The sequence below is a fragment of the Malus sylvestris genome, chromosome 9 (genome assembly GCF_916048215.2).
Source record: "Malus sylvestris chromosome 9, drMalSylv7.2, whole genome shotgun sequence".
Lineage (NCBI taxonomy): Eukaryota > Viridiplantae > Streptophyta > Magnoliopsida > Rosales > Rosaceae > Malus > Malus sylvestris.
In genome coordinates, this window is record NC_062268.1 from 30,856,844 (window position 1) to 30,928,932 (window position 72,089).

At 37.2% G+C, this 72,089-nt stretch overlaps 3 protein-coding genes across 3 annotated transcripts; all 3 read right to left on the reverse strand.

The window, feature by feature from the left end:
• Window positions 1-6,101: 6,101 nt before the first annotated feature.
• On the reverse strand, window positions 6,102-24,908 carry LOC126582674 (uncharacterized). The gene is made up of 20 exons (XM_050246843.1): window positions 24,527-24,908; window positions 23,037-23,189; window positions 21,955-22,133; window positions 19,047-19,154; window positions 12,007-12,177; window positions 11,361-11,924; window positions 11,038-11,112; window positions 10,709-10,837; window positions 10,548-10,622; window positions 10,245-10,454; window positions 9,879-10,031; window positions 9,576-9,790; window positions 9,281-9,398; window positions 9,058-9,190; window positions 8,776-8,971; window positions 8,593-8,698; window positions 8,371-8,511; window positions 8,154-8,279; window positions 7,887-7,998; window positions 6,102-7,185 (listed from the first exon to the last, which is right to left on the reverse strand). The coding sequence occupies exons 1-20, from the start codon at window positions 24,723-24,725 to the stop codon at window positions 6,812-6,814; spliced, it is 3,537 nt and encodes a 1,178-aa protein (XP_050102800.1). The 5' UTR covers window positions 24,726-24,908; the 3' UTR covers window positions 6,102-6,811.
• Window positions 24,909-31,563: 6,655 nt separating this feature from the next.
• Window positions 31,564-32,948, reverse strand: LOC126582678 (thaumatin-like protein 1b). Its single transcript, XM_050246852.1, has 2 exons — window positions 32,782-32,948; window positions 31,564-32,401 (listed from the first exon to the last, which is right to left on the reverse strand). The coding sequence occupies exons 1-2, from the start codon at window positions 32,846-32,848 to the stop codon at window positions 31,722-31,724; spliced, it is 747 nt and encodes a 248-aa protein (XP_050102809.1). The 5' UTR covers window positions 32,849-32,948; the 3' UTR covers window positions 31,564-31,721.
• A 34,559-nt stretch (window positions 32,949-67,507) lies between these two features.
• LOC126582677 (thaumatin-like protein 1b) lies at window positions 67,508-68,891 on the reverse strand. Its single transcript, XM_050246851.1, has 2 exons — window positions 68,726-68,891; window positions 67,508-68,345 (listed from the first exon to the last, which is right to left on the reverse strand). The coding sequence occupies exons 1-2, from the start codon at window positions 68,790-68,792 to the stop codon at window positions 67,666-67,668; spliced, it is 747 nt and encodes a 248-aa protein (XP_050102808.1). The 5' UTR covers window positions 68,793-68,891; the 3' UTR covers window positions 67,508-67,665.
• Window positions 68,892-72,089: the final 3,198 nt, after the last annotated feature.

Sequence of the window (72,089 nt, forward strand, 5' to 3'; positions counted from 1 at the left end):
TTGTCAAATGATTGTTTTTTGTTTTGTTTTGAACAAACAATATTATCTATGACACACCTTGACTCGGAATGTCCATTATGACTCCAAATTGAGTTGTGCTAGCCGACACCTGGAAGGTGACAAAATCGTAAAGTAATGGTGTGGAAAATGTGAATAAATTTAAACCTAAAAGTACCTAAAGACAAAAATGCATTGTGAGCATGAATGAACTCATTTCACACGCGACGTCAGAGCATAAGTAAAGTACAGTAGTGTGGGTAAGGATCATACCCTCAGAGGTAGCCACCTATACTGAGATTCGCCACGAATCCTCGCCGATACGAACTTTCAGTAGCTAAAACCTGGAGGGGCGCAAAATAAGGGTGAATGTGCCTGAAAATAAAGTTTTTAATAAAAACCTTTGAAAACGTTATAACCCCTCTCTGTAAAACCCATATAATTCCTAGAAAATAATAATACATACGTATATAGAAATCATGCTCGAGAATAGTGAAAACCAAGTATATGCCATGTCAAGTATCTCATCAATGAAATAAGTAAGCCAAGTGAAATAAATCAATGTAAAATGATAAGCCAACTGGAGTCACCTAACGTGACCTGTACGGCTGAACCTATATCTCGTTAAATATGCCTGCACATGAGTCGAAACCACCTATTGTGGCATGTACGACAGGGCTGGTGTAAATAAGTACGCTTAAGTGCTACGATCACATGAAGGTTGTGCGAATAATTGCAGGTCACCTACAAGTCGGAACCACCTAATGTGGTCTATATGACAGGGCTGTGCACCAAACTTGGATCCAAGGTGAGTGTGCGGTACGAGAGGTGAACTTCACATGAAGGATTGTGCCCTGGCCACGGGCGGGAGCACTGACACCGGGGTGCAGGATAATGAGCTATACATGTCTCTACGTATAACCATAACCAATGCAACTTCTAACATCATATAGTACTCACCTGAACTTACCTGGCCTCCGCGGCATCACACAATAGTATGCATATACATACCAATGCATATAATAAAATGAAATGCAAGCATGTCGTGGCATTTAAAAGAATACACTCGTTTCAAAATAGTTTTCTGCGAAAATGTAAAGCATATATACGTATATATAGAAAAGCAAAAGCTCACTCACCTGGAGTCTACGCTACAACTCGCTAACACAAACATCAAGGCGTCACGAACAATCGGCGCCTAGAACATTTATCAAATCATGTCTTATAATTCTTATCAATAGAACATGTAACTTACATATCCTATTTGGGAAGATCCGTACGTCGGATTCTCGATCTGTAAGTTTCTAATATCCTCAAATATTATGTGATATAACGTATCAAAGTCTGGTGACGATCCAACGGTCAGATCGTCGATTCCTATAATGATCAAGCAGCGGACCTTAATGGAACTACGCTCAAACGACGGAAATTCATCAATCGAACTTCACCAATGGAATTAGGGTATTCAAATTTATCCTAGGAAGGTTAGGGGACGTCTCGACCCACGCGTCGCCCTTACTTGCCGGAAAAATCAACCATTCATAAAAATTCTAAAAAATTACAGAAATGAAGATCTCAGTGAGTGGAGCAAATTTCATACTTTTGACTAAGGCCAATTGGCCGGAAAAAGCCTCAAGTTCATGAAAACCCGCCGGAACCCTAGGTTTGGTGTGTTCCTAATTCGACTCCAAAATAACTCCGACACCTCAACCAATGCTTGGGCTTTGTTCCAGGCCTCAAAGGGAGTCCAATGGTGGTGGTAATGGGAAGAAAACGTTTCAAATTTGGTGGATCTCGGCCACGGTCTCACGGCACCCACGGGATCATTTCTTCCCAATTCCGAACCTAATCTCCTCAAATTTGATGTAGAAATGGTAGAGGAAGGGTCAATATGAGGATTGGGAATGGTAGATTGGCCCAATCCATCGGAAAAATGATGAATTTCATCGGAGAAACCTACGGGTCGCAACCGGGTTCGCAGGTCGCACGGGTCAAGGGTGATTCTGTGCTTCTCATTTCTCTCCCTTCCCTTCCTTTCTTCTGCTTCCTATTGGTTCTCTTCACATCACTCCTCTTCTGATTTGTCTCACCTCTCCCTCCTTTCTCTCCTTTATACTTCATCTGCACCGACCATCTTTTGTTCCTTTTAATCTAGGCCACACACGTGGCATCCCAGATTTTGCTTCAAAAATCTGGAATTTTCTAGATTTTAACCAATTTACTAAAACGTTAATAACTCCTTCGTTATAACTCCAAATTGCATTTCGTTTGCGCCCATGCGTCCGTAGCGATGAGTAATACGAGGATACGCTGAGAAAACGAACCTTACATGACATGGCAAGACAATCAACAAAAAAATCAACACTTTGCCGCGAAGGGCATTTTCGTAAGCTCACTTATTAAAATTATAAAAATCATAATTTTTAGGGACGGGCTGTTACAATCTACACTAACCTCATAATAGGCTAGCAATAATGTGATTCAATAAGTTGTTTATTAAATATTATCTTCTCTATTCTTAATGTAAATTCAATAGAATGTATATGGAAATTAAAAGAACGATTTTATTATGTGAATTTAGTTGCTTTAATTGGTTTGTGAGGGGTTTTTTCTAGCATGATCTAAGATTATTCATTTACTTCAAATATTTGACTTTCCTTTTGTCAATTCACGCATAATACATTTAAAACGTATAAGTCGCGCATAACACGCCGTAAATCAAAAAATGCATTTTGCATGCTCTCATGCGCATGCATGAAAGCTAGTATATATATAGGAGGGAGTAGGCAAAGCCGTGGTGGATGGGAAAGACTCTTGCGATGGCTACTTTTTTTCATTTTTGTTTTTTGATGTAATATCACGTACATGCATGAAAGCTAGTATGTATGTATGTATGTGTGTGTGTGTGTGTGTATATATATGAGGGAGTAGGCAACGCCGTGGTGGATGGGAAAGACTCTTGTCATAGCTACTTTTTCCATTTTGTTTTTTGCATTGATGTAATATGCACACAGTTTGCATTTCTCTTAGCTTTTTTTCCGAAACACTATAACTTTTTTGTCTACCATGCTTGAACTCTAAACATATTTTTATATTTTGTTTTGTCTATCTTTTCTCTCTTATACTCATCTCATCTTACTTTTCTCATTATAGTTTTGAATCCTCCCTCTACTCCTTAATAGTAAATAAATTTAAGAAAAATTAAAGGCCTTTGGTTTAAAATTGTCTTTGAAATTGGCATAACTCCTCACTTTGGTCTCTGACAATGAAAATTAATAAAATTGGTCCATGGGTTTGTCCACTATAATTATTTTGGTCATTTCGTGAAAAATATGTCATTATTGTCGTTAAATTGTCATGTGAACTATCACATGACCACTTATTAGTCCTTGATATAACTCCTCACTTTGATCCCTGACAATGAAAATTAATAGAATTGGTCCATAAGTTTGTCCCTTATAAATTGTTTTGATCATTTTGTGAAAAATCTATCAATATCGTCGTTAAATTATAACGAGAACAACCACATGACCACTTTTTGGGGATATTTGGGTCAAACTAACCCCTCCACTTGACGAGAATATTGACAGATGTTTTATAATGACTAAAATGATTAACAGTGGACAAACTTATGTCAATTTTAAAAATTATTTCGACTAAAAAGCTAAAAATAAAATGCAAATACTTCGTATCTATGCTGTCAACTGAATTGAAAAATGCATTAGTTTGTTGACACAGTACGGGTTCTCCATGAAACCATAATTGACCAAAAAAAAAAGACATGAAGCCATAAGAATCACCTTAGCAAAAAAGAGAGCAAAAACTCATGCAAAAAATTAACCCAAATTCCTTCCTTGAGAAACCCCAAGTAGCTCTATTATTAAACTATACGATTCTCTCAATCAATTGACATAATTGGGCAACCTTGGGGCAAGTAAGATAAGTACAAGTGGTAAAATGAGATAGAATAGATTATGGAAGTAAAGTTAGATTTCGTGTAGAATACAAATGACATAACAAGTGATATTATACTATAAAACTAATTGTGGAGAAAAAATTTGAACTAAATGTAGTGGAGATAACATTCACTCTAGTAAATTTGGTTGCGCTCACGTATCTGTGTCAAACTAATTGTAAGAGATCATCCAAATTTTGTAACATGTGTTCAATTATTATTATTTGACCTCTAAATATGTAACGATAAACCCTAAAATTTAGTAGAAATTTATAAAATTACGCAACCAAGAAGAAAGAACATAATATCTAATAGATTGTATTTGGACTTTGACTCGTATACACAAGAACAATTGCTATTACTCAAGAACCAAGATACAACTCAATATCTTCAGGGGTGTGATATCTACACACCTTTTTTTTACTTTTCCCACACCTTTTTTGTTTTCGGCCGGTAGATCAGATGAATTGAAGAAGATCAATGGACATAAATTAATAAGGGATGTGTGAGAAGTAAAAAGGGATGTATGAATAGCATACCCCTATCTTCAACATACTTTGCTCTGGACAAGGCAAAATATATAAATTGTTACAGCTAAAGATTCGAAATAACTTCCTAACAACTATTACACATGGACCAACAAACACATATAAAAAATGATGACATGACATGTGACTTGCAAGAGTTTAATAACATCCTAACAGAGCATTAAATGATAAATATATTAAGTAAACGTATGTACCGTAATCATTAAATGATAAATATATTAAATAAACGTATGTACCGTAACTAAGTCCTACAATTAAAATTGATAACAAAATAGTTTCAAGAACTTATACATATTCACACTTTGGTCCTTCAATTGCATTGCATCATGTGTTTCCACCAATTTTCGAAGGACTTGGATTGTCTGCTCTCCCATTTCGGTGCCCTTTCTGTGTCCTCCTGTTTTGTGTGGTCACGGTTAAGCCACGTCAACATTTTATATTGTTTTTTATAAAAATAATAAAATAAAAAGAAATAGTAATATAAAATGTTGACGTGGCTTAACAGTGATCACACAAACAGGAGGGTACGAGGAGGGCACCGAAATGAGAGGGCAGACAATCCAAGTCCATTTTGGAAACCAGTCATGGGGTCCCCACCTTGCATTGATAAGTGAATCCCACTGGTAATATGGGGACAATATTCCACAAGAAGAGATGATGAGTCATGGAAATTGCGGAGGAAAATGTAGACTAATAAAAAAAGAGTCCTTAATTCGGTGCGCGAATCAAAGCGCCTTTTGCGCCTTTCCTACGATCTTTCTTCTCTTAAGCAAAGATTCGAATTCGAGATTGGCAGAGAAACGGCCATGCGAGCACTTCACGGGAAGGAAAAGACCTAACAGGAAGTAAAGTCGAAGTCAACTTAAAACACTAGACAAAACCGTGTCACATGATGATCCCTTGAAACGAATACGTCAAACTGATCTTTATCGTGGATAATGCTTGTGAACTTTGTTTACTTCTCTTTCAGTATAGTGTTGGATTCATCATCGACGAAACTTAATTTTAAGATTTTTCACGTACAAATGAAAAGTAGTATTTCTCTATCCTAATACGAAATTGCGACGAGATAGAAGTAGATACTCTCTATATTAATATAAATGCTCTATATTTTAAAAGGCTTCTAAATTTTGATGATTTAACGGATTAGACTGAATCACTAAATATGACAAGGGAGAACGGAATGTTTCCTAACTATATTTTTGTTGCAAATGGTCATTTACAATGCTTTTTAAATTTCCACAATTTAGCGGAATTAATTGGATCACTAAATATAGCAATGGAGAAGGAATATTTCCCAACTGTATGATTATGAGATGATTAATTGGGACATTAAGTGTAGAAAAAGTTGGTGCGTCTAAGTCGAAAACAACTTAGCATTATCTCGAGAAAGTGGATTTACAACATACTGAGTTGAATACCAAAATTTTCCACCCAATAAAAAGTCAAGAGAAAGTATACTATATATATGATTAGCATAGAAAAGTCCTCCACCTAACATTCATAACAAGGGAATGTAGTATTCAATGATATGGGAATAAATCGCTAAAACAGTTGTATAAATCAAATTTAACGGCTAAAACACTCAAAACACAGCATGATACGTAGCATTAACGTCACACTCCAATCATAAGTTTAAACTAAAGAATGTAGGATAATTATTAGGTTCTATAATTTATTAAACAGAGTACCATCAAATCACCTACATAATGTTCACGCCTAGTACAATTTCGACTGCCTATAAGAAGCAAGAAAGAAAAGAAAACAGATTGGTTTTTGGACTTTACTCGGAAGCAAATCCACCGTCCATCCAATCATGTCGGATTCGAAATTTGGGGATCCAGTCTACTCTGCCAAATAATCGAATCCGATCCACTTCCACCTGATCCAAATGGAATTGGACCGGATCAAACTGGTCGGTTTGAGCACATTGAAACGGATCTTCAACACCCGTATCTGCACTAATATATAGAACCAACACTGAAATATATCAAGATGTAAAGGTCAAGTTGCCTGATATGAAGCCGGTTTACATAACAGCCAGCAATCACGAAGAGGTCAGGATCAAGACATAACGAAAACTATCGATTAAATTCAATTGGTTGATCAATCCAATAAGTCCTACACTCTAACACCAGAATCACAAAAATGCAGCACAATATTGCTCTTCCTTTCTTCAAACCCTTTTTACGACGAGTAGACCAAAATATGAAGAAGAAAAAAATGTCTGTATTAACTGGATGATCTTCACCTGAGATAGCGAGACGCGATATCAAACTCTTGCCACCCCCTTCCAGAAACAAATCACATTTTATTGGTTCTGAGTTTCCTCTGGTCCCTTTGCTTTGCCTCTCAGCATGTCAGTGAAATTTCCCCGCATGATTCTCCTTAATCTAGTGTCTTCTGCAGGTGGTAATGGTGCAGCCTTCGGGGACTCAACCGGCTCTGGTGGTGGCTCGGGACTTTCTTTCTTTCCCAGTAGACCACCTTCACCAAAGAAACTACTCACGGAGGATGCAAGCCCAGCCCCCATCACCTTACTGATAGTGTCGAAGGTTCCACCAGATCTCTCCTTCATTACAATTTCAAGGGCTTCTTTGTGTGCAGGATCAAGCGCATCAGTGTCTCTCAACAAGTTCTGTATCGCAGGCATAAGGAAGTCCCGAACACTAGTTGCCGAAATATCTGGATTCATTACGTACATTTGAAACTCAATATCAGTAACACATTAGAATGCGCTGAAAAAACTGAAACATATGGTTGCAAAAATAAACTCAGCTGAGAATGGATTTAACATAATCGTAGGCCATCGGTTTAACATAATAGTAAGTCATCAAAAGTCTTCGCAACCAGTTAAGAATGCTAGGAAGCTACAGTTTGGCATGGTGGGAATTGTTAGGGCACCAACAAAAAACTAGTTTCTAAACATGATTGTAAACTTCCAACGAAGATCAGTCAAAGTGAAACTGATATGACCTAAGGGTATTGACTCAAACATCTTGTTTTTACATAAACACATGATTTCCAGCATGTAAGCTCAAAAACTTAGAAGAACTAGTGATCCGTGTATCATAATAAACATTATAGTAGTTTAATATTGATGTTTGTTCGCATGCTAAAGAAGCATAACATCGTTGAGAGTAAAACTAAAAATAAAAATGCATGTGATTCCCTTTGCATAACGTATATTAATTCTGAAAATAATTTGCATAAAAAAACCAAATTTCTTTAACATGTTCCCAAGAAGTGGACACAAGTGTCATGTTCAATATTATACGAAGCAAGCGAATGATAATGTAGCTCAAGGTGTGTAAGGGCACAGAAAGGGAAGAAAAATTAATAAAATAACGATAAATAGAACATTTGGGTCCTAAAAAAATGAAAACCTGTTGCATCCAGAGCACGGATTGCTTCACAAAATGCGTTGGCTCTCTCACGCCGCCGCATCAAGTCACTTGAAGGTGGAGTGGCTGTCAGTTGAAAAATCTTGGACAAAAGATGTACATCGTGTCAAAGAAACAAAGTAACCCAATGACTATTCAATAATGAATCCACTAGAACATTGTCCAACGAACTAAATAATGTTTGTATGCTTATTAACAAGTTGATGAAAATGTGCTAATAGTAATTTATTGAGTAAACATGTAGAGGATATAATCTTTAAGTCGATCCGTTGTATGTGGTACAGCAACCACCAATGCACGAACCACAGCAATGGTAGCTTCATGAGATCCATCTTCAAGAAAAGCATCCATTTGAACACGTATCTTATCAACAATCTGGGAGGTTTAAATTTGGTCAGTCAGATGTATGAAAACTGTTCAATTAAGATAGCTAATATCTTAATTGCAGAAGGAAGAGAATTCATACCATGTCATTTTTAAAATGTTGGGCCACTGCTCCAAAGGCATCTATGCTTGCATACTTCACACTCAGGTTTTGGTCAGAGCCCAGAGTAACTAGGGCAGGCAATATATGAGTTGATGCAACTTTCGCATCGATGTATGGAACCTATAAACAAAAGGAACCAATAATTATTGCTTAAAGTCTGACACATAAAGAACTTAGGACTCCAAGAATGGCAAAACTTACAATGACTTTCAACAGATTGGCGGCATTTATTTTCATATCTATGTTGGAGCTGACAACCATTTCCCAGAGTAAGTTAAATATCATACCGTGATGATCTTCAAATGTGCTGCATTATGAAAAGCCCTTCGGTCAAAATTAAGTTATGAAAAGTTAGTTGCAAAGGGTATTTATTCCTTTACTAACCAAAGGAAGCGAACAGCATCAACAATCTCAGCATTGCACTTCGTAGATTGATTTGCAACACCTTCAACTAATAGCTTTCTCAGGTACTCCAGTAATTGTTCATGCTTGCTTGGACCACCCAAAACACCAGCCAAGAGAAGAGGTAGGACACACATGATAGCCAATCTATTAGCCACAGCCGTTCTTGGCCTCAAACCTGTTATGTATTGTAGATAATATCCACAATTAAGAGCACACGCCACACTGGTGTGAAAGGATTTCAAATAACTTTAAAGTTATTACCTTTGATTCCGGAATGGGTTGCAGATGGAAAAAATGTCAATTCAGCATCTTCCCCAACGGCTACCAAGAATACAGGCAGCATTATGTGTGTCAAATAAGAATCCCCATAGAGTTCTGATACAGCCAATAGAAACTGCATTACCAACATTTAGATTAGAAACAACTAATAAAAGTACTGTTGATGATGTAATATAAAAATGACACTAAAGATGGAGAAAGATACCTTGGTAATTTGGTTTCGCAAATTATCCTCTTTTGGAGGTAACAAGCATGCGAGTTGTATTAAAGCAGGAAAGCAGTCGACATGCAGCCACTCAAATGCAGGCAATTGAACATGTCCACTACCGAGATAACAAAATGCTCATAAGCAGTTATAGTAAATCAAAATTTAACAATATCACCATCTAAAGACAAATGTGAAATGGCTATGTGCTGTCAGAAAGCAGTAGACAGGCCTGAAAAAAGAATATATAAGAAAGTAAAATAAAGAAGGAAAAAAAAGAGAGAATAGAGCTTACCCTGCATACAATTCAAGGAAAGATTTGGAAAATATGGTTCCAGTTGTTTCAGGATCAGATGAAACTGGGCACATCTCAATTGCTTTCTGGTGCACATAAGGAATAATTTCCACTAGCATTCGTAGTAAAACATCAACATTCCAGCGTTCTCGTTCACCTAAAACACGAAGATGTGACTCCACAGAACCTTCAACGCCCGAAAGAGGAGGACAGCGCTGCAATGTCACAAGGATGCAAATTAAAGAAAGTGTTATTCGAGAGACTTTAGTCATAAGTGGAAAATATATTTAAACACAAACTGACCTGAACAGAACTTGATATATGAGAGAGTAGAACTCTTAAGATATGGTCTAATTTGTTTCCCCACTTGTTTACTGCAGGAACTAATTGCTTAAGCGTCGTTTCCACCACCACTCCAGAGGGATCACAGACCAATTGGAACATCAAGTCCTCAACCTATAAATAAAAAAATACAGTAAAATATTGGAGAAACATATCCTTGCCTACTTTATACTTTTATTTCTTGTCAGTCATCATATTATGAGGAGAAAATTCTCCATTCCCTAGACCATGTGGCATCAACCTGTTCTAGAGCTTACATTGTAGCCATTTCTGTCAAGTCAGAATTCCTCTCCATGAGAGCCTCTGAAGCATATTAGTGAGGCTGACCTTGTAATATTTGTCCATGTTCGGGAAGAGTGGAAGCAGCAATGCAAGATTATGTGCAGCAGCCTCGCGGACAATAGTTGCAGAATCTTCAATGAGTTGTTGAACAATGGACAATATAAGAGAATCACGAATCTCAGGACGGACAAATTCTGCAAGCTCTCCACATGATTGAGCAACTAGCAGCCTGCGTTCCTCATACATATGATTTATCTGCAACCCACAAACCGGAGAAACATAAGAAAAACTTATCAGAAATACGAAAAGGTTAGAGAAGATCCTCTCAAGATGGGGGCTCAAACTAACTTGTTCCCAACACTGGGGAAGCAATTCTGTTTCTGTTCTCATCTCTCCTACATCCTTAGCAAGGGTAACACATGCCTGAAATGCAGTTAAAATATTCAGGAACAAGTCCAAAACAATACAGCTATTTACAAATAATGTAGTACTTTAAATATTAGCCTTACATCCATTATAATTCTTCTCTGCTGCTCATCTGGGCGTTTGATTAGATTAAACAATGTGTGGGTTAAGGAATCCCGAGTGCTGCTATCTGGATGGCGTTCAATCGCACACATGATTAGGGGAAGAAGCTCCTGTGAATACATAACCAATAAAAAAATATAAATATATCCTTCTATTAAAGGATCCATTTAATGGTCCATATGTAGAAAACTTAATATAGAATATGGTGTACATACATACAATAGATAATAATATAGATATATGTTATATATACACATACATATAATATATATGTACGTATGCTTATTAGGAAAATGTAAAAGAAGCAAACCTCCCGATGGTTGATCAAAACATAAGGAACAATCTTCGGCAAAGCATCAGCAAGGATCTGAATGGTCTCTAAGCCCTGTAAAATATAAGCATAACTTTAGAAAAGGAATAGAAGGGAAAGGCAGGGTTCCAAAGCTTCTAAAATATCATTCTACGTTCTAATACTGAAAATTTAGATGGGTGTCCCATCCAAAACGAAAAGAAAAAGAGCTGTGCCAGGGTAGATATGAAAAGAAGAGCCAACTCTGGAAGAAGAAAAACATTTCTGATCTGGTCCGCCTATAAAGGCATTGATGCAATAAAAGAAATGTAAAAGAAACTTGCCCTTTTCTCGGAAACATCTTCAGGACTAAGCTTCTCTGACGTTAAATGTAGGCTGCTGCCTGATGAAGGTTCACCATTTTGTCTGGAGACGCTATCACCATTCACCAAGGTACTACTATCGCTTAACACACCAACAGAAACCTCATGTGAAACTTCCTTCGGTTTAACTGTGTTATCATGAAAAGTTTGAGCAGCCAGAGACTGATCTTCTTCCTTTTCCACAACTCTCGATTCTACATCAATTGCTGGGATTACGCTTTTATCTTCATCCACGACAACGACCTTTTCTTCCATTTGCACAGGCTCTTTTCCAAAATTGGTGGAATCTGAATAATCATTAGCTTTTGCGTTTTTGGATTTTAAACTTTCTAGTTCCATCTGTAGTGATTTAATTTCTTCCTTGTATTTTTCCAAGGACAGAGGTTGGATTTGATCAGCATCAGCAGCTACCATATTCCGTCCAGAACGATATCCTTCAATGTGCATTTTCAATGCAGTGACTTCAGCTCTGCAATCATTGAGCTCCTTTCTCTGGTGTTCCAAGGACTTCTTCAGATCTTGTACCTGAAATAAAGGGTGTATTTTATTTTTTACGTATGAATATTCATTAGATAGCATCTCAATGCAGTGTAATAAAGAGACTTACAAGGTTTTCTTTGTCTTTAAGATCCTTCTGAAGAGCTTCCAATGATTTGATTAGAGTACTTATTTGGCCTTCAGCCAAATCTTTGTTTTTAAGTAAGGATAGCTTTTCAAGATATAGACTCTCCTTTTCTTTTGATAATGAATCATTTTCTCGGAGCATGGAAATTTTCTCCTGAATATAGCAAAGTATTTATGTTGAGTTTAGAAAAAGAAAAATGAAAATCCTACATAGTAGTTGAACTTGCAAAGTTTCAGTAATTAACTAATTAACTTCAAGTCTTAAAACTTGACATCAAGACAATCTAGGTATTTAAGTCAAGACAGTATGCATCCACAACAAGTGTTGTTGCAAAGAAAGCAGAAACTAAGGAAAAGAATGGTGCATATTGAGAAATAATTTATGAGCAAAAACTTGATGAAAATTTCACAACCCACAGATCTACAGATTGATATGCTTGAGCCATGGTTTTAGAGGAAAAAAAATTGCAAACTTAAATAACAAATGTGTTCAGTGCATCACAAAGTAAAAGATATGGGTTTAGTTGTGGTCGAGTTAGCCAAAGTGCTAAACATGGATTACTAGATAGAATTAGCAACAGCCAGCAACTAATACAACAACAACAAAGCCTTTTCCCACTAAGTGGGGTCGGCTATATGAATCCTAGAACGCCATTGCGCTCGGTTTTGTGTCATGTCCTCCGTTAGATCCAAGTACTCTAAGTCTTTTCTTAGAGTCTCTTCCAAAGTTGTCCTAGGTCTTCCTCTACCCCTTCGGCCCTGAACCTCTGTCCCGTAGTCACATCTTCGAACCGGAGCGTCAGTCGGCCTTCTTTGCACATGTTCAAAATCACCGGAGCCGATTTTCTCTCATATTTCCTACAATTTCGGCTACTCCTACTTTACCTCGGATATCCTCATTCCCAATCTTATCCTTTCTCGTGTGCCCACACATCCCACGAAGCATCCTCATCTCCGCTACACCCATTTTGTGTACGTGTTGATGCTTCACCACCCACATTCTGTGCCATACAACATCGCTAGCCTTATTGCCGTCCTATAAAATTTTCCCTTGAGCTTCAGTGGCCTACGACGGTCACACAACACGCCGGATGCACTCTTTCCATCCAGCTCGTATTCTATGGTTGAGATCTCCATCTAATTCTCCGTTCTCTTGCAAGATAGATCCTAGGTAGCGAAAACGATCGCTTTTTGTGATCTTCGCTAGATTGCTCCGGTCATTAGTGTGGATAAGTATATAAATGGATAGAGATAGGAAAGCAAACACAAGATGTACGTGGTTCACCCAGATTGGCTACGTCCACGGAATAGAAGAGTTCTCATTAATTGTGAAGGGTTTACACAAGTACATAGGTTCAAGCTCTCATTTAGTGAGTACAAGTGAATGATTTAGTACAAATGACATTAGGAAATATTGTGGGAGAATGATCTCGTAATCACGAAACTTCTAAGTATCGGAGTGTGGTGTTGTCTTGACTTGCCTTATCTGTCTCATAGGTAGATGTGGCATCTTCTCTGGAAGTACTCTTCCTCCATCCAGGGGTGGTATCTTTAACTGGTGGAGATGCACAAGGTAATGTATCAATTTCACTTGAAGCTCACTTGTAGTTTCAGGCTTGGTCAAGCGCGATACAAACCATGTAGTAGGAGTCCCCCAAGTCGCCGAGCTAGGGGGTCTGCTGAAAGAGGTGACAGACAAGGTAAGCAATCAGAGCTCCGACTGATTGTTCACCTTCTCCCCATCTTGCAGCAGCATGAAGGATAAAGAGAAGAAAAATGAGAAGAGATGATATGAGATACTTTTGCTTTTGAAGAAGTAACTTTCCACAGGCTTATTCTTGAACTGAGCTGGAGGGTTTTCTGGTTTCCTCCAGAGTATAAGGCCGACTGAAGAATTTGAGGGTCAAAACAAGTCCATCAAATCTAGAGTACGTTCCACCCTGCTGATATGGGATACTTTTGCTTTTGACAGAGTAATGAATGTATCGGCACGTGTGCTGTTACGCTTGTCTCCACATGCTTCCTTGTATCCTTCGCACTTGCCCTATCTGTTCCTCAAGCAGATGCGGAATCTTCCCTGGAAACATAAGATGTTGAAGATGAGTACTCGAGAGCAATGCCAGGTAAGTAATCAGGTAAGGGGTTCCAGGCAGTCAGTTCCTGGCTGGAAGCTTGATTCCAAGTGCTGACTGATTGCTCTCTTTCTCCTTGTCTTGCAGGTAAAAACAAGGCCAAAAGAAAAGACAGGGAAAAAGCATGATATGGGATACTCTTGCTTTTAACCCTGATGATATGAGATATTCTTGCTCTAGTATAGCTTGTTTGCAGAGGTATTATCGGGGGGAAAGAAAGCTGAATATTTTGAAAGGCTTCGTTGGGAGTGCCCTCTCAGATATGATGAAGGGTTGAGCATTTTTGCAGGTCTGCCTGTCCGTTGGGGATGGAGGTCGACATATATAGGAGTCTCCCTAACAACAAGTAGTAATGCTATTCCTTTACCCTGCTTGGTCATAGCACGGTAGTGGGAGCTGCCAGTTTCACATGTTTTAACTCTGTCAGAGCACTTTGAAAAAGTGGTCTGTGGTATCTGGCTCTCGAGATTCGGAGAACGATGCCTCTTCAATTTTTGAGAAAGCAATCATGCTGGGGGTATGACTCTCGAGATTCGGAGAGCAGTGCTCTTCGATTTTTGAGGAAGTAATCATGTTGGGAGTCTGGCTCTCGAGATTCGGAGGGCGGTGCCTCTTCGATTTTGGAGCAAGCAATCTTGTTGGGAGTGTTTTCTCGAATGTGAGTAAAGGTTGGGCATGTTTGCTAGTCTACCTTGCCACGAAGCACAGAGGTTGACACACAGGGACTTTCCAATTATCCAGCAATGGTACTGTTCCTTTACCCTCTCTTCGATTTTTAAGAAAGTAGTCATGTTGGGAGTCTGGCTCTCGAGATTCGGAGGACGGTGCCTTTTCGATTTTGGAGCAAGCAATCTTATTGGGAGTGTTTTCTCGAATGTGAGTAAAGGTTGGGCATGTTTGCTAGTCTACCTTGCCACGAAGCACAGAGGTTGACACACAGGGACTTTCCAATTATCCAGCAGTGGTACTGTTCCTTTACCCTTGTGGGTAATAATATGGTAGCTAGACCTTCAAAATTTATGGGTCTAAACTTTGTTAGTGCTGTTTCTTTGCTATTCTTTTACCCTTCTTGGTCAGAGCGATGTAGTGGGAGCTGCAAGCTTCACGTGCTCAACTTTGGCAGAGAACTTTGGCAAAGTTATCTGTGGTACCCATGAGCTATTGTTGCGTGTGGGAAGTGGGTGATTGAACAGTAAGATTCATGTGTTTTCTACTTCCCCAGAAGTCTTTGACAGAATGCCCATAATTTCCGCAAAACTGAGTGTGCGTGTGACAGGTGCTGACAAGGCTGGAAAAGGCTGGAAAAGTAGGTGCCTCTTCGATTTCTGAGATCGGCCCTCGTGGTCTCTGGGGAGCCCAGCTTTTGAGAAAGCGAGCGCCTCTTCGATTTTTGAGATCGGCCTTCGTGGTCTTTGAGCAGCCCAACTTTTGAGAAAGCAAACGCCTCTTCGATTTCTGAGATCAACCCTCTTGATCTCTAAGCAGCCCAGCTTTTGAGAAAGCAAGCGCCTCTTCGATTTCTGAGCAGGCGCCTCTTCGATTTCTGAAGCTTCGTCGAGTGCAGATTTTTATAGGGGCTGGCATTAAGTTCCAAAGCACACTTGAATCTCCACCAGTAGAAGCTTCATTCTTGCACTTCTAAGATCTTGATTTGTCCGACCTCTTCTCTCTTCAACACCTTTGAAAATGTCTGGCCCCTCCGACCGTCGTTTTGACTTGAACCTTGTTGAAGAGGCAGCCCCGCCTTCTCCAGACAACATATGGCGCCCATCCTTCGTCTCCCCTACTGGTCCTCTTACCGTTGGGGATTCCGTGATGAAGAATGATATGACCGCTGCGGTGGTGGCCAGGAACCTTCTCACTCCCAAAGATAACAGACTACTTTCCAAACGGTCTAATGAGTTAGCTGTTAAGGATTCGCTGGCTCTCAGTGTTCAGTGTGCAGGTTCTGTGTCTAATATGGCCCAACGCCTATTTGCTCGAACCCGCCAAGTTGAATCATTGGCGGCTGAAGTGATGAGTCTCAAACAGGAGATTAGAGGGCTCAAGCATGAGAATAAACAGTTGCACCGGCTCGCACATGACTATGCTACAAACATGAAGAGGAAGCTTGACCAGATGAAGGAAACTGATGGTCAGGTTTTACTTGATCATCAGAGATTTGTGGGTTTGTTCCAAAGGCATTTATTGCCTTCGTCTTCTGGGGCTGTACCGCGTAATGAAGCTCCAAATGATCAACCTCTGATGCCTCCTCCTTCTAGGGTTCTGTCCAGTACTGAGGCTCCAAATGATCCCCCTCCGGTGCCTTCTCTTTCTGGGGCTCTACTGACTGCTGAGACTTCTCCTAAGCAACCTTTGTGAAGGCTCCCTCTTGTGTGCTTATTTTGACTCATGTATATGTACATATTTGTAGCTTATCGGGGATATCAATAAATAAGCTTTCCTTCATTTCAACGTATTGTGTTAAATACACCAAAGCCTTCTTCGCTAAGTTCTTTGAATTTTCTTTTGTTAAAGCTTGTATGTTGAAGCTTTCTGAGTGGAGCATGTAGGTTGGGGTAGTGTTCCCTTAATTTCCCGAGTGAGGAAAACTTCTCGGTTGGAGACTTGGAAAATCCAAGTCACTGAGTGGGATCGGCTATATGAATCTTAGAACGCCATTGTGCTCGATCCTGTGTCATGTCCTTCGTTAGATCTAAGTACTCTAAGTCTTTTCTTAGAGTCTCTTCCAAAGTTTTCCTAGGTCTTCCTCTACCCCTTCGGCCCTGAACCTCTGTCCCATAGTCGCATCTTCTAATCGGAACGTCAGTAGGCCTTCTTTGCACATGTCCAAACCACCGTAACCGATTTTCTCTCATCTTTCCTTCAATTTCGGCTACTCCTACTTTACCCCGGATATCCTCATTCCTAATCTTATCCTTTCTCGTGTGCCCACACATCCAACGAAGCATCCTCATCTCCGCTACACCCATTTTGTGTACGTGTTGATGTTTCACCGCCCAACATTCTGTGCCATACAGCATTGCCGGCCTTATTGCCGTCCTATAAAATTTTCCCTTGAGCTTCAGTGGCATACGGCGGTCACACAACACGCCGGATGCACTCTTCCACTTCATCCATCCAGCTTGTATTCTATGGTTGAGATCTCCATCTAATTCTCCGTTCTTTTGCAAGATAGATCCTAGGTAACGAAAACGGTCGCTCTTTGGTATTTCTTGATCTCCGATCCTCACCCCTAACTCGTTTTGGCCTCCATTTGCACTGAACTTGCACTCCATATATTCTGTCTTTAATCGGCTTAGGCGAAGACCTTTAGATTCCAACACTTCTCTCCAAAGGTTAAGCTTTGCATTTACCCCTTCCTGAGTTTCATCTATCAACACTATATCGTCTGCGAAAAGCATACACCAAGGAATATCATCTTGAATATGTCGTGTTAACTCATCCATTACCAACGCAAAAAGGTAAGGACTTAAGGATGAGCCTTTATGTAATCCTACAGTTATGGGAAAGCTTTCGGTTTGTCCTTCATGAGTTCTTACGACAGTCTTTGCTCCTTCATACATATCCTTTATAGCTTGGATATATGCTACTCGTACTCCTTTCTTCTCTAAAATCCTCCAAAGAATGTCTCTTGGGACCCTATCATACGCTTTTTCCAAATCTATAAAGACCATGTGTAAATCCTTTTTCCCATCTCTATATCTTTCCATCAATCTTCGTAAGAGATAGATTGCCTCCATGGTTGAGCGCCCTGGCATGAACCCGAATTGGTTGTCCGAAACCCGTGTCTCTTGCCTCAATCTATGCTCAATGACTCTCTCCCAGAGCTTCATTGTATGACTCATTAGCTTAATACCCCTATAGTTCATGCAATTTTGTACGTCGCCCTTATTCTTGTAGATAGGCACCAAAGTGCTCATTCGCCACTCATTTGGCATCTTCTTCGTTTTCAAAATCCTATTGAAAAGGTCAGTGAGCCATGTTATACCTGTCTCTCCCAAAAGTTTCCACACTTCGATTGGTATATCGTCTGAGCCTATTGCTTTTTTATGCTTCATCTTCTTCAAAGCTACAACCACTTCTTCCTTCCGGATTCGACGATAAAAAGAGTAGTTTCTACACTCTTCTGAGTTACTCAACTCCCCTAAAGAAGCACTCATTTCATGTCCTTCATTGAAAAGATTATGAAAATAACCTCTCCATCTGTCTTTAACCGCGTTCTCTGTAGCAAGAACCTTTCCATCCTCATCCTTGATGCACCTCACTTGGTTTAGGTCCCTTGTCTTCTTTTCCCTTGCTCTAGATAGTTTATAGATATCCAACTCTCCTTCTTTGGTATCTAGTCGTTTATACATATCGTCGTAAGCCGCTAACTTAGCTTCTCTGACAGCTTTCTTCGCCTCTTGCTTCGCTTTTCTATACCTTTCACCATTTTCATCAATCCTCTCCTTGTATAAGGCTTTACAACATTCCTTCTTAGCCTTCACCTTTGTTTGTACCTCCTCATTCCACCACCAAGATTCCTTTTGGTGTGGGGCAAAGCCCTTGGACTCTCCTAATACCTCTTTTGCTACTTTTCGGATACAACTAGCCATGGAATCCCACATTTGGCTAGCTTCCCCCTCTCTATCCCACACACATTGGGTGATTACCTTCTTTAATTTCAGATGAAGTTAATTTCCAATGGCTAAGACTATTTGTGCTACACTGCTACTTGAGTAATAAACATACAACAAACATGCTACAGGACACAGGCCATGACCACAAAAGCAGAAGCAAGTGAAAAGCTTTGAATCCCTTGTCTAACAAGGTCGGGGAAAGCATGGTAAAAGACATTCTGTATATGGAACTTCAGAAACTTGCCAACATCACATAATCTGGGAAGTACCTCAGCAGCCTCTGTAGTGGATGAAAGATACTGATAATAATAATGGCGCAGTGCATCTGGCACACATGCAGGTGAGTTCTTCCAAACATCTAGATTCTGATCTGTGACCTGCGGAGAATGTATTGACAGGTTATTAGAATATTTGAAGATTAGTCAAACAGGGTATGATAATATACCAAGATTTGCCACACAAACAAAGTGAACATAGCACCACATTCACCTGATGCAAAGGTTTAGAAACCTAGTGGGGCTTCCAAGAGATCAACCTAGTACAATAGTTCCTAAAAAGTTGTTCAATGCTACTTATTACTGAAACAAACAGCAATTCCAATCTAGTAAAACATCTTTCTTTTCTTTATTTTAAATATTTGTTTTCTGCAAACCGTTTTCTTTCTTTTGTTAATAAAACAAATTAAGCCTGCTGTTGTTACAATGACAGAAAGCTGCCATTACTTAAATAATAAGTAAATCAAACTAACATTAAACAACTCATCGGCAGGGAAGTTTCAACCATGAGCACAACAGGGTTCTTCACCCACGAAACTAGTTTTAAGCTTGATCAACATAAAAACAAAAAACAGAATAACTTGTTTTTTGGTCTGAAGATATTTGAGAGTGGAGTAAGGAAATACAAAGAGAGATTAAGGTATAACTAGTTAGTCATCATCCTTCCGACAAGAGAGATAGAGAAAGTATTACACCAAGTGATCAGTAAGGATATAACTAGTCAGTCATCATCAATATGGATTTGTTCTTTTATGAGTGTTTCATCATCTTTTTGATGGCCCTATTGTTATTGTACTACATTTGTGGAATATTTGTAATAAATTTTAATTCTTACTTCTTATAGAATTAAAAATTATACCAATTGAAGTGTGGAAGGTCCTAGGAGAGATGGATATAGCATGACTCACAAACCTTTTCAATAAGATTTTGAAAACGAAGAAGATACCAAATGAGTGGCGAAAAAGCACTTTGGTGCCTATTTACAAAAACAAAGGCAACATACAAAATTGCATGAACTCTAGGGGTATTAAGTTAATGAGTCATACAATGAAGGTTTGGGAGAGAGTAATTGAGCATAGACTAAGGCTAGTGACACGGATCTCAGAGAATCAATTCGGGTTCATGCTAGGGTGCTTGACGATGGAGGCAATCTATCTCTTAGGAATATTGACAGAGCGATATAGAGATATGCAAAAGTATTTGCACATGGTCTTTATAGATTTGGAAAAAGCGTATGATAGGGTCCCAAGAGAAATTCTTTGGAGGATTTTAGAGAGGACATGAGTTTGAGTGGCATATATCCAAGCAATAAAGTATATGTATGATGGAGCAATGATTGTAGTAAGAACTCATGAAAGACAAACTGAAAGCTCTCCCATAACCATAGGGTTACACCAAGGCTCAACTTTATGTCCTTACCTTTTCGCATTGGTAATGGACGAGTTAACGGGACATATTCAAGATGATATCCCTTGGTGTATACTTTTCTCAGATGATATAGTATTGCTAGATGAAAAGCGGAGGGAGTAAATGCAAAGCTTAACCTTTGGCAGGAAGTGTTGGAATCTTAACGTCTTCGCCTAAGTAGGTCAAAGGCATAGTATATGGAGTGCAAGTTCAGTGGAAATGGGGTCCAAATGAGATAGGGTGAGGATTGGAGATTAGGAAGTACCAAAGAGTGAACGCTTTCGTTATCTTGGATCTATCTTGCAAAAGAACAAAGAATTAAATGGAGATCTCAATCATATAATACAACCTGGATGGATGAAGTTGAAGGGTGCATCACGTGTGTTGAGCGAAAGTCGTATGCCACTAAAGCTCAAGAGAAAAGCTAGGACAACAATAAGGCCTGCAATGCTTCATGGCACGGAATATTGGGCGGTCAAAAAGTAAAACGTAACACGTGCAAAAAATGAGTGTAACGGAGATGAGAATGCTTCGTTGAAATAGGATTAAGAGCAAGCATATCCGAGGCAAAGTAGGAGTGGCCGCAATTGAAGATAAGATGAGAGAAAATCAGTTAAGGTGGTTTGGACACATGAACCGAAGACCTATAGATGCTTTGGTTAGAAGATGCGACTATAAGACGAAGGCTCAAGGAAAAAGGGGTAGAGGATGACCTAGGAAGACCTTAAAAGAGACTTTAATAAAAGATATGGAGTACTTGGAGCTAACGGAAGACTTGGTGCAAAATCGAGCACAAGAGCATTTTAGGATTCATACAGCCGACTCCACTTAATAGGACAAGGCTTGGTGGTGGTTTTTGTTATTGTTGTATAGAATTAAAAATTAAAAGTCATCTCCAACACTCTCAACGCCCCCATATCAATTTGTAGGTGATGACTTTGTCACATATTTTTGAAGCAAAACTTCTAATGTTTGGATGAAAATATTCCCCTAAAGAATGGCTAAAAATATAATTTACTCACTTTTGGTTTAAAATTTTAAACTTTCCAACATCACTTGCCTAAAAACTGGTTGAATTCACGTTTCGGTGCTTCATAGCTCTCCCTAATGATGGGCCATAAAACAAAAAATAAAATAATCTCTAGACAGAAGTATCAATAACCCAATAAACACAAACTCAACCAAAAGACGTAGCAAAAAGAAATTCTAACTAAGATAGAATTCTAATTACAACATAATTTTACACTACATATACATAAAATCTGGTAAATATTGTTAAGATGTGTTGTGTAGTTACCCTAGCAAGACTTGTCTACAATCCAGTACCATTAATCTACTGTTGGAGGTTGAATCCAATAAACAGTAGGTGAGCCACAGAAATGAAAGGACTCATCCTTTCACATATAAAAATACTGGGGAAAAACAAGGAAAGAAGAGAAACACAAAAAGATAATTGCAAGAAGAGAAAAAGACAAGCATTCGTGGTGATCCATACCTCCTCAAAAAATGTCATTGCAGTAAGCCGGTACCCCGCTATAAGCAAATATTCTTTTACTGCACAGTTAAGATCTCTGCGTTCGTTATCTTTCAACAGACCCAAATCAGAAAAGGAAACATCTCTCTTTTGCCGCTGAAATTCTGGTCCATTATTTACGGAAACATTGGCATTTGAATCTGAATACAAATATGAGCAGAAAATCATGGAACAGAAACGTTTGCAGTTTACTAGTAAAGGAGTATATTGCACATATGGTGAATCTCAAATTTTTCCACTGTTTACAGGTGAAATACTGATTCCTGAAAATATAGAAGCAATGAACAGTAACAAGAAGAGGAAAAAGTGGTGCAAGTCTCCAGCAATGGCATTCATTTGTTAGAAGGTTTTCTACAAAACTGAATTCCAGTACATCTAGGAATAGGCACGGATGCAAAGAAAACCAAGGTCTTATGGGGCTGTATAATTTCAGCTATCTTTTAGGCCATTTGGATGGAAAGAAACAGGCTGATTTTTAGGACTACAAAGTAAGTCGAAGGGACGATCTTTGGGATGAAGTTTGGTTATGGTTATCTCTGTGGGCATCGGTTACTACAGAATTTAGAGATTTTTCATTTTCAGAAATTTGGAGTAATTGGAATGCTGCTATTAGTTAGTTTTGTGATGTTTTCATAGTTCCTAAGTGTTAGGGTGATGTTGCTATTTATCCTGTTTCGTTTGTGCGGACTTCTTGTCCGCTCTTGTATTTTTATTGTTTCTTTGCAATAAAAATGTGCTTCTTCTTCAAAACAAAGGAACAGGCATGGATGTCCATATCCAATATGACAAAACCAACAAAGCTTGCCTCGTTATTTTACCTAATAACATCACTATAGATGTGCCTATGGCATTATGGTCGCACTTTATGACAAGATATGTGCAGAGATTTAATAACCAAACCATATGAAAATACGAAGTTACTTAATACAAAGTTCTGCAGCAAACAATATCACAGTGACTACCATTCGAAAAGATATATCAGACTAGAAGCTAAAACAAGCATAAGAATAGAATTTGAAATTCTGGGAAGAAGGGAAACTTACCTCTCAATTCATTTGAAGGTGATTCTGCTTGCTTCTGCAATTCGGCCTTCAGTTTCGAAACGTCCTCTTGGGCTAAGCGAAGCTCATATTCACTAATTGCTAATTTTTCTTCTACTGCTTCTTTCTCCTCTAGCAAACATTGAGGGTCTGCGACTGCATTCCAAAAATCGAAGCAGTAGAAAAATAAAACATTAGTAATGTTCCAATAGAAAATATTGGTATCAAGATTAGTGAGGTACAAGAAGTTTTCTTTTTAAGCTCCAATCATCACCTCCTGAGGCAGAGACATAAACCATTTGTAAATCAGTTCTACCACTTTACTGAGAAGGTTCAATTGAAGTTATATTTTGTTAGCTCAGCTTTCAGTTTAGTGGGCTTGTTAGGCTTTCTTGCCCCCACCCCCCAACACACACACACTCAGTCAATCTCCACTACCAGAAACGCCCCTTGTAGTTGCGCTTAGAAGCCGCAACATACTGATGGAATTCCTTCCCTCGGCTAGTATTTTATTTCCCTTTTCATTAAAAATAAAAATCGGTTAGGGATTGGGTTGGTAATGGTAACCTCATTAAGAAAAAAGCATACTAGGATGTTCTTAGTTCAGTTTTTCGAACTGACGATCAAGATCAAGCTCGTTGCACTAATTTTGACAACCTTATTTTCCGGAAACTTAAGGTTTTAATGAATCAAACAAAATTTAATACAGAAAAAGGCAACCAATGAAGCAAACATAGTTCCACTTAACAGAAAACACAACTAAAGAAGGCTATACAGAACTCCAGAACAAAGCCATCAAGAAACTGATATTCAGATCTCGCACCTGGCAGCCAAAAGCACGTGCAATCCAGTTATGCACCCACCACATACTCACACTTTTGGTTGCATTCTCTAAATATGCCAAGTAACTCCTCCGCAGAAAGTAACATTTTCACAAAATTGACATGTTGCATAACTAATTTCATTCTCAATTCAGGCTAATTCCTAGAATAAACCAGTGTTTTCTTCCAACCAACTGAAGTTCCTCCTATAGCCTATCGCCTATCGCCCATCCCTTATACAGTGCTTCTATCTGATGGTTGAGGTAGCCCATTTCGGCAGATAATTAAAAGAATTTCAAACACTTTTGAGTTCTGTAACTAGTTTCAAATATAACTTGCCCCTCAAACAAACAAAATGTAATTCGACTTTCGCTATAATTGCCATCGGCAATGATGTTTTGAATGCGAAAATTTTCAGTTATCATTAGCGAGAAGCCGCTAAGGAGACGAAGGATCATTCAAAATTAGGCAAAGTAAACGATCACGAGCGCGCCATTTTGGTGCCATTAACAATGCCAAAGAAAACAGAGTAGAAACCAAAATTCCAAATCTATTAGCTCAACACATCCCCGCATTTTCTTAGAAACCAAACAGAATTAATGAAGATTTGAAATCAACCGAATTCAAACAGATTCAGAAGAGCGTGTGCGAGTGTGAATTGATCTTACGAACCTCGGAGAGAGTTGAAGCGAGAGATCTGATCGGGAGGGAATTGAGTGGAGTCGGCGAAGAAGTCCTTGAGTCGAATGGCCTGGTCGTCTCTGCCATCGTCGAGCAGCTCGTGGAGTAGCTCGAACGCCGTGAGCAGGTAGTTCTCCTCGAGCAGAAAATTCACGACGCAATTGCACAACGACGACCTCTCCACGTCCATCGGAGCTCACAACCTCCGAACCTTATCGCGACGCCATTGAAGAACCAGAGAACCAAAGCAGATCTCTCTCTGTGTCTCTCTATCTCTCTCTGCCTTTCTCTTCTCGCTGCGTATTTTCTTCAGGAGCTCCTCCGGATCGAGTCGTTGAGTTGTGTGGGAGAGAGAGAGGGGAAGGACCGAGGGAACGTGGGCGATTGGGTGCGACGCATCATTCATTTCATCCGTGTTCTCTTCTTTTCAACCGTTGATGCGATGCTTGTTGATTGTAGATCTGCTGACCGCACTTTTCATTAGTACATTCACCACGTGTATTTTGCATGGAAAACTGTAGTGGTGCACCACAAAATAGGGCTGGGTTTGGTTTTTTGTCAAAATCGAAACTGAATTGAAATTTTGGTTTGGTTCATTTTTTTGTTCGGTTCTGTTTTTTCTAGTTCGGTTTTGATTTTTTTTCTCTTTCTTTTGTCAGTTCACTTAGTAAGGAGAATACATCTAAGGCTCTAAACCTGTAACCAAACAACCAATCTTCCCTGCATTCCACTCTCATCCGTCCCTCTCATCCCCAATCATGACACAGATCTCAAATCCAACCTAAATTTCTCCATTAATTTCTCTTCTCCATCAAACCCAAACCTGCCCACTCATACCTAAACCTCTCGTCAACCATGGCAACACCTATGCATTTGCTCATTCATTGGTCGCGACTTGACGCAGTTTCCTTTCCTTGCTGCCAAATTGAAGGATTATAATATGCAAAACCCCCCACAAAATAATTAAAAGAAAAACCCATTTTAATTCAGCAAAATCACAATATAAATCATATTCATTTTAATTCAAAAATTACATGTGAGAGATCGGAAAACCCGGATTAGAATCTTCCAATTTTGAGGGGATTTCGATTCGAAAAGGGCAAGGGAAAATCATGGTTTGGAAGAAGGAATCCGCGAGGAGGATAGGAGAAAACTGGAGAGAGAGGGTGATTTGGAGGAAGAGAGGAAGGAGAGAGATAGACTGAGGAAGTAGAGAGAAAGAAAGCAGGGAGGGGAGAGGGAGTGTTTGAGAAAACCAAGAGGTGAAAACTGAAATGGGAGTGACGGCTACGGTTTGTAAACTTTAGAAATTTTATAAAGTATTAAAGATTAGAATACCTATAAATAACTTACTGGTACAATTATATCAACACAAAGCTTACAGTCAAGTTGGCTTAAAGCAACTATCCCCAACTTTGGAGGGAAGGGGTTCTCGAATCCTCACACCACCAGGTTTTGTATTTATATATGATTTCATACATCGGTTTGGTTCGGTTTTCGGACCTCAAAAACCTAACCAAACAAACCAGATTCAGTTTGGTTTTTTTTTTTCGGTTCGATTTTTATTCCCTTTTTTTTTTTTTTCAGATTTCGATTTTTCAAACCCACCCCTACCACAAAGGTCAACTATTGACTTTTTATTTTTTTAGTACATTGATATTTTTACTGTAGGAGAAAAGAGAGTTCGGTTAAGCTACACAATGGGTAACCTAATTCGATATCGAAATCGTCATTCACGAGATTTGAACTTAAGACCTCTCACTTCCAAGTGAAAAGGAATACCACCAGTCCGTAGTACTGAATGACAATTGTAATTTAATTTGAAAACTGTAATCTTAACCTCTAAACGTAAAATATATCCTTATATTTAAGAAAAACAACTTCGCAACCTTGGTGCTTTTGTGCGAAAAAACAATTATGAGAACGCTCCTTGTAATTCTTAATTTCTTATAATTGGTTTAATTTTGTATATCAAATCATTTCATTCATAGTTGCAAATCTCTTTTGATGAAGAAATATAGGCAAAAGCTAGCGTCAATGACATAGAATTATCAGATAGACGGGCCAATGGCCACCTCTAACAACACCGATATTATTCCCAACTCAGTAATTACCACCTGTCCAATCCGTCAGGTATAGAGTTTTATCATAAAGGGTCTCGGTATTAACTGAAGTGGGATTAGGATATTTAAACTCTTATTTTCTCATAGATATGGTTGATGTGGGACATTTCAACACGCCCCCTCATGTGGGGCCCAATCAATGGGTCACACGTTGGAGATCTACACATCGACAACCACTTGGAGTCAATACGACTCACCCAACACACAGGGTCAAGGGACCCACCATCATTGCGTGTGGCCAAGAAGACCCACCCATCACGTGGCAGTATAGTACGAGCTCGTTCCTTGATTCTGATACCATGTAGAATTATCAGAGAGATAGACCTAAGGTCCACCTCCAACAACACCGATATTGTCCCCAACTTGATAATTACCACATGTCCAAACCGTCAGATGTGAGGTTTTATCATAAAAGGCATCGGTATTAATTAGAGTGAGATTAGGGTATTTAAACTTTTCTTTTCTCATAGATACGGTCGATGTGAGACATTTCAACACTTACTACACCACGAGTAGGCAAATCGAGCTCCACATCTCTTTTATATATAACAAAATATTTTTTGTGAAAAAAGATGACAAATCTAAAAGATAAAAGTAGATGTTATATGAAAGAAAACAATTGAATATAAATTTGACTACTTGGTTTGGCTAATCCATTGGAGTGACAAATTTTTTTTATGAGTCAATTGAGTAAGCAATATGTCACGTCGGAATTTATAGTGCAATTTAACCTACTTTAATTACCTTTGGAGAATTTTGGCCAAAAAAAATTACCATTGGAGATTCCCTACACATGAGATTAAGGTGAATGAAGCTCCAAGGTGATTGATGACTGCATTTCCAGTTGTGTACTTAGAAGAGATGGAGCGCGGAAAACAAGCATTTGATCATGTTTAAGTAGCAAGGGTGTGAAGAAGAAACAACCTTCTACTAGGATGGTACTAAGGTGGGCTTTTGCCAGTCCTATTTGTACTTGTTTGATTATTGATAGGATTTTTACCACCTGCAAAAGTAGAGATAAAAACACTTAAAAATACTTACAAGAGTACAAGGTAATCGTAGTATAGTCGGATTTAGCAAGGTCGTTCTCCACAGGGATTGAATGAATAATTTATGTTAAAACCAAATCTTAATTAATTATTTGAAAACAAAGTTAGAAAAAGATGGTTTTATAACCTAAAATATTAAAAACGAATTTAATTAAAAACAATTAAATAAATTGAGAAAGTAAAGAACACAAAAGAAAATAGTTTTGAAAATAAATTTGAGCACTAGGGTTCTGTAGTCACCTTAACAATCCTACACAGTTCTTCCAGTTACTTATGAATTACACATGCATATTTTGAATGTTAGGTTTAAAGTATGTCCTACTTGGAACCTCTAACATAGAACGTATATCAAATATGCAATCTGTTCGTGGTATCCAGATCGAATGTGAACATGCAAGATTTATTAAGTTTTGTAAAACTTTTGAAAAACCATATAACCCTTAAGACATGTCGTTCATCCTAAGAAGTTACACATATTAACCACAACAAGCCTTAGTCAATTCCAGGAACAACCCTCCCCCAAAATTGCATCAAATTACTTTTCTAAATATCCTAATGGTGACCAATCACTAAGACAAATAGATAGTTTCAATACGGTGATTAATAATTCAAAACTTACATGCATAATATCATAAGCAAATTGAAAATAAACTACATATTCTTGCTAAGGCTCATAGCCTCACCCTAGCAAAAGAAATTAGTTACGAACAATCATAAAACAAAATATTATTAAGAACATGGATAGAAAACACCTTGAAAATAAACTTGAATCGTCAAAAGTAGTGCCTTCCCCTAAAGTAATGCGTTCTTCCTTCTCTAATGGCTAAATATCCTTATTTATACTACTACAAAATAAAATCCTACCTAGAAAATGTCTTCTAAAAACTAGGAAACATAATAGAATAAGATAACTAAGAAATAAAAAGTTTCCTAGTTAAACTGAAATTCGGACTGCAGAGAAAATCCATCTTTTAACCAACTAAATCAATTCCGATTTGGTCCCAAAAGGTCTATTTTTAAAGCTTAAGATGTTCCTAACAAGTCGTTAGAATGAATCTTTCTCAAAATATGCCATATTGACATTCAAAATACCCAAAACGTTTAGAAACGTCAATTTGGGAAAGCTGCGCGCTGGGTCTTTATTTCATTGCCACGGTCAAACGGCTTGGTAGAAAAATTTGGAATTTTGTTACAATTATCTTAAAACATTGACAAACATCATCCAATTGAAATAACTCCAAAATTCATCCGTTTGATCACTTTTTGCTTAAGAGAAAGTCAAATATCCTACATTAAAAATACATAACAAAATATCAAAGTTCTAATAAAATAACCAATAAATTATAACTAAAATTAAGGTAAAATATAAAGTACAAAATCGACTCATCAATTATATATAGGGAAGTATTTTTGCTCACCACCATTTAGCGTGGTGTATGCTCACCATCCTATTTATCACCGTTAGATGAGTTTGAATTTTGAGATTCGTGTAGTAGATAGACACAAATCTCGAAATTCAAACTCATCTAATGGTGATAAATAAGGTGGTGAGCATACACCACACTAAATGGTGGTGAGCAAAAATGCACTCTATATATAGTGGATAGTTTTTGCCTGATAAAGTGCTTGTGGATGTTAATTTCTCCAAGTGGTGAGGTTTTACCTTGTTAAATCATGTTCTCTACGAGTTAATTTGTTGCTCCATTTACTGTTATTTAATATAGAGTATTTGTTGTCCAATTCTCATAAACTAACAGAAGACTAGATTGTAACAGTATTTCAATCTTACTACCGGATTTGAACAAATTGGTGTATCATCTCACTGCGTTTTCAATTGGCACCAAACCCATCTTGTAAGTATTTTAATCCTAACGGACGTATGAGGTACGTATATCCAGTTAGGGTTATGTACTCTATATTGGTGTTATACACGTTATAAGTAGTATCTCCATTCAATATTATAACCTAATGAATAGAAATTATTTGTACCCGAATTTACGCTATTTGGTCTAATTAGCTTTGATCTAGTAGTTCAATTACCTAATATGGGAATGTACGGCTTACATAGGGTTAGGACTGAGATCCCGGGCAAATATAAATTGAAGTACAATGTGGGCCGAAATGACTTTAATGTCGTCATGCCACTATTAGAGTCAATGTGATTTTGTGTTTGCCCATGTTTACGGTTAATGCAATAGTGTGGCCGCACCAATTTATGCAAGTGTAGAAAAGATGAATATAAAGGGTTTAAGGTAAATTTAGAATTCTCTACCATCTCACAATTCTCAAATACTACTTTAATTCTTTATTCTTCTTCAAAAAGAGGTATTTATTAGATTACAAATGAGTAATACTAATAAATAAATCAAAACAATCATTTGTCTACAAGACAAGAAAACCTAGACTAAATCAAATCATATCAAAATCCTAATTAAATCTTACAACAAAGGCCCAATACATGTACACAAAGCAAAATGGGACCTTCCAAACAAACCAAAAAAGAGCCCAACTAAAAGTTGGGTCCCAAGAAAACATAAAACTAAAAACAACTGAGGGTTCGCTGCAACCACCGCCTCAACCAACGCTGCTACAACAGTGCATCCCATCCCCCAATCGAGCCTCGCCTCAACAATCCCATCAACCAATTCCAATCTTCAGTCCAAGCACAACCACAGATTACAAAAAACCTGCATCAAAGTGAAAGAAGCGCGTAGAAGTCCATGAGCAACACTGCCATCCAAGGCAGACAGTACAGAGAAGGTGATGGTGTTTGGAACACCCGACCAAGTGGAAGCACTAGATCAAAACTCACCAAATCGACAAGCCGCAAATCGCGGCGAAACTTGACTAAAAATAAAAAATTAGAGGAAGGAGGAGGAGATACACCAGTGGGATGAGAAGAGGATAAATCAAACCAAGAGCCGTAGTCTAGATTTTTTTGTTTTCATGCAATTTACTTCCCGCACTTGTCTCTCAATTTCTTTACATTATGTAATTTAATCAACGCATTGTATTTCAATTCTCTTTTACTATTGCAAATTTAATTCAAGCACTCGTTTTTTTAGTACATCGATATTTTTACACTAAGGGGAGGGGAAATTTGGCAAAGCCATACAATAGGCAACCTAATTTGGTATCAAATTCGCAATCCACGAGATTCAAACCTAAGACCTTTCACTTCTAAGTGAAGAGGAATATCATTAGACCGTAGTACTGAATAGTTAGCACTCGTCTTTTGAATTCTTTAATTTATGCATTTTACTCTCAGTCTTGTCTTAATTTTATTTACCCTTATTTCTACGCACTAGTTCTTCATTTAATTTATACTTTCTCATAAGTAGGTTAAGTTTAATCTTGTATATTCTCTATTCCTTTTTCTCATTCCATTTTCCCTCCCTTCCATCCATGTCATCACTTGGTTGTTCGATCAAAGCCTTTGAATCTGAGGTAGAAAAAAAACCTAAGCTGAGAAAATGTTACTTGCTCGGCGGCTTACATTTTTTCTACGTCGATCATTCTAGGCCACGTGGTGGCACACTCGCACATCTAAATCAAAGAAGGATAAAAAATCCTTCTAGGCAATCCGGCCCGGCCAAAAAGAGGAAAACAAAAACCAACAGAACTACTCTTGCTAGCACTTGGAGAAACTCAACAAAAAAAAAAAAAAAGGTTTTATATTTCCGATCCAAGTTAATACTCTAGCGTGTTTTAATTATATGAACATTTTATATTAACTGTTATTTCTGTACTGTGTTATGTACTATTTTGGAAGTTCCAACAATAAAAAACGATCATTTCAAATACTATTTGGTGGAGATACATAATATAAAGAGATGATTATAAAACGGAAATAAAATTCTAAAAATAATATTTGTTCCTTTATTTGATCGTGTAATTAGTATTACAAATTCTTGACAACAGCAATGTGTCAAGCTCCGCGGAATTTATTCTTCTTCATTATTGTTACATAAAGAAACAGATATCATCATCTGCATATATAATCCCATTTCGTGCTTATGGGCAGAAAGTAATGACGTAGTCAGGTCCACCACTGCAGGTAAATGTGCTGTTTTTATCATCATAAGCGTAGCTATAAGCTTGAGGGCACTGCTTCTCAAAGATCTCAGAGTACTCTGTGGGAGGACATGTCTCCGGCGTATCATTCGGCGGGGTGCAGCAGTACTTCGAATCACCAAACGCAAGGCAAGCGCTTTTGCAACTGATGACACTCCCATCAGCCGCTTTCACTTGAAGTTGAGCCGGGCACGCCATGTTAACATTGGCAGGGCACGATGAGGGCTTGCACTCGCCCGTGCCACCTTGTGGGGCGACAGACATAGGCAAGTTGAAGCCGTCAACAAGGCTAACATCATAATAATCTTGACCCCCGTTTGCTGCAATTGTGATTTCAACTAAAGTTGCTGGTGGAACTGCGCCTGCCCCGTTGCATGCGACCTGGCCAGAGCCACAGTCTGCAGTTTCACAAGTGAATTTTCCAGCGGCGTCCGTGGAGCATCTGGTTCGGCCCCAGAAGCGACCAGACCATGGAGATGGAGCGTCCACTGATTGGCTAGCTTTGGATGCTAGTTCGAAGCCGGTGAGTGATAACTGCGGTTTTTGGTCACCGGTTAAGGTTCCTGGCCAGACCGTGTTGGGGCAGTTGTTTGTGAAAGTGATTTTCGCTGCATGTGCACCTGCATTTATGTTCAACATAGAACTAGATACTAAGAATATTGATACTGAAAAATCTACATACAATTATAAATATATATCTAATCTCATGTTAGCCACATTGGTTAGTTCACTTATATGTATCCGGATTGAGAACTTTTACGGTATCCTTTTAAAAAGTACTAGTACTCCTTGTTTTAATAAAATTATTAGTGGACGTCACGGAATTATCCATCATCGTTATTCTCTCTTAGACTTCCTACTTTCACGTTTAACAGTATTACAATATAGTGCGGACTAACCCCTCTCATATTTGCATCAGGTAGGCATGCATACAATATACTAGAGACTAATAGGAAACAGAAAGAACAAAAAATATAATGAGAAGTTTGTATAATATTACCTGAGAAAAAGAGGATGGCCAAGGTGAGGCCGAGGAGGGAAGCTGCTTGGCTCTTCATCATCGACATTGAATATGTCTTAATTGCCTGTTTGCTGCTAATTAACTTACTTCTGATTTGATGATAAACTTAGGAACCAAGGGGGGTTTATATAGGCTTAGAGCATGCCTAACTTTTTTGATCTTTTGCACTAGTAAGAATTACGGGTCTAAACTGCAATGGGAACTAGGAAAACGAACGCGCTAACTAACAAATGGATAACAATATTTGGTCTTGGAATGGTATGGTTATCATCCTTGACCTGCAATTGCTCCCTCCAAAAATTCATTTTTAATCCAAAAGTTAAGAGTCATTTGATATTCATTTCATTTTTAAATTTTAGTTTTTATTTTTATGTTAAAAAAGAAGAAGAAAAATATGGATGAAATGAAGGATATAGGATGAAGAAAGAATGGTGAGACCATGAGAGACATATAGAAAAATGTATAAAAAAAAGTTTCATAAAAAAAAAAGAAAAAAAAGAATTATGTTAAGCTTTCACTTTCATAAATTTGTTTCATTCATTCTTTTTTGTTTCTTTTCCTCCCACCACTCTTCATCATTCATCATTTTTATGTAAACTTCGTATCTCAAAGTATAAAAATTAAAAACTAAATGATTATCAAACATATCTTATTATGCAATGTAATATGTCTTATTTTTTTAATGAGATTCTAACAGTGTCATGCAATGTTAATCACCAATCACATATTATACAAATGGTTTGTAAACACATTTTCATATAATGGAAAAATGAATGAACAATATAGTATTATAATATGAGTTGAGTTGATTGATCATGCGGGCTAACTATTCATCTAGTAATGCAGTCTAATTAGCTATATTTCTTTTCACTTGTTTGTATGAGATTTCAAATTTAACTCACATAAATGACAATAACGTATTATATTTATACTGAGTTCAATATTTAGTTAGCAGATGAATGACTCGTTGTGCGGCCTATCCAATTTTTATTTTGATTAGAGTAGAATATCTCTCTCTTAAAATAGAATATCCTTTTTTTTTTTCTGGTACATGCAGCTGTATTAGCAGTACATGTCTCTTAGTTAATTAATATGATCCATAAATGTTAAATCCTAAAGAGATCAATTATAAGGTTTGATTAGTCATCTCATGATTTTGAATTTTTGACAAACAAGCTACACAGATGGCTAAGCTTGCGCCATTTGTGCACCGTGATAGACGGATCGGGCTGCCGTGAAGGAGATGAACAAGTGCTAGAATGCTTGAATTGTCAGCTTCGATTTTCCTCATCCCCTCCATTTTTAATAATTTATATACATAAGAGGAGGAGCACATCAATGGCATGTTTACGTAATGAGTTATAATGAGAAGAATGAGAATTGCACTCATTCTCGTTTATTGGCGGTGATTCGAATTAAACATTTACAAAAGAGTGATGTTAGGAAAAATAAAATAATAGATATAATTTTATAAACTAAATAATATGAGAATTAATGATTGAATTATTACTTAAATATTGATATACGTGCTCATTCGTATTGATGATATATTATTTAATCTGCGAATTTTGTTTACAAATTTAATCTTTCTAATATTACATTTTTTTTAAACGAACCTAGTATTACCGTTTACAAAATCAAGAATAGGAGGAGAGAGAGGAAATTGTTGGGGCAAGAGAGTGCGCAAGGGGAGCTGGCTAGTGGTGACATATGAGGTGGCGAGTGGTGATTAGTGACACGAAAGGCGGTGGCCATGGGTTAAGGGGTAGGGAAGAGAGATGGGGTCATGGTGAAAAGTGAAAAAATGGGGAAGATAAAATGGGGCAGTATATGCCTCAATAAAAGATAAAAAAAATGAAAAAAAAAAAACAAAAGTTTTACTAAAAACAATTATTCTCTCTACTAAAATAAAAAAAAATTTTTTACTAAAAATAATTAGAGTATAAAATAGATTAGTTAAAATAGGGGTATTTTAGTAATCACATTAGTTTTCATTCTGATTTATGTGAATTAGTAAGCAGTTTTATAGATCAATATCATTTTTTACTCCGATTCACAATTTTAGTAAACTACTCTAACATGAATTTAATCTGATTCCACCTCATCTCAATTCTTCTTCAATTCAATTTCTCCTTAATTCAACTCCCCTCAATCTGATTATGGATTAGTAAACGAGCTGCAAAATAGTGAAACATACAAATATCTCTAAAATGCCATCACTTGATAGAAAAAAACAATGGACAACTACTCAAATAAAAAAAAAGAACAAAATAGTATTTACATGTTTTGAATGCATCTTCAAACTCACATTGTGGATGGTTAATTATTCTTCTTTCATTTTTTATTTAAAAAATGTAATTAAATCTAAGGCAACATAAATAAAAATTAACTTTAAATTTAAAAAAGTTCAATTGCTACGCGTACAGTTACTTCCAAGTAACAGATGTGGGAATCCGTAGACTATTGTGTTTGCTCTTAAATTGCTTGTGTGACAAGTTTACTAATATAATTTGAAGTAAATTAGTGGTTTGCATTACTAATATTAACTCCCTATCTATAGTCTCCTCATTTATTTGTGGTTAAATAGGCTTTGGTGTAGTAAATTAGTGGAGCATTCAAACAAAAATACAAACAGAATTACTGCATTAGTAAAATATTTATCTACCAGACGACGTATTCAGTTATGGACAATTATACGTGGCTTTATCAAGAGGAGTTTCAACATCTACAACAAAAATTTTGGTAAATAAAGGAGAATTACATGGTCCGCAAGGAGTCTTCACAAGAAATGTAGTGTACAAAAATATTTTGCTTCCTTCGAATTCATGATATGGTTATAGTCTTTCTTTTAATGTTTAATTCCCTTTTCAACTTTTAATGCAATTATATTCCATATAATGCTAATATTTGATTTTAACCAAACTCAATAAATTTTCAAAAGGACAGAACGATATGAGTTAAGAATATGTTTTGATGTCATATGTATCAAGGTCAATTAAAGTTCTTGGATTGTTATAATACTTTTTATTTAGCTTTTAGTTGCAACTAAATTATAAGGATTTTCTCTGTTTGGTTTTACAGATTCTAGGCAAAAAGAACATGAATAATTTTAGGAATGCGTCTCTTCTTAAATATTGTTCTAAATGTTTAGGATACTATTTTTCCTGCGTTCCAGATTTTGTCCTACCAGGTTTTGCACGAACATTGTTTCAATTTCACAAATATTTCCCTCAACTTTAGTAACTTTCCGCTCCTTGAAAGAGGTGGATAATCATGGCTTCCACTAGTTGTTCCCCTTAAAAAAAAAAAGAAAAACTTTAGTAAACTTTAAATTCCTACCTGTATTATTAGAGATGATAATCACCTTTCTTTTATGTTTCAAGAAATTGAAGCAATCCACACATATAAATACATCTAAAATGTGTAAGTGGCGCGTAGCGCGCCATGATTAAAAAACCGCCCTTCACATGCTCGTGAGTGAGTGTAGGAAGACTAGTATAATTATTAGGATTCAAATCTTGTATTTTTGTGAATAGTCTGCATGTTCATATTATTTGATAGTTTTGGATTTGTGGTTTGTAAGCACCAATGTGTATTCTTTGTCTTTGAAATTTTGTGACAGTAACTAGTCACTGTGTGACTTAGTCGGTAGGTTTAGTACATATGAGGAACCACGTGCTTTTGAAAAAGAAAATTTTATTTTAGTACATATTATCCATAGGTACAAGAGGAACCACATGCTTTTGAAAAAGACAATTTTATTTTAGTACATATTATCCATAGGTACAAGAGGAACCACATGCTTTTGAAAAAGAAAATTTTATTTTAGTACATATTATCCGTAGGTACAAAAGGAACCACATGCTTTTGAAAAAGAAAATTTTATTTAAACTCATACAACCTCTTTGTATACTTAACTTATTCTTTGCAATCATATTATTTTTAAGGGATACTTTGGATGCAGTCTTTAATCCTTAACATTCTTTGACTAAAACCTTAATGATATTCAAAGTTTGATCAAAATCCCTTGACTTGGTACACCTCATTATATTACAATTAATATTTATATTTTTATAGTTTTGACATTAATTGTTTGATATTTTATGAGATTTATAATCATATAAATTTAAAATCCCCCATTATAATACTATTAGAAACGGTTATAATAAAAAATTCAAACATTTTGATTGAATAAATGGATGAAAACTATGTGAAAATAAGAAATAATAAATGGCAAAAGAATGTATCCAAAGTGTTAAAAAAAAAATTGGTACATTTTACAAAAAAATTGGTTTTCACATATAACAAAGTGGTACATTAATAAAGAAGAATGGGTACTGTCACATCCAGGGGGCCCCCACCACATCTCGGGCTTGACTCCACCGTAGCACGATATTGTCCACTTTGGGCCCGACCACGCCCTCATGGTTTTGTTTCTGGAAACTCACACGAAAACTTCCCAATGGGTCACCCATCATGGGATTGCTTTCGCGCAAACTCACTTAACTTTGGAGTTCCGATGGAACCCGAAGCCAGTGAGCTCTCAAAAGGCCTCGTGCTAGGTAGAGATGAGAATATGCATATGAGGCTTACATGATCTACTCCACTGGGCGATGTGGGATCTAACAATCCACCCTCTTAGGACAAATTTCGTCCCCGAAATTTAAAATAACTTGTTAAATGTAAAATACTAAAAAAAAAGAAAACATGGATATAAATAACTTGTTAAATGTTAGATCCCACATCGTCCAGGGGAGTAGATCCTGTAAGCCTTATATGTATATTCTCATCTCTACCTAGCACAAGGCCTTTTGGGAGCTCACTGGTTTCGGGTTCCATCGAAACTTTGAAGTTAAGTGAGTTTGCACGAGAGCATTCCCATAATGGGTGACCCACTAGGAAGTTCTCGTGTGAGTTCTCAAAAACAAAACCATGAGGGCGTGGTTGGGGCCTAAAGCGGACAATATCATGCTACGACAGAGTCGAGCCCGAAATGTGGTGGGGGCCCGGGCCGTGATGTGACAGGTACATTATAAATAAATTAGTGTACAAATAAAAGATTAAAAAATTATGAGTACAAATGAATTTTTAAAAAATATAGGCACTAAAAGAAATTAATACATGGGTACAAAATAAAACTAAAAATAAAATAATACAAATTTAAAAAAATGTTGCAAATTAAAAGTGGGTACAAACTAAAAATATAAATATATGATACAAAGTTTAGGCATACAACATAAATATACCATATGTAATTTTTCTATCATTGATTAAATATACAATGTCACGTGACGGTATACACATGGGTACAAACACAAATAAAACTTTAAAAAATAGGGAACTTTAATGAAAAGCACCCGGTACTGTTCACTTTAACGAAAAACTACATTTTTACACTAAAAAGTCAATCCTGGTACTATTCACTTTACCCTTTATTTTGTCCTTATCATTAAAACTCAAAGTTTTCAAGCCCTTTTCATTAGTTTTCCTTAAAAAATATGGGCACAAAAAGAAACTAATATATGGGTACAAATTAAAAATGAAAAAAAAATTCATACAAATTAAAAATAGGTACAAACTAAAAATAAAAATATACGATAAAAAATTTAGCCATAAATATAAATATACTAATTGTAACATTTTTAACACTAAATGTGTCACAACCCGTCCCGAAATTTTATATTTTAAGCGTGAAATTTCAAATATGCCCTTGGACGTTTTGAGTTGTGTTGTGTGGTTTAGACTTGGGTTGTGGACCAATATGTTAAGTTCTAATTATTTTGGACCAATTAGAACTAAACTTTCCTAGTTTGTGGTTGGTGGTTGTTGCCAACTTGGACCACACATTCACTCACACACATACACATCACTCCCATGCTCTCTCTCTCTCTTCCCTCTCGGACTTCTTTCCATTTTCCGTACAAGTCGTACGGACGAACTTCGAACTCAAGCTTTCATGCACGGATCGACGTCAATAAGGTAATTTTTGAACTCCTTGCAAGCTTCTGAGTTCATTTATACTAATTTTAAGACGTGAAACCTTCGATTTCACGAGGACTAAGAATCCCTGATTCGGGGTACTATTCATGTGGTCGTAATTATGGATGTTTCAGGAGATTTGAAGCTTGTAGGAAGTTTTATAACATCCTTATGAAGCTTGGAGAAGAAAAACCAAGTAAATTGGACGTCGGGAATTTGAGATTGGCGAGTTTTAAGTTTGGCTGGATTATCAGAGCTTTTTCTAGTGAGTTCTTAGAGTTTTAGGGTCTAATGGCGCATTTACGTAAGGGTAATCGGAATCAAGAAACGGAATTGAATTCCGATTACGGTATACTCCGGTGTTTACTAAATCTGGAGGAATCAAAATTTAGTGGGTCCCACACAAATTTTGGAATCCAATTCCAATATTTGGCTGATTTGGATTCCTAAGATAAAGGAGGTATTTGGATTCAAGATGGCTTGGGGAATCAGAATGCTAACTTTTTTCCTTTTATGCCCTCACCTACTTTCATTATTTCCAAGATTATCTTTTTAACCCTAGACTATTATTTCCCTTTTCATGCAGCTCTGTTCTGGAACGGTTAGTTGATTAATTCAGTCGACCTAGAGTAAATTCAATTGATCTAAAGTAACTCTGTAAATACATGCAGAATCATTTTGTTACTCAATGCAGAATCAGTTTGTTACTTCATGCAGAATCAGTTTGTTACTCAATGCAGAATCAGTTTGTTACTCAATGCAAAATCAGTTTGTTACTATTATATACTATATCAAATTTTATTAAAAAAAAAGTATATAAAATATTTGATTTGGGACAAGGGCATTTTAGTAATCATACTGGTTTATTTCCCTTTTCATGCAGCTCCGTTCTAGAACGGTTAGTTGATTAATTCAATCGACCTAGAGTAAATTCAATTGATCTAAAGTAACTCTGTAAATACATGCAGAATCATTTTGTTACTCAATGCAGAATCAGTTTGTTACTTCATGCAGAATCAGTTTGTTACTCAATGCAGAATCAGTTTGTTACTATTATATACTATATCAAATTTTATTAAAAAAAAAGTATATAAAATATTTGATTTGGGACAAGGGCATTTTAGTAATCATACTGGTTTATATTCCGATTCTACTGAATTAGTAAACAGCTTTATGGAATTGTATTCCGATTCCAGACAGTTTTAGTAAACAATGTCAACAGGAATCTGATTCTGATTCCACCTCATTTCAATTCCTCCTCAATCAAATTCCTCCTCAATCTGATTCCTCTCAATTTGATTACGGATTAGTAAACGCGCCATAAAAGTGGTAAGGTTTTATTCTACTCCTTCATGGCTTCAATTTGATATAAATTTGGTGAATTTTGGTACAAAAATGAAGAAGTTATAAGATTTTAAAGTTTTTCCAGTTTCCAGCGACGGCGACGGTCGCCGAAGTTCGAAGGTAGGAGACGACGAAATATTCCTAATGACGACTAACGGCGTTGATTTTAACGGTATATGCTTATATTTAACGGAATATTCCCTAACGCCGTTAGGGAATCCGTTTGGTGTGCCAGGCACGTGGGGGCGCGTCTGGCCGTGCTTTGGCCGGCACGTGAGGGCAGGTGAGTGGTTAAAATTTTTTTCTAAAATTTGGGGATGTTCCTGAGGTTGAGTAGATCATGGTGGTATATTCAAATACCCTATTTGAGCATTGTATGAGAAGTTATTTCCTAGTTTTGTGTATGTGCTTTAAATAACGTTTATTCAGTTATTTCGCATATAGGTGAGACCTATCCTGAGGACGAGCGCCATTAATCGAGGCTCGGGGGCTACGACTCTTCGACATACCAATGAGTGGGCTTTTGGTTTTTCGTATATACCTATATACTTGAGATTTTTCCTAGAAAATGAATTTGAATGATTATACGTTTTAAAATACCATGCAAAGTATATGCCTATTTTATTTATGCATTAGTAGTTGCATATAATTATGATTGATGTTGCGGACGCACATGTAAGTGCCAGGTAAGTTTATAAATTAAAAATGTGAGATTACTTCAGTTATACGAGTTATGGTGTGATGTGATGAGAGCTCATAAACTTGCACCCAGTGTTAGTCCTCCCGCCTAGAGTTAGGGCACAGTCTTTCACGTGATCTTCACCTCCCGCATCGTATGCTCACCTTGGATCTAAGTTAGGTGCACATGCTTGTCGTACATACCACTTTAGTTGGTTTCGACTCGTAGGTGACCTGCGATTATTCGCATAGCTTTCATGTGATCATAGCACTAGAGCATATTTACTTTACACCTAGTCTTGTCATACAGACCACTGTAGGTGGTTCCGACTTGTGTGCATGATTTGATTTGATATGATTAAGATTGGTTATGAGCTATATACTCAGCAGTGCAATTTGAGTTAGAGAGATTTGGCTGATGCGATATTTGACATTTATATATTTTTCCTGGTTTACCTATAACATTGCATTGAGATACTTTGACATGATATACTTCTATGAATTTTCATCTTAAGTATGATTTCGGATACAACTTATTATTATTATTATTATTATTATTATTATTATTATTATTTTCTAGGAAATTATACAGGTTTTACAGCGAGGGGTTAGAACTTCTGAGAAATGAAATGATTTTGAAATGCTTTGTTTTTGCCCACTCACACTTTCTGTTTTGGCCCCTTCAGGTTTTAAGTAGAAGTGCTTTGGTGGATCACGAGGATTCTGACGGGGGTTCTGACAGAACATCACCATGTAGGATCACCCTCGGGTGTTGTATTATTAGTACTTGTCCTGCTTGACTGCACTTGGACTATTTATGCTCTGGTTGTGTATTTCGCACTTAATCTCTTACTAGCACTCTATCTTAACTAGTTCTGGTAGTAGTTTGGTTTTTATTCCTTCGCAATTCCCTTTTATCTCTATTGCTTCCATACTGTGCACATGGTTATGTCATTCCCACGTGACGGCCAACATGCCCTGATTTAGATCGGGGTGTGTCAAAAGGAATATATTTAAAAATAAAAATATTTTATTATTCAAATAATTAATGATATTATTAATACCCAAAGAACATTGATCAAAAATTGAAAATGAATAGGATTTTAATCAATGGAGTAGCAAAAAGAAGGATGTGAACCTAATTTCTCCTATTTTTAATTAAAGAATGAATATCTAGGGAAGGACAAAATACCCACGAGTATGAGTAACCGTGATTACTTGTCCATTTAAAACTCACGATTACGGTTATGGGTAATCGTTTAAACAAACAAACGGTTATAGGTATAACCGTTTACTAAGTAAAATTTAAATGAATATTTAAGAGCATTACCCGTGGTTATAATAGAATACCCATTTAACTGTTTATTTAATACATAACTAAAAATCCTAAAATTATTTGATCTCTCCCAGACTCCCGCCGCTCATTTTCTGTCCTCGGTGCCCTCTTTCTCATCTCCAACTCTCTCTCATCTTCGCCAAAACAGTCAAAGTTTGATTAATTTCAACAGTGCAACTATCACCTGTGACAACAAAATATAAATATAAATATATTTATATAGGGTAGTTCTATATGAAATCAGAGATTTGCACGTAATATATATATATATATATATATATATATATATATATATATATATATATACTGGTCAAGAAAAAGATTTCTTTAATTTCAACATCCTTATGGATGCAGATGCATGTCGCTCAAATGGGAATTCTACTCCCAAACTTTCTCAGATATACAAATTTCTTTTTTAATTTTTAAATTGTTAAAAAAATATGTAGACAGATAAAACAAGGGTAAATGGATTAAAAAAAAGGATAAGAGGGTTAAAAAACGGATAAACGGTAAACGGATATATGCGGTTATGATTAATCCGGTATATGGTTATGGGTATGGTTAACCATTTATAAACGGTTATGAGTATGAGTATAATCTTTTATGCAATTACTCATTGGTTAAACATTTATGCGGGTAAGAGCTTAAACGGTTATGGATAAATAACCATAGTTACCTGTCTGCTATAACCGTTGTCTATCCCTATGAATATCTCTTTATACTCAAATTTACTATCTAAACTAGCTTCACAAACCTAATTCAAAATGTAAATTTATCTTTACACTCATTTAAAATTTAAAATCCCAAACTGAATAATTTGGTGAAGTTTCTACTTGTTTATGGGAATGAAAACTTTTTGGACTTCGACTTCTGTAGACAAGTTGAATAATTTGATATAGTTTCTACTTATTTATGTCAAGTTGAATAATTCGATAAAGTTTCTACTTATATATGAATCTTACGTATAAACGTTATATATGCATCCAAAAATGTAAAACTTTCTTGTGATTCGTTTACTCTCTACTTGCTGCAATGACTAGGCCAATCTAAACACTGCCAAAGACAACACCAATGTATGCACCCACGCACACAATGCAGTCCACCTCGTCTACTTTTCATGTCCCTGTGGTTTTATTTTGCGGAGTAGGATCCTTTTCCCTCTCTTTTTTTCCCTCCCTTTCTCTCCCCTCCTATTTGAACGGTCATGGTTAAGTCAGGCTAACATCTTATATTAATTTTTTATAGCAAGAGAAAGACAAAATAAGAGAATGTGAGAGGAGGGGATGGAAGAGGATGGAAAGAGGAGGGGAGAGAATCGTAGTCCTTATTTTGCAGCATAAAGTGTCTGCTTTTAGATGCTTTCCTCACCAAGGAATTCAAGGTCATGGCTCCTTGGATTGCGGTAGGATTCTCTCCGGATCCACTTTATAGGGATTTTAGGGAATCCTCACATCTTAATCGTTCATTGTATATCTTGTGGCTAGTTTTCGTCATGTACTATTTATGCTTAATTTTAAACAAAAAAACTTAAATAATTTCTGACCGCACGATACACGATGAATGGTTAAGATGTGAGGATCCCTAGAATCCCACAATTTAGATCCGAATGGGATCCAATTCATTATCCAAGGATTTGGGTGTGGGTTTGATAAATTTCAATTTTATTGTTAATTTCATTTTTTATTGGATGATAATTATGTAATAGGATAAAAAAGACAATTAATACGTTTTTAAATAAAATTTCCCTTTTCACAATCCAATTACATTTTTTAACTAATTTTTTTTAATATAGTAATATATTTATACCAAAGAAGTTGATGAATAAATTGGTTGCAAAGTATTAATTTTTTTTTAAAATTAAGGTTTTAGAGATGATACGTATGTAGTCTATCTCATAAATTCTACAAATTAATTTGACTTTTTGACATTTTCCATTTCGTTAAAGGAGCAGTTATCTCCCGTATACAGTGACAGATCCAATAAATAATATTAGGGTGTCAATAAGAATAGTGCGTGTAGCACACATATTCTTTTTGAACAAAATAACATGCAAATTGGCATTTCATTAGACCTTGGTAGGCCTGAGGTCATTTGCCAAGTTATATTGCACGTCTGTTGATAGATGTTAACAGCTTCTGAACGAGCATGTCAACTGATGTTAATAGCTGTTGAGTGAGCATGCCGACAGAGGCCAACATATACAAGGAATACAAAGGCATGAGGCTAGCAACTACCCTGCCCAGTACCCCTACAAGCAATTCATTGAGCATTTGGAATGTAGCTTTGAAGGGCATCTCAAATTTACAAATGGTAGCACCCAGCTTTTTCATAGAGAATTTATGAGCTTGGAGGAGTCAGCTGACCCACCTTATCTCAAGGTGGATCCACCCTGATCATATAAAAGGTATATCGAATTTCAATTTGTAGAATGAATTTCACAAAAGCATAGAATTACTTGAACACCCTTGCAACCAAGAAATGAATAGATAAGTTAGACTTGGTCACACCATTTTGGTATTAATTAATGTATCTTTATTCCCTAAGTTAAACTTGAATTAAATGGTTCCACTTTTAATTATATAATTTTTTTTTGTAATAAAACTCACACCTATCGTGATAAAATGTAAATTGAGAGAAATTATTTGTATGATTATGAGTGAGCCGCTAGCTTGTTTCCTGAAATCTTGACCTTGCAAACTTTCATGAATCATGATATTGATTTTGTAACGAGTAGTGCTATATTTATCATCCATTTGGACCATCATTTGTACTAATTTTTTAATAGAAGTAGGGTCCTCTAACACATAAAGGTCTCATCTCTATTAGAGAGATGATACAAATAGATGGTATAAATAACTGTTGAGAATGAATCCTATATTGATGAGAGGAGGGACCTTGCATGTGCTTGTAAGTAGTTGTGTTATTCTTCATATTACCAATTGGTTTTATGGTAGAACCTCAACTTTCTCTATGGTATCATAGTAGGTTGTCCTATGTGTGAAGCCTAATGGGCACACGTGCCCCACGTCACCTGAGTTGTGTTGTCCATGCCACCGGAATCGTGCACAAATTCATAACAAAGTATCATACTCCTTATAAAAATCAACACACTTGTTTGGGCAAGATTTCCCTCGCACAGCTCCCCGAAGAGGTGGCATGTTGTTTGGTCGTCGAGTGAGCTCTTATTGCTTAGTGTGCTGCAAGATAAGTTTGTAGTTAGTTTGAAAGGTGCCCTTGTGGGGCCTTTGGTGTAGGCCTTAAGGCTCACAATCAAAACTAACTAATATCTGAGTGTGCCACTATTATCTTAGTATAACAAATTGTTGAATAGGTGTGATTGAAGTTGATTACTTGCGCCCCAAGTTACTTAAACTTCTTATTATCAAAAGATTGTTTCAAATGGGTTAAGTCTGCATTAAGTTCTTTTTCTTTCCTTGTAAACAAGGGCTTTTAGTTCATAATTTTGTATGTCCAAAACGAAGGGAGTTCAAGGCCCTATTAACCACTTCCTCAATCATAGTTTGCTTTTTAATGAAACCAGGTTTATTAACTTAACCAGACTCAAATACAAATGAGACTCTTGAGTGAAAACAGTTGAAAATGACTTGAATACATGATGGAAAGTATATTAAGCAATAAATATACTAAATAAAAGTACAAAACAAAGAGACTTGCGCAAGATTTAACCTTGTCGGGTAAGGTTGAACTTCTTGCAACCACTTCCGTTTATGTTTACAGAGGTTGTATGCTAAAAAGGATGAAAGGTAAATAGGTTTTACACAAGGGAATCGATACTACAACACTAAGGGAAGGTAGCAGAGCTTGTACACTAGACAAAAGATGGCTTTTCTAAGGGAACTATAGCTAAAATGACTTAATCTGGACAAGTTTAAGCTTTTTGGGTACAAATTGGCTTGAGAGCAAAGTTTGTATGTCTTTTGATTGGTTGTTTGAGTGTGTCTTTTGATTGGTTGTTTGAGTGTCCTTGTCTCGAGTGTCATTTTCTCATTTTATAGGCCATTTGGCCCGACTACCTTGGCTTTGTTCTTGGCCAATGACTCTCGGAGGGCAGTGAGTCATCATTTATTTACTTGTTATGCCACTGGAAAGTGCTTTTTGGCTAATAGTGAGTTGGTCTCTGTCACCTGTCATTTCAATCATAGGCACATGACCTATGTCTTGGCTGAAATGGCTTCAATTTGCTTTAGGCCTCTCGATTAGGCTTTGGGCAAGCTTCCATTTTACTTTGGCATCCTTGGGCCTTACTAACACAAAGGCCAACATTAAATATTAACCTAAACAATGCCCCCCTTAATCATTATTAAGTCTGCCAATCGAGACATTTATAATGAGGTGATTGCCTGGAATAAGAAGAATGGAATTATTATGATTAAACACTAGCTGCATGCTTTAACTCGGGACTTGTACCACTTTTAACATCCATTTTCGAATAAACCTTTGCACCCACGATCTCCAACATTAACTAACTACCCATTATATAACCTCCATTTAAATTCTGAACCAACATCTCGAGCAATCATTATTCTCTGAGCTTCTAGAATTTCCAGAATTCTCTTGCCTTCGCAGTTCTTCCTTGCTTTCTGCCTTCAACCTTCTTCACTTTCTTCCCAAAAATCGACCAATGGCACCTAATGCAAGTTCGGCGAAAGGATCGTTAATTTGCATTGCTGACTCAACGACTTTCATCGCCTTCGGACTGGCCTAAACTCATTAATTTTCTTCAAAAAATGAGGGGTTCATTCTCTGGTGTCAGCCTAGATTGCCCGAGTCCTAATTGCGGTGGAAAATAACATGCTTGCAGTTAATTAGTTTACTCCTAGCCTCTACTCCGCTGAGGCTTTCCATTGATGGAGGATGAGGCTTGGTCAAAGTGGGTAGACGAGCTCAAGCCCATTTAGAAGTAGAAATGGATGGCCAATAGGATCTACGAGCTCATCATGCTCTCCAAGGTCACTGTCATTGCCAAGCCTGAGCTCCTAACCACAACTCTTCTCTTTTGGAACAATGGAACCAATACATTCAACTTCAGAATGGGTCTCATGTCTCATATTGTCCTTGACATGGCTTAAGTTTTCGGACTAAGGCCCTTGGGCAGATGCATGGACGTTACCCACGATTGGTCCTCGCCTTATTGCTTGACTGCTAAGAGCTCGGGTGCCTTAAAATCCATCACTCGTCTGAAGTATAACCCATCCACTTTCAAAAGCTATGAGATGTCTTTTGTAGGCTTTATCATATTTTCAAAGAAGACTTTCAGACCACCATCTTCCACTGTAGATAGGGCTCAGGAACACATGTACTTCCTCATTTATTGGTTGAACAAGCATATGTTCCCAAACAAGTCCAAAAGAATGAAGCTAGAGTGGGTTCCTTTGCTGGAGGCCTTACATTCTTTCGATGACGTGGCCAATGGGCCATTCATCTTGGCCCATCTATACCATATTCTGTACGAAATGACCAAAGGTAAGCCATTTGAAACTAATCTTAACTGGCCAACCTGGATGGTCTAGCTATGACTCCAGTAGTACTTCCCCGAGTTTTGGGCGCTTAACCTAGAGTTCCCCGAATGAGTAGCTCCAGCTTGCAACTTGGCAGAGGCTTCTCTTACAAACCATTCAACCTTGCATGCCTCTACTTCTTCAAGGTTTGTCAAACTCGAGTAGACTTGGAGTGGGGTGTCTCCGTGCTAGAAGGTATCCATGGTTCTCACACTAGATCTTCCAAGATGCCTTTGGAGAAAATGCAAGCGACCATTGCAAGGAGAAATTTATAAGCTGCATCCAACAATGGGAGCTGGCTTAGGGAATGCGCAGCGATCGCATAGGCTATGATCGCGGGCTAGAAGTCTACCACCCCAATTTCTGTGGTAGGCAGCTAGGGTTCAAGTAGGCCATCCTGGTGCCCTACTTCAATTCCATGCACAATGGAACCTTATTCCACCTCCGTTTTCCCTCTGACATGACTTTTCAGGTAGCTCGGCGTAGCTTGGAGGTGATGAGCAGAATCGCCCACAAGCTCGTGGCGTTGAACTTTGAGTGCACTCTATCATTTGCCACTTGATGGGAGGCTAAATGGTAAAAAAAGTACGATATAGACATCAGATAGGCACATGATCTTCTCTTCAGGCAAGTCTTCTTCAAATCATTCGCAAAGAAGGAAGAACTTGAGAACTGAAAAGAGGTGATCAACGAAAAGAACCAGCTCATTCTTATAGATGCATTACCTTATTAGTTCTATTTTTCTTCTCCTTGCGATATTTCCATCACCTGTCATTTACTAACCCTTATTTTGGTCTTGCAGCCCAAGGCAACACTGAAGAAGTGGATGTCGGGCCAGAAGAAGAAGTTGCAGATGTTCTGGTTCTCCAAGAGGCCGCTGCTGAGGCAGCAAGGAAAGGGGCAGGGTTAGCTAAGCTGTTGGAGATGCTGGAGACATTTTTGATCTCTTTAACGATTCAGAGGCCAAGGCTGGGCATAAGGTAGAGACGCTGGCACTTCGGCCGGCAAAGACGACCGTAGTAGAATCTTCACAGTCTGAGCCCGATGAACGGCCTCAACCTCGACTTGCTTTGCCTGGCCCGAGGACAACTCCAACCAGGAAGAGGACCAGGTCATAGACTTCTCAATCTTCAAAGCTCTCATTTGCCCATCTAGCTGAAGCGGGCAGAAAGAAACAAAAATCCTCCAGTAAGTGATTTTAGCCTTAGTCTTCTTTTCACAGTTTCGACTTTCCACAAGTTTGAACTAACACTCCCCGTCTTTTATACTTAGGGCCTCCTGGTACTAAGAAACCTGCCCCCACTTCCCAAGGATCCCAATCGGACGCAGAGGTACGACAGGAAAACAAAGAGGTCCTTAATATAATCCACGAGGAATTAAAGGTATGGGCTTCATTTCTTAAGCACTAAGTTATTTTTGAAGTTCACTTTCTTTGACCATTGTGCTAATTCTTTGCTTGTTTGCTTGTAATAGAATACTCGAGGCGAAAGGATCTCCCAGCCCGAACCTTCTTCTCTTCCAGCCTAAGCATCGCATATTTCTCCTCTTCGGGCTAAGCCCTCAAAGGTATAATTCTTTCTTATTCATGGTTAAGCTTGTGATTTTCCAAGTTTTGAAACTAACAACCATCTTCCTTCTTTTATAGGCAAAGGTTGGGGCATCTGCTTATTCAGTCGGGCAAACCTCAGCCCTCACCTCTTCAACTATTCTTCCAACGATGGTGGTGACTCTCACTTCCCAGTTTAATCCAACAACTGGGGAGATGTTGCACTTCGTGGATGATGGTAGCCTTTCAATTAGTACCTTTTTTCTCAAGCCCTTATAAATTTCCTTTTAAGTTCTCCTTTAACTTATACTTATACCTTGTTTTACATTCTCTCAGTCTTCTCTAGTGCATGAGGCCACCAAGCAACCACAAACAACTTTTAGGGAGCTTATACTCCCTGAGATCATTGTGGTCTCAAAAGTGACTAGCCTGAGGGCTCATCATGCTACTTCTCGGGCCAGTCCGCTTGCTTCTCTCAAGGCAACTGCGACCACAGAGGTGCCTTATCCATAATTTAAGGGCTAGCTCAGGTATAAAAGTCTTGTCACTTTTACTTATTCTTTAACTTATGTATGTCTTAATTCTCTAACTTGTTTTTCCCTTGGGTCATAACAGGCTTCTGGCGAGGGCTTGGGCAAATCTCCTCGGCCTGCAGCTCGCAAAGTGGTTTTTCTTCGACCTCCCAAGGCTTATAGGTTCATAGGGATTCCCATTCCTCGACCGAAGAAGACTGCTGCTGTTGCTTCCTCCATTTCTAGGTCTACCCTCATCATTTGAACTGAAGCTGACTCCACCGTTGCTGCCCCCGGGGGTGCTGGAGTGATGCCTCATCCTCTTGTTTCCATTCCAGTTACGGCTTCACTGCTCGAACTAGTCAGAAAGTTAGGGTAATTCAGGACCAAGCTGAGGTCTCCAAGGCGTCTTTCTAAGCCCTAACATCTTCAAGATTTATGCCGAGTCTTCAAGGAGTAGATGCAGAGGGACTTCATTGCCTCTTTTAGCCTTAATGCTCTCCAAGAAGCAGAGAAAGCACTTACTAAGTTGTACCAAGCTCAACAAATGTCAAAGGTTCAATATGAGTCATTTCTATCTTTCCTTGAGAATTTGAGAGCTCTGAGAGACCAGCATATTCAGGCAAAGAGGCAATCCAACAGAATCAAGTTTTACAAGGATAAGCACTTCAGGACTTTATATTCTCTGCAGAAATTGGTAGAGGAGGGCTCGGTCATAGAAGATAGAATCATAGTGGTGGCCTCTGAGATCCAGAAGTTGGAAGAGGAACTCTCAGCACTAAAGGCCGAGCAAATGACCCTCTTAAGCAAACTTTACCAGAAGATTAAAGAAATGGTCAACTAAGAGGTGGATGACTTCGGGGCCCAGCTAGCTAACAACAACATTGCCTTTAAAGAACCTGGTCGAATTTTTACCATTATGCAGACTTATCATTCCAGGATAGCTGCATTAGCTAGGGATGTGAACTTGTTAGGCTAGAATTTTGTAACTTTTCTCATTATGAATAAAAGATATTTTCTGACTCATTTCACTTGTCCATCTTTATCTAATTTTTTAAATAAAAAGGATCTAACATCTCTGCCAATGTTTAAACTTCATTAGCAGTTTCTAACATCCCACATAGTGGGGGTGATATTTCTTTAAAAACTTGGCATTAACTGGATGCCTTTGCAAATTTCCTTTTAAATCTGCTAAGTAGTACCCTCATCTGTCTAACACTTGGTTGATAAGGAAATGACCTTCCCAAGTGGGACTCCACTTCCCAAAATCTCTAACTTGAGCACCTAAGGGTAGAACTGCCTTTCATACCAACTCTCATTCTTTGAAGATTTTTAACTTCACTCTTTTGTTGTATGATTGGGCAATAGCTCTATTCCCCTTTTGAATTTTGTTTAAGGCTTCAATTAAGGCTACATCTAAGTCTTCAATCCCTTGAAATATGGCCTGAATGTATTCCTCACTATGTAAACCAAACTAGTTTTGAAGCCTTACTTAACTTACATTGATTTTCATAGGGAGTACATCATTTTGCTTGAAGGTTAAGGCATAAGGGGTGGTCCCAGTTCTTATTCTCTTTGGGGTTCTGTAAACCCAAAGCGTATCTCCCAACTTCTCATGCCATTTCTCTGGACTATTTGTTACCATTCTCTTAATAATATTCACCAAGATCTTATTACTAGCTTCCGCTTAACCATTTGATTAGGGATAGTAGGGGCAAGACTGGATCATCTTTATCTGGAACTCGCTTGCAAATTCCTTCACTTCTTTCAAAATAAAAGATGGTCTTCAGTCCTTAACAATTGTCTCGGGCACCTCATATTTATGTAAGATCTTGGTTTCAATAAATTTTTTCACAGCAGTTGAAGTAATAGTCTTCACAGCTGAAGCTTCTACTTACTTGGTGAAATAATTTGTTGCCACAATTATGAAGGTATGCCCATTGTTAGAAGCTGGGTAAATTTTCCTGATAAAGTCCATTGCCTATCCTCTAAAAGGCCAAGCTTCACTACTGGATTCAAGGGTACTGAAGGTATGTGTTGGAGGGGTCCGTGCCTTTGACATTCTTCACAACCTCTGGCATAAGCTTTATAATCTTTTTCCATGTCAGGCCAAAAGTAGCCATACCTTCTTAACAACCACCTCATCTTGGTTTCAGCTTGATGTGCTCCATAAATGCCTTCATGCACTTCAGCCATCACTCTCATTAACTCTTTTAGGCCTAAGCACTTCAACATAATCTTATCTCGAGTCTTTCTCAGCAATGGTCTGTCCCACATGACAAACTTAATTGCTTGCTGCCTAATTTTCTTACTTGTGGGAGAAAAATGGTCTTTTAAGTACTGGACGATGGGTGTTCTCTAGTCTTCTATTTTAGGTTCTTTGGTTATTACATCTAGGCTGAATCCTATCTCAAAAATAGAAGGGAGATTCCTCATTTGTACCTCCACATCCACCTCGATCTTTCTTTCTTGGATCTGTGCTCTAGAAGTCAACTATGCCATCTCATTAGCAATTAAATTTGCTTATCTAAGAATACGATTAACTGAAACTTCAGTACCCCAATAACTTAACAATTGAGTAGCTGCCAGATAATAACCTGCCATGGTGATGTGTCTGCACTTATAGTCTCTATTTAACTGATTAATCACCAACTCGGAATCACCAAACACCTCAACTTCAATTGCCCCAAACTCTATCAGGATTTTAAAGCTAATGATCAATGTCTTGTACTCTGCCCGATTGTTAGTAGTATCTTGATAATCTAGAAGGAATAAGTAGCAATGTTGAACTCCCTTGGGATCAATGATAACAATCCTACTTTCAGTAGCATATTGAGTACAAGATCCATCAAAATACAACCTCCAAGGAGTAATCCAAGCTAGTTATCCTTATTACTTCTTGCTAGATCCATTCCTATTTGCCCGAGTGATCTTTACTTGGTAGGAAGCAAAGGCTGGCCACTTCCAGAGTTCCTGGGATGTTGACAAGTTCATCTTGGGGTTCTTGGTGCTTGATCAAGAAGTCTGTAATTGGCTTTCTGAGGCACATATTGAAAACTGAACTCTGAAGGTGCTAGAATCCATTTCCCAATTCTTCCAGTTAGTATTGGCTTAGACAACATGTATTTGATCACATCAATCTTGGCAATGATATGGATGTGGTAAGGTAACATGTAATGCCTTAACTTGCAGGCAATGAAGTATAAAGCTAAACATAGCTTATCAATTGGGGTATGTCTAGTCTCTACCTCAGTAAGGATCTTACTGAGGTAGTATATTGCTGGCTCCTTCCCCCCTTCGTTGTTCTGAGCCAACAATCTTCATATTGACTTTTCAGAGACAGAGATATAGAGCTTCAAAGGTTTCCTTCTCTGAGGGGGCATGAGCACTGGTGGAGAGGCTAAGCAAACTTTCACTTTGTCAAAAGCCTCTTGGTGTTGTGGGCCCCATTCAAACTTTTCTTGATTCTTCAACCTTAGTAAAAGAGTCAATGGTTGGATTTTGCCTGCCAAATTAGCAATAAATCTTCTTAAAAAGTTGATCTTCCCCTGTAGCCTTTGCAATTGTACTTTGTTGATGAAAGAAGGTGACTTCATTATAGCTCGAGATTTGTTTTTGTCTATCTCCACACCTCTCTGATGAACAAAGAATCCCAAAAAGTTGCTCAATCTTACTCCAAAAGCATATTTCTTAGGATTTATTTTTAGCTTGTGGGTCCTCATTCTCACTAAGGCTTCTCTGAGGTCTTCTAAGTGTTGCTCTTCAGTTTTAGATTTCACCACAATGTCATCAATGTATACTTCCATTTTATGCCCGATCAAATCCTGAAAAATGGCATTCATTGCTCTTTGATAGGTTGCACCAACATTTTTTAGCCGGAATGGCATGACCACATATTCATATGCTCCTACATGCCCTGGGCACATAAAAGTTGTCTTATGTATATCCTCTTTAGCCATTTTATTTGATTATAACCAGCATTCCCATCCATGAAAGATTAAACTTTGTGTGTTGCAAGTTGCAACTGCTTCCATGGATAGGTCAGCCATAGGCATGGGGTATTTATCTTTAGGCGTGGTTTCATTAATGTTTCTATAGTTGACACAACATCGGATAACATTAGTTTCAGCTTTTAATACAAGTACAATGTTGGCCAACCACTCAACATACTTTGCAGGCCTAATAAATCCGGCATCTACCAACCTCTCGATCTCTTCTTTTACCTTTTCCTCTATCTCTTTTGACATTTTTCTTGGAGCTTGCTTTACAGGTTTGTACCTTTCCTTGAAAGGCATTTTGTGCTCTACTAAACTAGGGTCCAATCTAGTTATTTCTGTGTAATGGCAAGCAAAGCAATCTTTGAATTCATGCAAAAGGTCTACCCTTTTTGCCCGATCTCCAGCTTATAACAAGCCACTGAGTTGTATTGGCCTTGGATCTTCCTCAGTCTCTAATTTAATGGTTTCCAATGGGTCTTGTACTTCTAGTGTTGGTTTCTGGGGTTATGTGCATAAAAATTCAACTGACTTTAGGCTTTCGAGCACTTCATCTGGCCATTCCAAGTCATATATACACTCAGCCATGTGAATGGCTGCCTCTATTTCCTCTCCCAAAAACTCTTTTTCGTCTTTGTCCTTGGTGCTTGAAGCTTCTTTCTCCTACTCTACTTCCTTCTTGATTGAGGTCTCTTTTACTTCTCTTATCTTTATTCCATAAACCAATAGTCTATTGATTAAGGACCTGACTGCAATCACTTGATCATTCCTCTTCTGTTCGGACATCATTGGTGTTGGTGAGCTGGGACAATGTGAGGCGTATCCCATTCCTCCTTGGTAAGACAATCCTTATTTTAGGAGTTTTTGGGCCGTCACCATAGTAAGGCAGCTGTTCTCATCAGCTCCCAAACACTGCAAGATCCTAACACTGGGATTGTAAAAACTTGCTTAAACAATATTGGCTGTGGGGAGAAATGGTCATGACTCGGCTTCCATAATCTCCCAAAATCCTGGTTCTTCGGCTCTGGACTCGTGGTAAACAACAACTTGTTGATGTAAAGTGGATGGCATAGACAAACTTTGATGAATCCAATCTCTCCCAAGCAATGCTCTATAAGTAGAGCTGTTATCCATCATAAAGAATTCCAACATGATTTGCTTGGACCCCAAGTCAACCTTCAAGGGTAATATCCCATAGGTTTTGGTGATGGCTCCAAAGCAACTAGAAACTGTTAGATCAGTGGGAATAAGATCTTCCCTACTTTTACACTGCCTCTTCATTTGTTTAAGTATGAGCACATTAACCGTTGCTTTACCATCTATCAACACATTCTTGAAGGGTACTCCTTCTAGATAAACAATTACGTATATGGGCTTGAGATGGTGGGCTAGGGCCAGATTTTGGTTGCTTAACACCATTCAGTCAGAATATACCCTCTCGGGCTCTTTTCATGCAGGTTCGGGCAAGTCTGCAACGCTTGGTACTTCTTTCCTAACTTCTTCAATGTTAACAAGTGCCATCATTGGTTATAGTGCCAAGTAATCACCCTCCATTGTGGCTGGCTGATTTGGTACAACGCAAAACATGGCTGATAAAACATAAGTCATGTTTACATAGAAGTTGCTGGGTTCAAGTACATCTCTTTCTTTCATTTAATCTGATACACAAATTCGTCCATCCAAGCCTGAGCATCATTGGTTAGCATCAACTCAGGCACCTCCTCTTCTACTATTATATCAAAGTTAAGCAGTTGTCTTAGGGTTTCGTAGGGTTCATCTTCCAGTATAGGTGAAGGTATTCCCCTCTCAGGGGAAATAGTCCTGAAACAGAGAGGCTCTAGTCTCCAACCTGGTGTAAGCATTATCACTACATTCTCCTGAGCCCTTCTCAGTACTCTGTACTTCCCTGGATGAGGGTTATGTGGTACATGATCTCATTCACCCTCCACTTTACTATTAGCTATTTCTATCTCTTTTTTACTTCTCCATTGGAGTTGTCTCGTTCCACCTTGTGTGGCCTCCTCAAACTTAACATTCCCAGAAACTTCTAAAATGGTAAGGATCTTCAATAAACTCATATTGGCTTTATGCTGCTTTTGACTCTTCCAATCATAAATGCTTACATCTCTCGAACAGGTCTCCCATCTTTCCAGACTATGTACCATTTTCAACCAAGTTGGGTCGAGTCTTTCTTAGTAACTAGGGGGACTGGGTTTATGGTTCTCTCTTTCCATCATTGCCTTGCATTGCCATGATAACTTGGTTAGGGAGGTTTCACTTCTACCCACCTTGGCATTTTGGCTTCCTTGTCTTCAGCTTCTTCAGAGACCTCATGGTTCCTAAATACCTCAGATAAGCCTTTTGGTTCTGAATCTTAACTTAACCTTTGGAACACATTCTTGGAAGTTTTTTTTTCTGCTACTCGATTAACATTTATGTGGGCATCTTGTTCATTTATCTCAATTTTCCTTACTAACTTTCGATCACTAATGGCGCTCGATGTTAGCACCTCTAATTCACATTCACATTGACATTTACTACATAAGATCACTCCCTTGATTACAGTTGTTTGTGGTATGTCGGGCAATCTTCTAACACCTTTATATGGCCTAACAGCTTGCCTTCTCTCATTATTCTCTTCCCAAGTAGCCTTTCCCTTTCCTTTCTTAACCCAGTTAAGGTTGATCATGTTGATGGGGGCTTCTGGGAAGGTATATGTGTCAATCATCATGTTAGCCTGAGGTTTTTCTAACAACAGCTTCCCCTTGACTATGAGATCCTGGATCCAATCCTTGAACTGGACACAATTGACTATGGAATGGTTGAAGGTGTAGTGAAGCTTGCACTACTTTTCCCCCCCCATCTCTTCAAGTTCGGGCATCTTTTTGGTGTTGTTGGGCAAGATTACCCTTGCCCTCACTAGCTCTTCATAAATGTCAACAACCTTATTCAAATTAAAAGAATAAGTCTGGTACTTCGGGGGCTTTCCAGGCACAAAACTTCTATCATTCATAACAATCTTTTAGTCATTGATAGGCTGAACCAATCTCTTCACCATCAAAGGTTTGAAGGGGTGGTCATCTTTGCTATGCATAACTCAATTCCTTCTCTTACATTGCTGTCATTTTCCCTTAGTTCTAAACTTTCAAACTCCAATTGGTGTATTGGGGCTTTGTTCTTGTAAAAAATGGGCACCTTAGATGAATGTTTCACTTGCTGCTCCTCGGTTAACAACTTCTCATACTTGGTAGCAGCAATCACTAACCCTTGAAGTTCATTAAATTTCATATCATAGAACTTTTTCCTCAATGGTAGGCTTAAAGCTTGTTGGGCAATAGCTATGAGTTGAGCATGATTGATGGGAAATTGGCACCTCATCTTTGTCCTCCTAAACCTCATCATGAATTCCTCTGTAGACTTATGTTCATACTGTTTTACTTCCACTAAATCATTGATGGTTATCTCGGGCTCCACCCTATGGAATTGCTCGTGGAAAGCCATCCCCATTTGCCCCCAGTTGGCAATGGAATTAGGGGGTAACATAGTGTACTACTAAGATGCTAAGCCAACCATTGAATTCCCAAATAACCTCAACTTGTAGTTAGGATTGTCTTCAAATGCTACACAGTAGTTGGAAAACTTGAAAATATGGTCTCTAGAAGACATATTACAATCTTCCCCATTACAGGTTGGGAATGCGGGCATCTTGAAGTTGAGGGGAAAAGGGTTTTGCTCATCAATATACTCAGGGTAAGGCTTTTGATATATTATTCTGAATAGTGGGTGAGCTTGGGATTGAGCATTTTGGACCACCATCATTTTTAGTTTAGCTAGCTCATTTATGAGTTATTGGTTAGCTGCATTGTTGTGTGGGGAGGGTGTAAAGAGGTTCTTACTTCGAGCTACGCTCATTGCTTAAGAAAACCTCCCCCTATGGTTCTATAAGGGAGGTTTGCCCACAACTATGGGCACACCTTTTCCACTGGACTTGCCAACTTGCTGAGTCATTCCAAACTTCCTTCCTTCTAGCCTGATATGCCCCTACTATCTAGTGGGAATAACAGAGGGTCGGGCAAACTTGTTTCCTGCATTTCTTCTTCCTCTGGTTGACTAGCGTCAACTTCCTCATTCTTCTTCCTTTTATCCTTATTTTTCTCGAGTAAGGGGAATAGAGGAATTACTAGTCATTTCTCTAGGCTTGCTTCCCTGATCACCTTCCTGGCATACCCATATCTTGGTGTGGAGTACTCCAACTTCAACTTTCTCTGTAGAGTTCATGTTAAGCAACATAGTCTGCTAACTTCTCTTCTGGTCTCCAAAGTGATCTTCTCCATACTTCTCAAAACTTGTACCATAGTAGCTTGTAAGTCTTCATTAGTAACTTTCCTGCCAGACTTCTCCGAATAAGTTGGGCTCTTAGGATCGTAGGAACTCGTAGGGAGGGGAAATCTTCTGGTTGATCTGTCATGTTTGATCTTGTTGGACAAAGGGGTTGCCTATACTATGTTTTCCACCTGAAAGTTCGCTCATTTCTTCTTCTTGACATACAAGACTATTGGGGTCCCATTAGGTTTGCCAAAACTATGTTCAGGCAAGATTTCCCTTACACAGCTCCCTAAGCAGGTGGCACGTTGTTTGGTCGTTGGGCGAGCTCTTGTTACTTGGGTGTGCTGCAAGTTAAGTTTGTAATTAGTTTGAAATGTGCCCTTGTAGGGCCTTTGGTGTAGGCCTTAAGGCTCGCAATCAAAACTAACTAAGATCTGAGTGTGCCACTGTTATCTTAGTATAACAGATTGTTGAATATGCGTGGTTTAAGTTGATTACTTGCGCCCCAAGTTACTTAAACTTCTTATTATCAAGGGATTGTCACAGATGAGTTAAGTCTGCATTAAGTTCCTTTTCTTGCCTTGTAAACAAGGTCTTTTGGTTTATAATCTTGTATGTCCAAAACGAAGGGAGTTCAAGGCCCTCTTAACCACTTCCTCGATCACAATTTGCTTTTTAATAAAACCAGGTTTATGAACTTAACCAGACTTAAATACGAATGAGACTCTTGAGTGAAAAGCAGTTGAAGATGACTTGAATACATGATGGAAAGTACATTAAGCGACATATATACTAAATGAAAGTACAAAACAAAAAGACTCGGGCAAGATTTAGCATTGTCGGGTAAGGTTGAACTTCTTGCAACTACTTTTCTTTGTATTTACAGAGGTTGTATGTTAAAAAAGATGGAAGGTAAATAGGTTTTACATGAGGGAATCGGTATTACAACACTAAGGGAAGGTAGCAAAGCTTTTACATTAGATAAAAGATGGCTTTTCTGGGAGAACTATAGCTAAAATGATTGAATCTGGACAAGTTTCAGCTTTCTGGGTACGAACTGGCTTGAGAGCAGAGTTTGTATATCTTTTGATTGGCTGTTTGAGTGTGTCTTTTGATTGGTTGTTTAAGTGTACTTGTCTCTGGTGTCTCTTTCTCCTTTGTTCTTGGCCAATGGCTCTCGGAAGGCAGTGAGTCATCATCTATTTACTTGTCATGCCATTAGAAAATGTTGTTTGGCTGATAGTGAGTTGGTCTCTATCACCTGTCACTTCAATCATAGGCACATGACCTATGTCTTGTAGACATGGCATTGGTGTCGTGTTTTCTGTGTTCGTGTCGTTTTTGTGTCATACCCGATATCTTAACGGGTCGTGTCGTGTAACACCTATTAAATAAACGGGTAAAATGACTCGACCCGAAATCGACCCGATAATATTAACAGGTAATATGACCCGACCCGTTACCCATTAAGGAAAATATATTTTAAACCAATAAATAATCAAATGAAAAACATAATACTAAATAAATATATACATACCATATTGTCACATCCAAAATATAAAAACGTATTTTTCTTTTAAGTATATTATCACTTACCTAAAGTCTTTAATAGTTTTTAATTAATGTAAAAGTGTAAAAAAATATAGAAAAATATATAAACGCTCGTAATGACAAACTTTACAACTTTCATGAAAAACTTAACTTCGAAATTCGCCACTATAATCATATAAATCATATATCAAAATTTAACCGTTGATTGTTGTTTACATTTACGCTTCATTGTTCTCATCAAATTTTGTTTTTTCAGATTTTCTTTTTTGAAAACTTGATCTATTAGAGGATGCAAGAAGATGAATGATTTGGATCCTTGATATTATATTCAGAGTTTTACGGTTAGTGAAAATATTGTTTGATGGTTATAATGTTTCTACAAACTATACGACATCGACTCATATTTCAGTTAATCATAAATATCGAAACGTGATATCAAATATCTGAACCATTTATCTTCTTACATCCGCCAGATGATTATGTTTTCAAAAAAGAAAATTTTAAAAATGAAATTCAGTAAAAAGAATAAAGTGTAAATGGCAATCGACGGTTAAATATAAATTTAAGGTTTATGAATTATAGTGTTGGATTTCGAAGCTGACCCCTTCATGAAAGTTGGAAAGTTTGTCACTATGAGTGATTGTATATTTTTTTTTTAGATTTTTTACACTTCTACAATAATTATTATTAATTTTATTAATTTTGCCTTCAAATAAAAAACATTATTCATGAAGGTTTGGAGGATTTTAAAAATTTAAACGATAATGTAAGTGTAGCCATTATCTACTCGTGGAGGAATAATGATGAATCACGAGTGTTTATATATTCTTTCACATTTTTCATACTTATATGTATGTCTTCTTAGTTCTTGCCTATACAAATACAATATTAGTTTATTTTAATTTTGGACAACAACATGTTAAGTAAAATTTATCCTAGTAATGATAATAAGGAACTCTTATGATAAAAATAAATAATGTGACTAAAACTTTTTTTTTAAACTTATATAGAATAATAATACAAACTATATATTTAGAACAATTCGGGGCCTTTCGGTTCGTAATTTAGAACAATTCTCAAAATGAGATGATTAATCTAAATTATCATTCGGGTAATCTATATACACACACATATGTGTGCTTATAAATCGATGGACGGAGACAGTGAGGAGATGAGTGAAGAGTCGTACCTGATGATGATGATTGAAAGCGGGTGAGACGGCGGAGGTGGTGATAGTTGGGGCGGGGGAGCAAAGGAAGAGGAGGATTCAGATGTGTTCTTATTCCTCTCCCTTCGCTTGGCACGGGCTCAAATGAAACAGAAAGATACCAAAGATTGAAAGATTGAATTGAGGTCAGTGGACCCAGGCTTTTCGTTGGTCGGGATCTCTCCTTGCATTCTCGAGGAGATCATCGACATCGTTTCATGAAGAAATGGGGGAGACAGACCACAACACAAAGATCCACGAAGGAACAGATATCAAACGGAGAAATACTTTGCCGTTAGGGGCAAAATGGGACACTTATTGTTTGACCCATTTTATTTGGACTAGTGTAGTGTTGGGTTTTGTCCTAACCATTAAATAAAGTTAGTGCATGGCTTTTGGTTAACATTTAAAGTTTTCAAGCCCTTTTCATTAGTTTTCCTTTGAAATTTTGGTTTGGTTCATTTTTTTGTTTGGCTCTGTTTTTTCTAGTTCGGTTTTGATTTTTTTTCTCTTTCTTTTGTCAGTTCACTTAGTAAGGAGAATACATCTAAGGCTCTAAAACCGTAACCAAACAACCAATCTTCCCTGCATTCCACTCTCATCCGTCCCTCTCATCCCTAACCATGACACAGATCTCAAATCCAACCTAAATTTCTCCATTAATTTCTCTTCTCCATCAAACCCAAACCAACCCACTCATACCTAAACCTCTCGTCAACCATGGCAACACCTATGCATTTGCTCATTCATTGGTCGCGACTTGACGTAGTTTCCTTTCCTTGCTGCCAAATTGGAAGATTATAATATGCAAAACCCCCCACAAAATAATTAAAAGAAAAACCCATTTTAATTTAGCAAAATCACAATATAAATCATATTCATTTTAATTCAAAAATTACATGTGAGAGATCGGAAAACCCGGAGTAGAATCTTCCAATTTTGAGGGGATTTCGATTCGAAAGGGGCAAGGGAAAATCATGGTTTGGAAGAAGGAATCCGCAAGGAGGATAGGAGAAAACTGGAGAGAGAGGGTGATTTGGAGGAAGAGAGGAAGGAGAGAGATAGACTGAGGAAGTAGAGAGAAAGAAAGCAGGGAGGGGAGAGAGAGTGTTTGAGAAAACCAAGAGGTGAAAACTGAAATGGGAGTGACGGCTACGGTTTGTAAACTTTAGAAATTTTATAAAGTATTAAAGATTAGAATACCTATAAATAACTTACTGGTACAATTATATCAACACAAAGCTTACAGTCAAGTTGGCTTAAAGCAATTATCCCCAACTTTGGAGGGAAGGGGTTCTCGAATCCTCACACCACCAGGTTTTGTATTTATATATGATTTCATATATCGGTTTGGTTCAGTTTTCGGACCACAAAAACCTAACCAAACAAACCAGATTTAGTTTGGTTTTTTTTTTCGGTTCGGTTTTTAGTCCCTACTACAAAGGTCAACTATTGACTTTTTATTTTTTTTAGTACATTGATATTTTTACTGTAGGAGAAAAGAGAGTTCGGTTAAGCTACACAATGGACAACCTAATTCGATATCGAAATCGTCATCCACGAGATTTGAACTTAAGACCTCTCACTTCCAAATGAAAAGGAATACCACAAGTCCATAGTACTGAATGACAATTGTAATTTAATTTGAAAACTGTAATCTTAACCTCAAATTAAATTACAATTTTCGCACTTAGTATGGTTTTGAAAAGCCGCCATGTGGCTTATGCCAAATTTCTCAACTCTAAACGTAAAATATATCCTTATATTTAAGAAAAACAACTTCGCAACCTTGGTGCTCTTGTGCGAAAAAACAATTATGAGAACGCTCCTTGTAATTCTTAATTTCTTATAATTGGTTTAATTTTGTATATCAAATCATTTCATTCATAGTTGCAAATCTCTTTTGATGAAGAAATATAGGCAAAAGCTAGCGTCAATGACATAGAATTATTAGATAGACGGGCCAATGGCCAGCTCTAACAACACCGATATTGTCCCCAACTCAGTAATTACCACCTGTCCAATCCGTCAGGTATGGAGTTTTATCATAAAGGGTCTCGGTATTAGCTGAAGTGGGATTAGGGTATTTTAACTCTTATTTTCTCATAGATATGGTTGATGTGAGACATTTCAACACGCCCCCTCACGTGGGGCCCAATCAATGGGTCACACGTTGGAGATCTACACATCGACAACCACTTGGAGCCAATACGACTCACCCAACACACAGGGTCAAGGGACCCACCATCATTGCGCGTGGCCAAGAAGACCCACCCATCACGTGGCAGTATAGTATGAGCTCGCTCATTGATTCTGATACCATGTAGAATTATCAGAGAGATAGACCTAAGGTCCACCTCCAACAACACCGATATTGTCCCCAACTTGATAATTACCACATGTCCAAACCGTCAAGTGTGAGGTTTTATCATAAAAGGCATCGGTATTAATTGGAGTGAGATTAGGGTATTTAAATTTTTATTTTCTCATAGATACGGTCGATGTGAGACATTTCAACACTTACTACACCATGAGTAGGCAAATCGAGCTCCACATCTCTTTTATATATAACAAAATATTTTTTGTGAAAAAAGATGACAAATCTAAAAGATAAAAGTAGATGTTATCGAAGAAAGAAAACAATTGAATATAAATTTGACTACTTGGTTTGGCTAACCCATTGGAGTGACAAATTTTTTTTATGAGTCAATTGAGTAAGCAATATGTCACGTCGGAATTTATAGTGCAATTTAACCTACTTTAATTACCTTTGGAGAATTTTGGCCAAAACAAATTACCATTGGAGATTCCCTACACATGAGATTAAGGTGAATAAAGCTCCAAGGTGATTGATGACTGCATTCCCAGTTGTGTACTTAGAAGCGCGGAAAACAAGTATTTGATCATGTTTAAGTAGCAAGGGTGTGAAGAAAAAACAACCTTCTACTAGGAGGGTACTAAGGTGGGCTTTTGGCAGTCCTATTTGTACTTGTTTGATTATTGATAGGATTTTTACCACCTGCAAAAGTAGAGATAAAAACACTTAAAAATACTTACAAGAGTACAAGGTAATCGTAGTATAGTCGGATTTAGCAAGGTCGTTCTCCACAGGGATTGAATGAATAATTTATGGTAAAACCAAATCTTAATATTTGAAAACAAAGTTAGAAAAAGATGGTTTTATAACCTAAAATATTAAAAACGAATTTAATTAAAAACAATAAATAAATTGAGAAAGTAAAGAACACAAAAGAAAATAGTTTTGAAAATAAATTTGAGCATTAGGGTTCTGTAGTCACCTTAACAATCCTACACAGTTCTTCCAGTTACTTATGAATTACACATGCATATTTTGAATGTTAGGTTTAAAGTATGTCCTACTTGGAACCTCTAACATAGAACGTATATCTAACATGCAATCTGTTCGTGGTATCCAGATCGAATGTGAACATGCAAGATTTATTAAGTTTTGTAAAACTTTTGAAAAACCATATAACCCTTAAGACATGTCGTTCATCCTAAGAAGTTACACATATTAACCACAACAAGCCTTAGTCAATTCCAGGAACAACCCTCCCCCAAAATTGCATCAAATTACTTTTCTAAATATTCTAATGGTGACCAATCGCTAAGACAAATAAATAGTTTCAATACGGTGATTAATAATTCAAAACTTACATGCATAATATCATAAGCAAATTGAAAATAAACTACATATTCTTGCTAAGGCTCATAGCCTCACCCTAGCAAAAGAAATTAGTTACGAACAATCATAAAACAAAATATTATTAAGAACATGGATAGAAAACACCTTGAAAATAAACTTGAATCGTCAAAAGTAGTGCCTTCCCCTAAAGTAATGCGTTCTTCCTTCTCTAATGGCTAAATATCCTTATTTATACTACTACAAAATAAAATCCTACCTAGAAAATGTCTTCTAAAAACTAGGAAACATAATAGAATAAGATAACTAAAAAATAAAAAGTTTCCTAGTTAAACTGAAATTCGGACTGCAGAGAAAATCCATCTTTTAACCAACTAAATCAATTCCGATTTGGTCCCAAAAGGTCTATTTTTAAAGCTTAAGATGTTCCTAACAAGTCGTTAGAATGAATCTTTCTCAAAATATGCCATATTGACCTTCAAAATACCCAAAACGTTTAGAAACGTCAATTTGGGAAAGCTGCGCGCTAGGTCTTTATTTCATTGCACGGTCAAACGGCTTGGTAGAAAAATTTGGAATTTTGTTACAAATATCTTAAAACATTGACAAACATCATCCAATTGAAATCACTCCAAAATTCATCCGTTTGATCACTTTTTGCTTAAGAGAAAGTCAAATATCTTACATTAAAAATACATAACAAAATATCAAAGTTCTAATAAAATAACCAATAAATTATAACTAAGATTAAGGTAAAATATAAAGTACAAAATCGACTCATCAATTATATGTAGTGGATAGTTTTTGCCTGATAAAGTGCTTGTGGACGTTAATTTCTCCAAGTGGTGAGGTTTTACCTTGTTAAATCATGTTCTCTACGAGTTAATTTGTTGCTCCATTTACTATTATTTAATATAGAGTATTTGTTGTCCAATTCTCATAAACTAACAGAAGACTAGATTGTAACACTATTTCAATCTTACTACCGGATTTGAACAAATTGGTGTATCATCTCACTGGGTTTTCAATTGGCACCAAACCCATCTTGTAAGTATTTTAATCCTAACGGACGTATGAGGTACGTATATCCAGTTAGGGTTATGTACTCTATATTGGTGTTATACACGTTATAAGTAGTATCTCCATTCAATATTATAACCTAATGAATAGAAATTATTTGTACCCGAATTTACGCTATTTGGTCTAATTAGCTTTGATCTAGTAGTTCAATTACCTAATATGGGAATGTACGGCTTACATAGGGTTAGGGCTGAGATCCCGGGCTAATCTAAATTGAAGTACAATGTGGGCCGAAATGACTTTAATGTCGTCATGCCACTATTAGAGTCAATGTGATTTTGTGTTTGCCCATGTTTACGGTTAATGCAATAGTGTGGCCGCACCAATTTATGCAAGTGCAGAAAAGATGAATATAAAGGGTTTAAGGTAAATTTAGAATTCTCTACCATCTCACAATTCTCAAATACTACTTTAATTCTTTATTCTTCTTCAAAAAGAGGTATTTATTAGATTACAAATGAGTAATACTAAGAAATAAATCAAAACAATCATTTGTCTACAAGACAAGAAAACCTAGACCAAATCAAATCATATCAAAATCCTAATTAAATCTTACAAAAAAGGCCCAATACATGTACACAAAGCAAAATGGGACCTTCCAAACAAACCAAAAAAGAGCCCAACTAAAAGTTGGGTCCCAAAAAAACATAAAACTAAAAACAACTGAGGGTTCGCTGCAACCACCGCCTCAACCAACGCTGCTACAACAGTGCATCCCATCCCCCAATCGAGCCTCGCCTCAACAATCCCATCAACCAATTCCAATCTTCAGTCCAAGCACAACCACAGATTACAAAAAACCTGCATCAAAGTGAAAGAAGCGCGTAGAAGTCCATGAGCAACACTGCCATCCAAGGCAGACAGTACAGAGAAGGTGATGGTGTTTGGAACACCCGACCAAGTGGAAGCACTAGATCAAAACTCACCAAATCGACAAGCCGCAAATCGCGGCGAAACTTGACTAAAAATAAAAAATTAGAGGAAGGAGGAGGAGATACACCAGTGGGATGAGAAGAGGATAAATCAAACCAAGAGCCGTAGTCTAGATTTTTTTGTTTTCATGCAATTTACTTCCCGCACTTGTCTCTCAATTTCTTTACATTATGTAATTTAATCAACGCATTGTATTTCAATTCTCTTTTACTATTGCAAATTTAATTCAAGCACTCTTTTTTTTAGTACATCGATATTTTTACACTAAGGGGAGGGGAAATTTGGCAAAGCCATACAATAGGCAACCTAATTTGGTATCAAATTCGCAATCCACGAGATTCAAACCTAAGACCTTTCACTTCTAAGTGAAGAGGAATATCATTAGACCGTAGTACTGAATAGTTAGCACTCGTCTTTTGAATTCTTTAATTTATGCATTTTACTCTCAGTCTTGTCTTAATTTTATTTACCCTTATTTCTACGCACTAGTTCTTCATTTAATTTATACTTTCTCATAAGTAGGTTAAGTTTAATCTTGTATATTCTCTATTCCTTTTTCTCATTCCATTTTCCCTCCCTTCCATCCATGTCATCACTTGGTTGTTCGATCAAAGCCTTTGAATCTGAGGTAGAAAAAAAACCTAAGCTGAGAAAATGTTACTTGCTCGGCGGCTTACATTTTTTCTACGTCGATCATTCTAGGCCACGTGGTGGCACGCTCGCACATCTAAATCAAAGAAGGATAAAAAATCCTTCTAGGCAATCCGGCCCGGCCAAAAAGAGGAAAACAAAAACCAACAGAACTACTCTTGCTAGCACTTGGAGAAACTCAACAAAAAAAAAAAAAGGTTTTATATTTCCGATCCAAGTTAATACTCTAGCGTGTTTTAATTATATGAACATTTTATATTAACTGTTATTTCTGTACTGTGTTATGTACTATTTTGGAAGTTCCAACAATAAAAAACGATCATTTCAAATACTATTTGGTGGAGATACATAATATAAAGAGATGATTATAAAACGGAAATAAAATTCTAAAAATAATATTTGTTCCTTTATTTGATCGTGTAATTAGTATTACAAATTCTTGACAACAGCAATGTGTCAAGCTCCGCGGAATTTATTCTTCTTCATTATTGTTACATAAAGAAACAGATATCATCATCTGCATATATAATCCCATTTCGTGCTTATGGGCAGAAAGTAATGACGTAGTCAGGTCCACCACTGCAGGTAAATGTGCTGTTTTTATCATCATAAGCGTAGCTATAAGCTTGAGGGCACTGCTTCTCAAAGATCTCAGAGTACTCTGTGGGAGGACATGTCTCCGGCGTATCATTCGGCGGGGTGCAGCAGTACTTCGAATCACCAAACGCAAGGCAAGCGCTTTTGCAACTGATGACACTCCCATCAGCCGCTTTCACTTGAAGTTGAGCCGGGCACGCCATGTTAACATTGGCAGGGCACGATGAGGGCTTGCACTCGCCCGTGCCACCTTGTGGGGCGACAGACATAGGCAAGTTGAAGCCGTCAACAAGGCTAACATCATAATAATCTTGACCCCCGTTTGCTGCAATTGTGATTTCAACTAAAGTTGCTGGTGGAACTGCGCCTGCCCCGTTGCATGCGACCTGGCCAGAGCCACAGTCTGCAGTTTCACAAGTGAATTTTCCAGCGGCGTCCGTGGAGCATCTGGTTCGGCCCCAGAAGCGACCAGACCATGGAGATGGAGCGTCCACTGATTGGCTAGCTTTGGATGCTAGTTCGAAGCCGGTGAGTGATAACTGCGGTTTTTGGTCACCGGTTAAGGTTCCTGGCCAGACAGTGTTGGGGCAGTTGTTTGTGAAAGTGATTTTCGCTGCATGTGCACCTGCATTTATGTTCAACATAGAACTAGATACTAAGAATATTGATACTGAAAAATCTACATACAATTATAAATATATATCTAATCTCATGTTAGCCACATTGGTTAGTTCACTTATATGTATCCGGATTGAGAACTTTTACGGTATCCTTTTAAAAAGTACTAGTACTCCTTGTTTTAATAAAATTATTAGTGGACGTCACAGAATTATCCATCATCGTTATTCTCTCTTAGACTTCCTACTTTCACGTTTAACAGTATTACAATATAGTGCGGACTAACCCCTCTCATATTTGCATCAGGCAGGCATGCATACAATATACTAGAGACTAATAGGAAACAAAAAGAACAAAAAATATAATGAGAAGTTTGTATAATATTACCTGAGAAGAAGAGGATGGCCAAGGTGAGGCCGAGGAGGGAAGCTACTTGGCTCTTCATCATCGACATTGAATATGTCTTAATTGCCTGTTTGCTGCTAATTAACTTACTTCTGATTTGATGATAAACTTAGGAACCAAGGGGGGTTTATATAGGCTTAAAGCGTGCCTAACTTTTTTGATCTTTTGCACTAGTAAGAATTACGGGTCTAAACTGCAATGGGAACTAGGAAAACGAACGCGCTAACTAACAAATGGATAACAATATTTGGTCTTGGAATGGTGTGGTTATCATCCTTGACCTGCAATTACTCCCTCCAAAAATTCATTTTTAATCCAAAAATTAAGAGTGATTTGATAATCATTTCATTTTTAAATTTTAGTTTTTATTTTTATGTTAAAAAAGAAGAAGAAAAATATGGATGAAATGAAGGATATAGGATGAAGAAAGAATGGTGAGACCATGAGAGACATATAGAAAAATGTATAAAAAAAAGTTTCAAAAAAAAAAAGAACAAAAAGAATTAGGTTAAGCTTTCACTTTCATAAATTTGTTTCATTCATTCTTTTTTGTTTCTTTTCCTCCCACCACTCTTCACCATTCATCATTTTTATGTAAACTTCGTATCTCAAGTATAAAAATTAAAAACTAAATGATTATCAAACAGATCTTATTATGCAATGTAATATGTCTTATTTTTTTAATGAGATTCTAACAGTGTCATGCAATGTTAATCACTAATCACATATTATACAAATGGTTTGTAAACACATTTTCATATAATGGAAAAATGAATGAACAATATAGTATTATAATATGAGTTGAGTTGATTGATCATGCGCGGTAACTATTCATCTAGTATTGCAGTCTAATTAGCTATACTTCTCTTCACTTGTTTGTATGAGATTTCAAATTTGTCTCACATAAACTACAATAACGTATTATATTTGTACTGAGTTCAATATCTAGATAGCAAATGAATGACTCGTCGTGCGGCCTATCCAATTTTTTTTTTTTATTAGAGTAGAATATCTCTCTCTTAAAATAGAATATCCTTTTTTTTTCTGGTACATGCAGCTGTATTGGCAGTACATGATTTGTTTAGTCATCTCATGAAGAGATCAACTTATAAGGTTTGATTAGTCATCTCATGATTTTGAATTTTTGACAAACAAGCTACACAGATGGCTAAGCTTGCGCCATTTGTGCACCGTGATAGACGGATCGGGCTGCCGTGAAGGAGATGAACAAGTGCTAGAATGCTTGAATTGTCAGCTTCGATTTTCCTCATCCCCTCCATTTTTAATAATTTATATACATAAGAGGAGGAGCACATCAATGGCATGTTTACGTAATGAGTTATAATGAGAAGAATGAGAATTGCCCTCATTCTCGTTTATTGGCGGTGATTCGAATTAAACATTTACAAAAGAGTGATGTTAGGAAAAATAAAATAATAGATATAATTTTATAAACTAAATAATATGATAATTAATGATTGAATTATTACTTAAATATTGATATGTGTGCTCATTCGTATTGATGATATATAATTTAATCTGTAAATTTTGTTTACAAATTTAATCTTTCTAATATTACTTTTTTTTTTTAAACCAACATGGTATTACCGAATAGGAGGAGAGAGAGGAATTTGCTGGGGCAAGAGAGTGCGCAAGGGAGCTGGCTGGTGGTGACATATGAGGTGGCTAGTGGTGATTAGTGACAGGAAAGGCGGTGGCCATGGGTTAAGGGGTAGGGAAGAGAGATGGGGTCATGGTGAAAAATGAAAAAATGGGGAAGATAAAATGGGGCAGTATATGCCTCAATAAAAGATAAAAAATGAAAAAAAAAATAAAAGTTTTACTAAAAACAATTATTCTCTCTACTAAAATAAAAAAAAACAATAAAATTTTAGTAAAAATAATTAGAGTATAAAATAGATTAGTTAAAATAGGGGTATTTTGGTAATCACATTAGTTTTCATTCTGATTCATGTGAATTAGTAAGTAGTTTTATAGATCAATGTCATTTTTTACTCTGATTCCGCACAATTTTAGTAAACTACTCTAACATGAATCTAATCTGATTCCACCTCATCTCAATTCTTCTTCAATTCAATTTCTTCTTAATTCAACTCTCCTCAATCTGATTATGGATTAGTAAACGAGCTACAAAATAGTGAAACATACAAATATCTCTAAAATGCCATCACTTGATAGAAAAAAACAATGGGCAACTACTCAAAAAAAAAAAAATAGTATTTATATGTTTTGAATGCATCTTCAAACTCACATTGTGGATGGTTAATTATTCTTCTTCCATTTTTTATTTAAAAAATGTAATTAAATCTAAGGCAACATAAATAAAAATTAACTTTAAATTTAAAAAAGTTCAATTGCTACGCGTACAGTTACTTCCAAGTAACAGATGTGGGAATCCGTAGACTATTGTGTTTGCTCTTAAATTGCTTGTGTGACAAGTTTACTAATATAATTTGAAGTAAATTAGTGGTTTGCATTACTAATATTAACTCCCTATCTATAGTCTCCTCATTTATTTGTGGTTAAATAGGCTTTGGTGCAGTAAATTAGTGGAGCATTCAAACAAAAATACAAACAGAATTACTGCATTAGTAAAATGTTTATCTACCAGACGACGTATTCAGTTATGGACAATTATATGTGGCTTTATCAAGAGGAGTTTCAACATCTACAACAAAAATTTTGGTAAATAAAGGAGAATTACATGGTCCACAAGGAGTCTTCACAAGAAATGTAGTGTACAAAAATATTTTGCTTCCTTCGAATTCATGATATGGTTATAGTCTTTCTTTTAATGTTTAATTCCCTTTTAAACTTTTAATGCAATTATATTCCAAATAATGCTAATATTTGATTTTAACCAAACTCAATAAATTTTCAAAAGGACAGAACGATATGAGTTAAGAATATGTTTTGCTGTCATATGTATCAAGGTCAATTAAAGTTCTTGGATTGTTATAATACTTTTTATTTAGCTTTTAGTTGCAACTAAATTATAAGGATTTTCTCTGTTTGGTTTTACAGATTCTAGGCAAAAAGAACATGAATAATTTTAGGAATGCGTCTCTTCTTAAATATTGTTCTAAATGTTTAGGATACTATTTTTCCTGCGTTCCAGATTTTGTCCCACCAGGTTTTGCACGAACACTGTTTCAATTTCACAAATATTTCCCTCAACTTTAGTAACTTTCCGCTCCCTGAAAGAGGTAGATAATCGTGGCTTCCACTAGTTGTTCCCCTTAAAAAAAAAGAAAAACTTTAGTAAACTTTAAATTCCTACCTGTATTATTATTAGAGATGATAATCACCTTTCTTTTATGTTTCA

What these genes read in the sequence shown, in the direction of transcription:
- LOC126582674 (XM_050246843.1), bottom strand. Translation starts at nt 24,725, where the DNA reads ATGGACGTGGAGAGGTCGTCGTTGTGCAATTGCGTCGTGAATTTTCTG. An exon ending in AAGATGTTTCCGAGAAAAGG is followed by an intron (nt 11,113 to 11,360) that starts GCAAGTTTCTTT and finishes TATATTTTACAG; the next exon opens with GGCTTAGAGACCATTCAGAT. An exon ending in TGCGAAACCAAATTACCAAG is followed by an intron (nt 9,191 to 9,280) that starts GTATCTTTCTCC and finishes TTGGTAATGCAG; the next exon opens with TTTCTATTGGCTGTATCAGA.
- LOC126582678 (XM_050246852.1), bottom strand. Translation starts at nt 32,848, where the DNA reads ATGTCGATGATGAAGAGCCAAGCAGCTTCCCTCCTCGGCCTCACCTTG. An exon ending in GGCCATCCTCTTTTTCTCAG is followed by an intron (nt 32,402 to 32,781) that starts GTAATATTATAC and finishes ACATAAATGCAG; the next exon opens with GTGCACATGCAGCGAAAATC.
- LOC126582677 (XM_050246851.1), bottom strand. Translation starts at nt 68,792, where the DNA reads ATGTCGATGATGAAGAGCCAAGTAGCTTCCCTCCTCGGCCTCACCTTG. An exon ending in GGCCATCCTCTTCTTCTCAG is followed by an intron (nt 68,346 to 68,725) that starts GTAATATTATAC and finishes ACATAAATGCAG; the next exon opens with GTGCACATGCAGCGAAAATC.